Below are 70,712 nucleotides of genomic sequence, written 5' to 3' on the forward strand. Positions count from 1 at the left end.
CACCTATTGAAAAGGGCAAACTTGCTGTAGCGGAGTTAACAGGCTCCGGGATGGATTTAAGTATATTACAGTCTCTGGGGAATTTTGTATTCAGATGTTTACTGAAGTATTCCTCCTAGCACTTCATTACTTCCTCTGGGGCTGTTTTCAGTGAACCATGTTTGTCTTTGGCTGCAGTTTGAACTTTGGTTTTATCACCTGCTAGTTTTGTGACTTTCTTGAAGAGATCATGGCTTATGTTCTTTGCATGGGCTTCTTCCATTTCTTGAACGTCTTTTTCAAGAAGTTTTCTTTTCCACTGCTTCACTTGATATTTGACCCCTTTGTTCAGCTTCCGATAGCAGTTCTTGTTTGGAGCTGAGGGGTTGTTTAACATCAAGACTCTGAATTTTCTTCTCAAGTGGCACATTTTCCTGACTTCTTCAGGCAATCCCTTCACTTGGCGAGCCCTCATAATACCAACTGATTCTTCAGTAATTGTGTTTGTGGTGTCTCTGAACTTAGCCCACAGGTCTTCTACATCAGTATCCTCCAGTTGAAGCAGGGGTTCAAAAGTGCCACCAGTCTTGGCTCTGAACTCTTCTGCAATCAGGGGGTTGGTAAGTCTACTGACGTCGTAGCTTTTTGGAGTAGTTTTCAGGTGTTTGGTTCTGACTGGTGCTTGCTTACTTGCTTGCTTATGTCGACTCTTGTAGTCGGACTCCCATAATGGCTCTCCAAACTGCTCTGTCAAGCATACAATTCTTGATGTCTGGGCCTGTTAATCCTGTATCATCTGCCAACATCTTGATATAATCCTTCTTGGGTGCACCTCTTCCATGTTTTCATGTTTGGGCTGCCACATAAGAACAATTGAAGCTGCTTCCTCTTCGCTTCTTGCACAGTGCCCTGCAAACTTTAACCTTCTAATCCTGAGCCTCTCAGAGATTGGTAACAGATTCATATATAGTTCTTTGTTGGTGGTGTGAGTTTGCCATGAGATATCTAGTGCCTTCCGCAAGAGACGGGTATAGCAGCCATCCATAGCTTTTCTCATTTTGGTTGTTATTGTTCATGTTTCAGCGCCATATGTTAGTACCGATTCTACCGTGGTGGTAAACAACTTGGTCTTTAGATCTCTTGTAGATTACTTTCCCAGATCTTATCCATGCTGTTGCATGCTTTCCAAGCAAGTGCCTTTCTGATGTTGAAGTCCTACTCACTACTGGCAGTCCATGCACCTAGATATTTGAAGTGTTGCACTATCTCCAATTCGCTTCCGTCCAGTGTTTTTATTGAAGACGGAGTTTCTTTGTACAGCATTGCCTTGGTCTTCTTGGCATTCATTCCTAGCCCCACTTTCTGTGCAGCAGCTTCAACAAGATGTAACAGTTCTTGCGCGTCTTTGAGGTTGTCAGCTAGAAGAGCAATATCGTCTGCAAAATCCAGGTCTGTGATTGTGCGTGGGCCTATTCGCCTACTTTTCCTGGGCTCCAGAGTAAAGCCAAGTCGCTCTTCATTGCCTTCCATAGCATTCCTTAGAACATAATCAAGGACTACGATAAAGAGGAATGGTGCCAGAGTGTCTCCCTGCAGAACTCCTGCTTGGATCTCAAAATCCTTAGTGACACCATCAGGTGATGTGACATGAGCTATAGTATGATGGTACATGCATCCTATGGCAGCCACTATCCTCTCTGGGACTCCATATGCTCTCATTATGTCAAGCATTTTCCCACGGTGGATGGTATCAAATGCCTTCTTGAAATCGATGAATATTACTGCTGCATTGAGATTGTTGTTCTTGACTTCCTCAATTATCCTCCTTAGAGCAAGTATTTGTGACACCGTAGATCTCCCAGGTCGAAAACCATTTTGGTTGAATCTCAGGACCGGGTCAAGGTTTTAGGACTTCAGGTGGAATCCCATCCTCACCGGTGCTTTTCCCTTCTGAAATGTCTTTTTTGGCAGTGTCATATTCAACCTGATCAAAAGCATCAGTTCGCATGTTGAACTCTTCGTATACTTGATCTATGGCTTCATACTCATCGGTTACATCTGGTGGGTCTCCAAGTAGTTGCTGGAAGTGTTGGAACCAAGCATTCAGTCTTTCGCCTTGCGTGTCCCCTTTTATTTGTCCTTTTTTAGCAGATTTACGCCCACTAACTTCATTGATGAGGTCCCAGGCTGCCTTATGCTGGCAGTTGATGTTACAATTCTCCACCTCCTTGATCTTTCTTTTAAGGATTTGTTCATTTGCCTCTTCATAAACCTTTCTCAGATGATTCTTCTTAGACTGCAGTTCTGATCTTGACATGCTTGAAACTTCTTGGCTGTCCACAAGTTGCGCTTGCTGTAGTTCTGTCCTCGCTTCTTCAATCCTGGGATCATGCCAGATTGCTTCCTTTAATAGGCGCTTCCTAGCTTTTGGAATTAGCTCCTCCGCAATATCTTTGTCCATGTTACCTTTCTACAGGCTTTATGCTGGAAGTGGGTGTTACAAACTGTCAACTTGTGGAGCATGCAGAATTCGAACAGTTTCTCCCCTCTGCTGTTGATATTACCAATACCATACTTGCCCATTGCGGGGGTCCAAGCTTTACTGTCAGAGCCTATTTTGGCATTGAAATCCCCCATAAGGATAAGTTTCTCCTTCTTATTGACTTTCTGAAAGTGATGTTGTAGCCCATCATAATATTCATCACTCTCTTCATCACTGTGCGTAGTGGTGGGGGCGTAAACATTAATGATGTTGAGTATTCCATCCTTCATTTTGAACTTTGCTGTTAAGATTCTAGAAGAGACGGATTCATAGCTGACAAGGCATTCAAGAAGTGGCTGTGATATTAGAAGCCCAACACCTTCTCTTCCAATGCCATCTTTCCTACCTGCTAGAAGGATGGTGTATTCATCTTTGTTGATGAGTGTCTCGGATGTGTCAGATGTGTTTCGCAGAGTCCAAGGATGTCAAGACCAAATCTTCTAACTTCATCAAGGAGGATTTCCCAATGACCTTCTGTCCTAAGCGTCCTGACATTCCAGGTTCCTATATTAATACCACCGGAGCTCCTTTTCTTTGTAAGTTCCTCTACAGCAGTCTTTGTTAGAGTTGGCTGTTTTGTCACTATTGGCTTATTTGTCACAGTGCGGCCCCTTGTATTTGAGGCCTGCTCAGCTGTGGCATTTGTCACATATTGGTATTTTGTCGACTTCCGGCTACTTACGCTGATCCTGGTTGTCTTCCTGGTTTCTTCCTCTGGCCGTACCTGTGGAGATGGCAACCAATCATCCGGCGGATTCTTAGCACCCCTGCCACTCTGTTGCCGACGAGCAGCCACCGGGACTCAGGGGCCTTAACGGGGGTCGACTTTCATGATAGGAGATTACTCTTTAAGAGTATTGACCTGCTTTACATACTGGGCACACGGCCAATGACTTCCCAGTCGGGTGAGTTGTTGCATTACTTACATAGGGGCGGGCCGGCCACCAGCCACTTGCCTTAAATATACACGTAAGTGCCCCTATGGGTTTGTTCGGGTTTTCCTTCCCGTAAGCGATATTCTATAGCCTTCCAGACTGCTCCAGCAGCCTTTCAGGCCATAGGCTATTGCCCCCAGAGCCCCAGAGTCTGTTAACTATGCCGTAACAGGTGGTCCGCGATTGACATGCAATCTTCGAGAACGTGGGGGATGGTAACTACAGAGAGGCGATTAGGAACAGGAGGACTGATGGAATTGCCTCCTGCGTCTACAACCTTAAGTATAGTAAGAACAGCAAATCAAAGTAAAGCAAAGGGTAAGCAGCATGCGGGAGAAAGGCAAGGGCATGCAGGGAGAAAGAGGGGTTAGGTAAGGAGAGCAAAGCAAAGGTTGGAAGTGCGCATCATGCAGCCATTTACCACCCAGGTTCTATAGTCCGAATTAAAAAAAAAAGGTTCCCTAATCCAAAAATTAAAAGAGGTTCTTTAATCCGAATTTTAAAAACGGTTCTCTGGTTTTAAATTTAAATTTAAAAAGGGTTCTATAGTCCGAATATGAAATAGGCTCTATATTCCCTTTAGAAAATTCGGACTATAGAGCCTATTTTCATATTCGGACTAGAGAACCGTTTTTAAAATTCGGATTAAAGAACATCTTTTAATATTCGGATTAGGGAACCTTTTTTAAATTTCGAACTATAGAACCTTTGAAATAAAGAACCGCCGGAATAAAGATTTTTTTTCCGGACTAGAGAACCTCTTTTAAAATTCGGACTAGCGAATGCTGTGAACCTTCGGACTAAAGAACCTTCGGATTTAATATAGAAGCGTCGAATTATAGAGCAGTCAACTTCCATAATAGCCTTAAAGTTGAAATAGAATTTACACAACAAGTCAATTTTGCATTGTACTCTTTGTTCTTGCAGCACTTTCTTGTAAAGGAGTTTGTGGTACCTCTCCCGTGGACCCCGTGACATTTCATATGTGTGGATGTGATTACTACTGCGAACTAATGGGTGGGTGCTGTGGCGATAAGATCGAGGTCTGTGGTTCAGATGGTAAGTACACGTTCACACGAACAGGGAGATTTAACAACACGTTTAATAAAGCCATAGATCTAATGTATGATCACCGTTGAATTTAAATTTGGTTATTATTTCCCAAAAATGATAAAATAATATTAGTAATAACTGTCAGGAAGGTTTTCTGTCCATTTTAAACCGAAATAATGAGGTAAAATGAAAGGACTGTCTTGGTTGTTTTTACGTGAACTATATGCATATAGGTCGGATTTAAAGCCATATTATAACATTTGCTGAAAAGAACGCCCTCAAAAAAAATGTAATTCAGGTTTTTACACGATTGTAATGTACTTTTTGTGGCGCCCTCTACGGAGGCGCCACAATATATATGCATGACTTTGTGAAAAGCTTCTAATTTCACTCTTGCTAGATTGACTTCGCAATTGTTTTGCTAAAATTATGCCCAGCTCAGAAATAAAACCACAATTTGCTTGGATTTTATTTTATTATTGTTTTCTGATATGCACGGGATAAAATGGTGAGCGTATATTCTTTGTTTAAAATACAACATTAGGATTTATAAAAACACCAAATAAATCCTGACCTTTGTATGAGTTCAACCAGTTTACCGTGTGCCTTAGAACCCGATAGACGGTGACATTTGACCATACACTAGGATCCACAACATGCTCATCTATCATGGGAACAGTTCTTAAACCCTAATACATTTGTACATTCATCCTTTGTACACAAACTCATACTCTGCAACTTGAGGTCAAATTTTGCACTATGATTATGTAATTGAGGTTATTGGACTATGCCATTGGGATGAGACTCTTGTGGTCCATAGTGATAAGATCAATTAACGACGCCTATTAAACTGATGGCTTTTGTTTGCTAATTACCATAGAATCTATATAGCGGTTATTGCCAAAGTTACAATATGGTGGCACAATTGGGCGGCAAACTGCATGCAAACAACACGACATATTAATTATACATGTTCTACATTGTTGTATTTTAAAACACTGACGACCAAAATGTACGTTAATGCCATGATTGGATCATGGAGGTAGTACTAGCTACTACCTCCATGATTGGATTAAGTAAATAACTAAATCCTGTTATCTACCCAGCAATGTTTGCTTATCTTAATAAACTGTAGTGTAAAATGGTTCAAGACAGAAAAGGCAAACAGACAGAAATTTAGAGTTTTAAATTAGAGAGTTGACAGGAAGTTGTAAGAGTTAAATTGTTATGGATGTGGATATGATTGGTGTAAGCGCGAAAATGTTGAATGTCAGATCAAAGTCATCCGAGGTGAATTAAGTAATGTCAATCACAAATTGTTACAGGTCATTTGAGGTGGACTACCGTAAACGTTCGCCTAATGGCGCTTTTGGATTCTTAGAAATGTGAGAGCGCCATCCTTGTAAAATCTCAACAGCATTAAGGATACGTGTATGTTAAATTGAGCAACCTGGACATAATGCCTCAGAAAAAAAAATATCGTGACTTGACACAATACTTTGGGTCACTAGGTTAGTTGCTAGAGCAGCAAATGTTTTGGGGTTTCTTCAGGTATTCTTTCTCAAAGTGCCATTGGACTTAATTTGTAAATCGATTCATACGTTATACCTAACTCATTTTGGTAAATCTTTTTATAACATTGTAATTTCTTCATATTTTTTTTAATATTCTTCAGTTCAAAATTACACCCTTCTATTGTCTGCCCGTTAGCTCAGTCGGTAGAAGGTGCGCCTTGAATGGTGAATGGTACTTGTTCGAATCTTGATTTCTGCCCCCACTTTTATGTGAAGAAGGGTCAAGAAATGTTTTTGGATTTTGTCCCCATTTTACGAACGAATATTGTGAATTTTCTTATTTTTTTAGATAAATAGGGACTGCGAACAAACGGCAACAAAAAACCGCTGACAAAATTTGCTCCACCTGCTACCTATCAATGCGTGATATATTCCACTACATTTAACAGTTAAATGACCTTTGAAAAATAGAACGGCCTCAATGTTTCAAATTGTGTAACTACATTACTTTATTCATATGCATTATAAATGATCAGCTATTTTTTCTTTTCGCCAGCCCATTCGGGGCTGGTACCTGTTCAGGTTTGGGGTCAGTTTACTCAAGAGATTATATTTTAGTGGTATTGGAATGATTTTTTTTTTTTACTTTTTGTGGTTAAATTTTTTTTAAATATTTTAATTCGATTTGTTAGGAAAAGTAAGTATGTTTTGCCGTTTCAACGAACGAAAACGAGTGAGTATTACCAAAGTTATGTTTGAACTAATTAATTATGACTTTAAAAGTTTAAAGGCCTAAATGTAACAATAATAGTTAATATATATAGCATCATATGGTCAGCAGAAGAAAATCTGACATCACCTATGATGTCATATCAGTGTCCTTGACCGGGGTCCTTACTCCTTGACCACTGAACAGCGTGATATCATGTTGATAACAGATCTATAGAATCAAAATCTTCATCATATCCCGGATCATATCACAGATTCTCAACAATCTGTGATCATATGGACCATATTGATGTGAAAGTAGTTATCTATCATATCCTGTGTCGTTTTATGGATAAAAATGACTCAAAATGTTATTGATGAAATGGTTGCTATCATAAACATCAGTTTTGTCTTTTCAACGGGAAAAATCCGATGCAAAATAAAGTTTTTAGGGCCTAGCTATAATATGGGCATAATTTATGCATATAGTATTGAACAATGTACCCCATTTGACATGCACTTATAGATAAATAAATTGTCTTACTTTATTAATTTAATAACTTCTTTATTATAAATAAAATGACACATAACTATTTGATTCATAAAATTACATTCAACAAAATGATTGAAGAGAAAACACACAAGGCACTAGGCAGACTGTTATAGAATGGAGTATGTAAGATCCCATGTCCATAGCTTCGCAGGAGTTTCCGACTAGCAATCAACATGATCAGCACATTCAGAAAAACACAGTTTAAGAGTGAAGATTGTAGTGAGTAACCAGTCCTTTATAAATGTGCTGGCCACTATCTATTATAATATAGTAGGCTTAAACTATACATTGCGAATTAATTAAGTTATTTTAAAATAAAATGTACATGTAAGTTAACTCAAACCGGCAGTGTATATGGTCGAATCCAACCAAAAGTGTCCACGGGCCAAAAATAAAAGTCAGAAATAAAAATGTCTCCACAATTTTTTCCTTTTGCCCATTGATTGATGACATATTGGCCTTATAGGAACCAAAAGTGCCATTACTAATCTTGACAAATAAATCCAGGACGTGTGATAGTAAATGTGATATCAAAACCCAATGTTACCTACGAATACCACTAGGATGCTTTCACTATCGCAATACTAATCAACCTAAAACAAATGGAATATTAACGCTTTTTTCGTGTAATGTAGACCACAGGGTGTCAGGAAAATACTAGCTCAACCAGAAAATATTTGTTTTTATTTTTATAACGCGATCAATATGATCTTAGTCAATGTATGCTAATTTATTTTTGAAAATGAAGTTTAGGTCAGTTTCTGTATTTTATTTATCAAATGAGTATGAATCAATTTACACATTGTATAAGAACGAGTAGGATATATGTTTTCAAGAATATTAGGAATTATACGCATACACCTAACGTTTTATACAATGAAAAGGTGAAGAAATCCGGGTATTCGTAGGTAACATGAGCGATTTAACACTATCTATATTGAGTTTAGAGGTTTGAATTTTGCTATTATGGTCATGAATTAATAACATGGTAGTTTTTAGATCCCTTCCAGATCGGACATCCAAATGAATAAATGCTATTACCTTAGATCAAAAATTTTTGATGGTTTTAGCAAGATTTTGACCACTTCATTTTGATATACAAGTACTTAATCAGCAATTTTACATAATAAATAATTGTTGAATGAATCCGTATATGGGTAATAATAGTGTCCTAGGGTACCGCTTAAAGTTTTTGTCAATTAATTTCCATTGGTAGGGACACTTCATTACACATGTCATGTATTATGCTGTATTCGTAAGTAACATTTCAGTATTTGTAGGTAAGAATTAGACTTTTGGTGGATATCGCAATCAAAACTTCATTTTATAAAGCACTTTGAATGTATTATTTTCTTTATGTGCGTTTATTGATACTTTAGACCCTATCATGTACTAATAATGTCGGTTCACAGCGGTTGAAAGAGGATTGAAGTAAGAAACAAAGGCACTAAAGTGACTTTAATTTGCTTAATTGCACACAAATCGCTTAAAACCGTTATTGCAGACTTGTGAAGTCCATCTTGGAGTCAGTTACGTCTTGTGGCCATTCGTTTGAGGGCAACTACAATTAGCTTTATACCAGGGTCCATCACTGTGTTGTCTAGATCATGAGACAATGGGAACAGTCGTTTTTTCCATGGTATTCGTAGGTAACCTTAGCGAAAACGTCAAAAGTTACCTTCGAATAAATCAATTTGGACACAAATTACTCAGAAACCAGAAGGTCGGTAAACATTTAAAATGAAGCACACATGACAGTTGACAAATCCAAGTATTTATCCCTTCTAATCTTCTTTAATCTGATTTTTCTTTCAAATGAGCAGACCGTCGTCTATTTCAGTACATATTTTTCAACAATTAAGCCGTATTCAGTTTTGCATGGTGGGCATGTATGTGAATTCGCAACTTTCATTGACATATGATTTGATAGCAAACATACAGGCCTTTGTTATGTACCAATATGGGCATTGACATGAATGGCGGTGTTTCACAATACTGTCATGATGTCAAATTGTATTCGTAGGTAACATTCGGTTACCGAAATTTACCTACGAATACTTGCTTTTATTGTTGACATCTCAGAAATATTTAAACGCAGGCTATTGAAACTTGGTAGAAATAAAGAATGTATTACCCTGCACCCATTGCTTAACTATTGTTTACTATTCTCTCACTTTGTGGAAATGACAAAGCTTTTAACATGTATTCGGAGGTAATGCATATTTTTTACCAAACCTACCTTTGTGCCATTTAGAATTTCTGGCAGCTAAACACAATAATAAAGATGTCCGAATGCAATGCATTTCAGTATTGGACATATCAAAGCTTGTATCAATTGCGCATTTATTAATGATTTCCATTTTTTTTTTTTTTTTCTAGTGCTATGAAAAATTGTATTCGTAGGTAATGTAAAAAAACACCACTCAAAAAATTATCACAAAAAATTCATAATTATGTACAAATATGTGAAAAATTGAACAGGCAATCTTCGAATACACACCTTTCAGGAAATCAATTTAGATTCAATCCAATGACTTCTTGTCATAACTGACTTAGATGTTTTTAAAAATACTTTAAGAAATATTTTGAAAAAATTGGTAAAAATAGCATGTTTTAGGGTCTCTGTGTCTAAGTTTGTCACAGAGGGGGGTCTTATTATATATGGCGCGAAGCGTATGATCAAGGCGAATAAACACAATACAAAAACGAATGCCAATTGATTAATACTTTTAAGTTATGGCCCTGAACATGCCGTGTATCGAAAGCAGTGAAATCGGACATTCCTAAGCGAAGATATTGAGTTCGTAAGTTCTGGTATTACAAAATTGGAAATTGAGATATCGTGGGTAAAAAGCTGAAAAGACAAAAAAAACCAACGACAACAACAACAACAACAACAACAAAACAAACAGACCAGAACAATTTGGAGTACATGTAATGAATTAAAAGAGTTGACATGAGATTAGGAATTAATGTTTTCTGCTGTTTCAGTGTGCATGTTCTCATCGTTGATGGTTTGGTGGACTGTCATGTAGATGTGAGCGTGATCCTAAAAATGCCTTTCACATTGACCAAAACTAATTACAAGACCTCTTCTACATTGAGGCTGGCTTTCCCTTTTAAAGGGAATTTTTATCTTAAAAGGATCGAACCCAAGTAGATCAGACCATTGATCATAACTATCAGACCACGAAGTAGTTACGTAACTCCGTGATGGTATCGGAACCAAGCACTGTTTGTATGGCGATCATTACGATCACGCTATTTGGTATGCCTTTTTTGTGTACTGATTGTTTCGATCGTGGTTCATTACTTAAGCGCGTGATCCCGTTGACATAGGAACATTACGTAACTTCGATACCGGGCTTCGATACTGAATAGTTGTTGAGTGCACATAATATGGAAAGCCATTGGGGTATTGTGTGCCTTCCAAAGCGCCTTATAATATGTTCTCATTGTGTTGTGGAATCCTAGCCAGTATTCAATGATAGCTATAGAGGCCTTGCGTTTATCGATTGGCTCCAAACAAAGGATTTGAACCGGTTTCTTCCCCGTAATCATGGCGCATTGCAGTCCATTCAATCAAATGTTGTCATCAACCTATTTGATCGTAGTGCATTTTGTTATGTGTGTGAGACGAACTGTCGCGGTCGATGCAATCATGCTTTTGTTGAATGCATTTGAGCAGTCCGCCATATTTACGGGATGATACGTCATATGCACAGCCTCTATTCAGTCGGTCGTTGTATGATTTTGTTCGTTCACTCATTCAAATTTTATTTATATCATTTGAAGACTGAGCCTATTATGATACATCCTCCGTGGAACAGTTTCACATAAATATAGCTAGGGATTATTGGGGCAGAGGTTATCTTTTGAATCCTCTTAGAGGGCTATCATTTTTTTCGGAAGGGGGGTCCCAAATTTACAAAAAGTCTGCGTCAATAAAATTGCGCACCCCCTATTTCGGCAACAAAAATTTTATGATCCCAAACCCCAAAATTGTATTGAAATCAGTCTTTTTGAATAAAATAACACACTTTCTGTGGTCATCGTGTGACTCCCTACATTTTGGTCATAAAACATTTTATGACCCCCTCCTATTATTCTTTCCAAGACTTTATGACCCCAGTATATTTGGGACACCCCTTTCGAATAAAATGACCACTGATGCATAGGCAAGACACTCGCGCGAATTGAAAGACTTGTCGCACGCGACAGTTCGTCTCACGCACATAACAAATGCCTATACAATCAAATAGGTTCATTACAACATTTGATTGAATGGATTGAGTTACTCTAAAATGAAACGATAAAAACAAAGAATCGTGAAAAAAGACACATACAAGATAAAATAATAAAATTATATAAACAATGTTAAAGATAAAATCAAGAAAATAGAGAATAAAATTTCCTCAAATCAGAAAAAAAACCATTGACATACATCATAATCTGTCAGAAATTACTGCATGAGATTCGAACCATCAATCTTCTCCACAAGTTCTCTTTATCCTCGCACTATTAGACTATGAGACATGGGCATTTATCTTTCACTTCCGTAGTCCACTCTTGGGCAGAACATAAAAACATAACAAATCAAGAGTAAATATATGTCTGAATTAATATCCAAAAAGTTCCCACGTTTTACTTTACTCATTTAGGAGTTATTTGGGGTTAAAAATGAGTTTTCGTGATTTTTTCCATTTTGCCCAAAAATGTCAAATATTAAAATAGCTGTAACTTTAAAAATAAATTGAGTAGAAATTTCATTTCTATTGTAGATGTTACATGTCATATGGATTTCCAACACTGGTGAATAAAAATGTCACAGCACAACTCTAAAATATAAAAAAATGGCAAAAACCATATTTTTGTGCTATTTTGGCCATTTTTGACCTAAAAATGTAATTTTTGCATGGGAAAAAAAAATATATATATTTTCTGGATTTAAAAAATATGTCATTATATCAACCTAGTTATTCTGAACAAAAAAGTTAATGATGGTGAATGTCTGTGACCTATAGTTTTTGATCTATGGCCCTTTCAAATTCACATATGGACTAAAATAGCATGTTTTGTCAATTTTTCCAATATTAGGCTGAAAATGGTACTTTTTGTAATTTTAACAAAATTTTCAGTGTTTGGAAAGTGGGAACTTCACATATATTATGGATATATTATAGTACTTTCATTTTAAGCTAGTTGTAGATCCACTGGTAGCTCGGTTTCCATGGCAGAAGCAATTATATCGTCAATTTTACTACTTTCAATGCAGCAAAATCATTTTAGTCATCATTTTACTGCATTGAAAGTAGATAAAATTGCTGCTACCACGGTAGCGGGCATACTAGTGGATCTTGAAAAGTACAATTACATGTTCATATTATTAAGTGAAGTTCCAACTTTCAAAAAACTAACGAGTTGGTTAAAATGGACATAAAGGACCATTTTTGGGGTAATATTGGAAAAATTGAACAAAAACATGCTATTTTAGTCCATATGTGAATTTGAAAGGGCCATAGATCAAAAACTATAGGTCACAGACATTCACCATCATTAACTATTTTGTTCAGAATAACTAGGTTGACATAATGACATATTTTTGAAATCAATAAAATATATATTTATTTTTTTCCCCATGCAAAATTACATTTTAGCTCAAAATTGCCAAAATAGCACAAAATATGGATTTTGCCATTTTTTTATATTTCGAGTTGTGCTGTGACATTTTTATTCACCAGTGTTAGACATCCATGTGATATGTAACATCTACAATAGAAATGAAATTTCTACTCAATTTATTTTGAAAGTTACAGCTATTTTAATATTTGACATTTTTGGGCAAAATGGAAAAAATCACGAAAACTCATTTTTAACCCCAAATAACTCCTAAATGTGCAAAGTAAAACGTGGGAACTTTTTGGATACTAATTCAGACATATCTTTACTCTTGATTTGTTGTGTTTTCATGTTTTGCCCAAGAGGGGACTACAAAAGTGGAAAACCAAGGGCCGTAGAGATGCATGGCCCATAGTCTATATAGTCTAATGCTCTGATCACTGGGCCACAACGTATCAGGTGAATGATTACCGCATTATCATGAACAAGTTTGTTCGATCTTGTTCATAATTGTATGTGTCAATAGGTTTCACCCTTTAACTACACGTACCCTTAATGATCAGTGATAATAGTCGGCTTTTACAGGGATGGCGCTCTCTCATTTCCATGAACTCCATAGCGCCATTAGGCGAACGTTTACGGTATGTTTATATTTGGATTGTCAGAACACCTTCCCCAATCAAACACATTTCTCTTGCATTTGATCATCTTCTACTCTTCCCTAGAAAAATCATTATAATACCAAATCTACACACCATGGAATTCACCATATATCACGTCCAAGTTCACATTGGGCGCCACATTCCTTTTTTAAAGGAATTTTTATTGTGTTTAGTATTAAAGATTCTCTGTAAAAATAAAAATTTACGTGCTGTACTTTTGTCAAAATCCGTGATTTTGAATAAAATGCAGGAACCGTCGTTTATTATTACCATGGAAATATTAGTCGAATGCGTATGTGTTGTTCATAACACACCCCTACGTACACGGCGTACGGGACCCCCACACACACCCCCACCCACGCCAGATTATCGTTCTGTATTACAACCGCCGGAGTAACATGCATAGTAAATTCCGATTTTCTCAAATAAATACTAACCTATTTTTAAATAAATAATAATTATGGCTTTAATGTATTAAACTACGACAATAATTCAAAATTGCTCTCATATTCAACGAATTTGGCTGATTTCAATTTTAATATGTGAAACTATAAACATGCCAAACAAAATGGAACAATTTCAATATCAATTTCAAAGATCATGTGGCTTCGCCCTATATTTGTCTGACTATTGACCTACTTTTTCACATGCAGTGTTGCAGAAAATATTTGTGGTGGTTATATACCCAAAAACCCACAGTGGTGATAGTTTACGGCGAGTTTTGTAATTATTACTTGATTTTGATATTTAAGTAATACGATAAAGTCATCATAGGCAGTAATGTGTTTGTATTAAAAGAAATAACAAAAATAATTATTTAAGGAATAAAAATACTATTTGGAAATTGCAGCAAGATTTGCAGATGTCGTTATTTGAACAGTACCAGTTCTCCAGTTTTGCTAGTTTTCCTAATCTTTGGGCTAAATTAATAGCATCATAAAGGTCATAATTTTATACTGACAGCTTCGCTATGTACTTCATAGCTTGATACATGTGCTTCGGGTGATTGTGTTCAGTGTGTACATAGGCTATTTACTTTTCAAATCTTGTGACAAATTATGCTTGCTGATGCTTGTATAATGTATTATAGACAAATTATTAGAATGCATGTGCAGCCCTGTCCTGCATGTATGTAGCACCAGTAGAAATGGCCCAGGTTGAATAAAATAAATAAACCTTTGAATGAATAATTGAATATTTTATTCCCTGGATTATATTTGTTGGGACAAAATAATGATATAGTTTGACGCTTTGAAATACAGTTATGTTAATCATGATCAAATTTTTCCCCTCATAAGTTGTATCAAAACAATATACATGTATTGAGGAAATAGATATGACAGATTTTGAAACTTTGATATGGAAAGATACCCGGGAAAGATAGCCCAGGCCTGTTGTCTCATCAGAGAAGATGAGCAGAAGTCTTCTCATCTGATGATAAAAAAACTCTAGGTATGATAACGAAAATGTTTTAAATAACTATTATCTAAAAAAATTATAACAATGTTTTATATAAAATGTTAATATAAAACGTTATGATGTGAAGGGTTAATATAAAATCAGGGAAAATATGTTCCAACTGACCAGCAGGGAACCAAAGGATGGATCCAAACGGATATAACAGTGTCTCACACACACTACACTCATAGAAATTGTTTGTTGGCATTACTCAGTAAGTTGATGTAAGTCGTTGCGTCAACTTTCCGAGTAATGCCAACGCGTACAATTTTGAGTAACGCTGACTCGATATCATTATGTTGGTCGCACTCATTTGCACTTACTTTATTGAGTTGTTACAACTCAGAAAATGAAACTAGGTTAGCATAACTTTCTAGAGATGTGCTATATAGTATACAAAATTGTGCACTGATTACAAAAATCAATATTTGAATACTGCTAATTGTGCAGAAAATGGTCCAATTACGTGAATTAAGTAACAAAGTACCAAATTGGAATGACTCAAAACAATAAGTACCAGTAACTTAATATGAACGAGTTACATCAACTTACATGTTGAGTTACAATAACTCAACTAATTGGTACTTTGAACCTTGTTTATTTTTCTAAGTTCCCTGAACTTGAATTCAGAAGTTGGCATTACTTAAAAGTTGACGCAACGACTTACATCAACTTTTTAAGTAATGCCAACAAAGTTGATTAGTTGACGGAACTTTTGAGCTTTTTCAGCATTTTTAAGTTCAGATAACTAAAATGAATTTTGTTTTGGCAATTTTTACACTATTTTTGAGTTGTCCAAACTTACTCCTTTTGAATTGCGCCAACAAGGCGAACAAGTCATTTCTATGAGTGTAGCAATGGATAAGATTAAAATCAGGGAAAATATGACACAACATGATCCAATGGGGGAATAACATAAGCGAAACTCTTTTAACTTTGTTTATACGTTTTGTGTTCCTCCATTGGAAATCGATGTTGTGTAATATTTTCCCTGTTTTTAATTGTGAAGGGTTACTCATTCTTTCATTTCTCTTGACAATTTTTTCATTTGCTCGCCCTATTCCTTTTAAAGGAATTTTTATTTGGGCTTGATTAAACCAAGGACATGATGGACGTACGAATTAAAAAATTATTAATATTACCAGTGGCGTAGCTAGGGGTGGACAGGACTCGCCCACCCTGGAAAAATCTGGGGGGGATTTTGGAGCGAGAGGGAAAAAAGAGAAAGGAAAGGGGGAAGAAAAAAAGAAAGGAAGAAGGGAAAAAAAAAGGAAAAAAGAAAGAAGGAGAAAGGAAAGAAGAGAAAAGGAAGAGGGAATGGGGAAAGAAATGGTCCAGAGGGAAGGAAAAGCAATAGAGAGGAATCCTGAATAAATAAAAAAGGGAAATGAAAAAAAAAAAGGGAAGCCTAAGAGGGATGGGAGAAGGAAAGGGGAAAGAAAGAAGGAAAAGAGGAAAAAACAACAACTTGCATGTTTATTGTGGGGAAGCAATGCATGCTCAGGGGGAAGGAGTGTAAGAAAGGGGAAGAAATTGAAGAATATGATGGAGGACCGGGAATTTAAGGAAGGGAACGGAAAGTGATTTGAGGGGAAGTAATTTAAGTGAGTGTAATAGAAGGGGGAAGGAATGAGAGAAAGGGGAAGATACTGAAGAATACGATGAAGACGGAAAGAGAAAGAATGGAAACTTATGGAACAGAAGGGGAGAAGTAATTGGAAAGTAATTTAATGGAAGAGGGGAGGAATGAGAGAAAGGGGATGAAATTGAAGAAAGAAATAGAACGAAGGGGAGAAGGGGGAAATAATTCAAATGAATGTAATAGTGAAGATTAATCAGGTTAATTTATTTTAACTGTTCTTACATTGTAAATTCGTTTTTGTTTCCTTTCAGATAATTCTAAAATCAAAACGTAACATTTTTACATGGCAAAATTTTCACATAAAAACGTTACGAATGTATGCAAGGAGACTTCTCCTCATGGTATAAAAATGCCCAAACCCATGAGCTTCCGGGGGCTTCGCCCCCTGGACCCCCACTAGGGTCCATAAGGCGGGCCCTTTCAGATAATTCTCAAATCAAAACTTAACATTTTTTTACATGGCAACATTTTCACTTAAAAACGTTACAAATGTATGCAATGCGGCTTCCCCTCATGGTATAAAAATGCTCAAAATCCATGAGCTTCCGGGGGCGATAGGGGTCCCAAACATGGCAAAATGTTCACATAAAAACGTTACAAATGTATGCAAGGAGGCTTCTCCTCATGGTATAAAAATGTCCCAAGTCCATGAGCCCTGGATCCCTAAAGCGGCCCATGGGCCCCACGCCAGTGGGGTCGCTCCACTCGCTATGCTTGTTTCGCTCTATTTATTTATAAACTTGGGGGAAATTGTTTTAGCCTTGCCCACCCTGGCAAAGAGGGCTGGCTACGCCCTGAATATTACGTCCACAATTTAGGCATACTGTAGTATTTCGTGCATTGCATCGCACATCCGCAAATTATGCTCATCCCAGAGACCGCACTTCACAGAATTGGAAGATGGGCGCACAAGGCAAAAACCATAAAGTAACGATTTGTTGAAAGGATGTGTGAGGAACTCAAGTATAAGTTTATGTCTCATATTCCTGGTTTCCCAAAACCAGTTTATCCCAGGGATATGGCAATTAAGAGCTATTACGGTGCCCTTTTCACTGGCCTTATGGCCCAGTATTTTGAGTTTATTCGGTTTATTTGGATAAAATATGACAGCTTAGATTGGTCGCTTGAATCAGTGGCCTGGCGCGCGTAGTCATCCAAATGGGTGGGGTGGCAACGACCATAATAGGGGTAGGTATCTGATTGGGGGTACAAGCCCGTTTCGGCAATTATTCTAAGGGATTTGCTCAACTTTTTATCGATGGGGGGCATGTGACGTTTGAGAAAAGTTTAAGTGTAGTTTGGCGTGACAACGAATGAAAATAAAGCTACGTATATTAGAAAAGTTAAATCCTAAAGTTAAAGTTAAATCAAGGGTTAAATCCTTTTTTAGGGTGCTTTTCAAAAGTTAATTATCGCGGATGGTGTACAGGCCACAATGGAGTGGACCCCGAAGAGCGAAGTGATGTTTGAGGGCACTATCACCCCGGCTACACTTCAGTTTTCATGTGTAAATAAAATTCCTTTAAAAAGGAATGGAGCGCCCATTGTGAGCTGGACGGCGTGATATGGTCCCGGGATATGGTGAATTCCATGGTGATCAGATTTGGTATTATAATGATTTTTCTAGGGAAGAGTAGAAGATGATCAAATACAAGAGAAATGCTTCATGGAATGAAGCTTTCGCGTCAATTTGATATTATGTGGGGTGGGAGTTCTGTTTTGGGGGCCTATTGTAGTGATATTGCTTTGGAATATGAATATTGTTGCATTTCGTTATGCAGGGCCTAGTGTATATGGATAGTAGAGAAGATACAAATAAGTACGCTTCCCCCCTTAGTCATCTATACACTCATTCTTGTCAGACAACGAATTTCGACAAAACGTTTTAATAACATTGAAATGTCGGGTTATATAAAGGTCATGAAAACATTTTAAAACGTTATTGTAAATATTTTGGGCAAACATTTTTGCAAAATATTTTTCAACCCCAAAATAACATTCTGTTTAGAATGATTTGCACCAAGTTTTCAAAAATGTTTTTGGAATGTTATTAAAACGTTTTTATACCTTTTATATAACCCGACATTTAAATGTTTTCTGTAAAACATTTGTGTTTGCTGTGCAGTAAATTACGAACAAATGTTTGTTCATGTTATAAAAACGTTTTATACCATTAATGTACCCTTTATATAACCCGACATTTAAACGTTTTCTGACAACCTTTTATAACCTTTTGCGAATGATGTCGAAAACGTTTTGTCTTTGCTGGGTAATTAGTGATTTCATGATTGGTCAGTGGTTGTGTTGGTCAACTATAATTAATTGGTGTTGGTTTAAGGATTAGATGTGCAAAGGTCATGGTCCTGTTGCTACTGCAATCACTATGGACCACAATGGCCTCATTCCAGTGGCATATTATCAATCATTAATTAAACAGTCATAGTGCAAAATTTGACCTCAAGTTGCAGAGTATGAGTTTTTGTACTCACATTTTCAAAGGTCATTCAAATGTATTGGGGTTAACGAACTGTGCCCTGATAGATGAGCATGTTGTAGATTCTAGTGAATATCATGAATATGGCATGTTCACACTGTAAACAACTAGTTCATGCGCAAACATGTTCAAAACATACATAATTAGAATGGTCAAATGTCACCGTCTATCGGGTTCTAAGACAGACGGTGAACTGGTTGAAGGTATACAAAGGTCCCGGTTTATTTGGTGTTTTTATAAGTCCATTAATTTTGTATTTTAAACAAAGAATATAGGGGCCTACGCACACCATTTTATCCCGTGCATATCAGAAAACAATAATAAAATAAAATCCAAGCATATTGTGGTTTTATTTCTGAGCTGGGCATAATTTTAGCAAAACAATTGCGGATTAAATCCAAGAGTGAAATTAGAAGCTTTTCACAAAGTCATGCCTATATGGTGCCCCTCCGTAGAGGGCGCCCCAAAAACGAGGCAGCGTATGAAATATGAAATAAAAATTAAAGGAGTTCAGTCTATAGCATACAGCAAGATAATGTAAGAGAGTAAAATGTAAACCTGTATTTTAGCTAGAGTATCTCGAGCTAGTCTATAGAGAGCTCCCAATAATAACCTTCGTACTACCACGCTTATTGATTAAGTAATTTCATTTAGCACCAACGCACTGAATGGTCTATTGTTCTATTGTGTCCGATTTGAGCGCTGACATATTGGAAAATATTGCCAATCAATATTCATGAGTGTACATTCAACCATAGAGCAATTCCCGGAGAGGGCTCAACTCATTAGCATGAGGCGCATTGATATGTAAATAGCGTATTGTTATTCAAATTTGTGCCCTGATGTATTGCGGGCGGTAGTCATGTTATGCAGACGGGGCCTGCATCCATGCCAAATTGATAAGTGAATACGTATAATCACCTTTCTTTATTAACTATAAGCTGGTATATTTCGTATACCGTTTCGTTATAAAAGAAAGGCCAAATATTTAAAAAGGTATCAAGTGTATAGGGGCCTACACTTTGAGATTTACATGCCTTTTATCGTCTGAAGTGCGGAGCTCCAGCGACTGAAACTACAGCTAAAGCCAGTTGGTGGCAACGCGTGGCCACTCCCGGCTGCATCATAGAATCCTATCCCAATAATATGGAATTGTATCGAATACATTAGAAGCAAACACGGTTCGTCTGCATTTAAAAGACATGTTAATTCACAATGATATATAATTGAGTGTACACAGTGTCATCCAGCTATGTCAAAGCAACAATGGATCTTAAAATGTTCAAGGACATTGATTTATTCGATTTCCGGAATACGCAGACTGTGACCAATCAGAAGTTGGTTCATTTTGGTGTTGTGTAGGCCTATTAATAGCTGAAATGGCACTATGATGTGAAATTCTTTACATACATTTAAAATACTTATTCACTCCGGAAGCCAAGTACCAATATGTCTGATAATTGCAGATTGATAATTATTATCACGCAAGGAAACGAATAGAAACACACATTCAAAATGGCGCCAAAATGGAAGGTCAGATGTGATGTCAAATATTTTCTATACTTCAAATTCTACATGTATTTCATACCTTACACCTGTCACGCATTTTCTTCGCATTACTGACAGCAAGTCCTTATTTCGACACTACTATTGCAAACAGTCATTTCCAAATTAATTTAGTAGACTTTCTTTGAAAAACATATCACGATGCCTGATGGGAAATGCCTGTCCGCCATTTCATTAAATCGGATCGTTTTCGAGTGTTTTGTGCCCAGATGTATTGGGGGCGCGCTATACTCTCATTGAACATACAAAGTTCGTAAAACTAACGGCGTCAGTATTTGCCAACTTGATCATGGGGTCGAATATGAATTATTCATAATGGTTCATAACGGATCGATAACTGGCCTCATTTTCTAGATAGCAAACCAACGGGATTTGTCATTCGTTTGCGTGCTTGATAGAACAACCGTGAATTTAGTGTCACCCCCTTGATTCAACGTCCAATTTTTGAAATTGGGTGACTTGTGCTTGGCAGGTGTAAAATACATCTGACTGGGCGTTTTCAATACGTAACGCATAAAGGCATTGACATCATCGAATGGCTGCCTATAGTGCTGTTAGTGTTAGGCCTATGTGTGCATGTGTGTGTGTGTGGGGGGGGGGGCTGTGTTTAGTTTCTATAATAATTATTATAAGGACATTTATTTGTCATTCCTTTCATTTCCTTTCTCTTGACTCCTTCTTTCCTTGCTAAAGTACCACTCCCTCTTTTAATCTTATCTCCTTCCTTCCCATCCCCTCTTTTTGTCCCCTCTCATTCCTATCACTATGACCTTTCTATTTATTTACTTCTATTTATTTATTTCTCTTCATTTCTTCCTCTTTCTCTCTTCCTCCAGTCCCCCTCCCATTCTTCATATCCCCTCCTCCACCTCTTCCTCCCTCATCCCCTCCCAAGACCTCTCACAGAAGAGCTACCCCCTTCAGTACGCTACTGTTTATGACATTTTCCTTCTTAAAATAAAATAAAATGTCTATTTGTGAAACAACTTTTATATAGGCCTATACCGGTATACTTATTATATGTTATATGTATACGTAGCTATTACCATTATACAGTACTATAGACATGCAGACACGGCAGCCTTGATGTGTACTCATTCAGCAAGCGCATTCAATTTATTTAAATGAAGCTCCTAAAGTCAGTGGGGTGACAACGAACTGCACATCAGCGGCTAATGTGTGCCTTTTGTGCTTACGGCTACTCAATCACACCCTTGGGTTTATTGGTAACAATAGGTACTTTTCGTTCCAATAGGCGCTTTCACGCGACTTTCGTTTGATCACTTATTGACAGTAACCTGCTAGGTAAAGCGTTAATACACTGTCGGGTCAGCTTACCGATTTAATGGCGGAAGCCCTTTGTCCCAAACAAAAGGTACCTTTCGATGAATAGCTTGTCAGATTTCAAATCGGCACAAGTGAAAATGCGTTACATAATCTATTGCTTCTCCATCTTTAATAGCTCCATGTTTAGCACTGTTATCATTTATTTTGGTAGTGTCTGCCACGCTGTCTTGTGACGGGCACTGTAACGATCAATATGTGTATGACTCGCAACTCAACGAGTGTAGATGTGATCCTTCGTGTGGTACCAGCTGCTGTGATGATTACACAGAAAAGTGTGGCAGTGGTTGAATATGTAAGTACATTGATATGGCAAGCTGGATGTACAATAATTCGAACAAGTATTTGTGTTTATAAGACAGGTTCATGTACTTTGATTTAATATTCATATCTAGCCTACTCTGCACTTATTTGTCAATAAATAAGTGACATGAGGCTTTAATAATGATACCCGTGTCTTGACTCTGGAAAACAATTTTTTTTAAACCTCATTTTGCATTTAGTTTTTTAAGCCACCTCCCGGAGCCACCTGCAGGATCTCATTTTGCATTTAGGTTAGGTGGAAACAAATTTGAAACAAATTTGGCTATAGCTACGAAGAAAATTGTATGCAAGAAGCCTTATCACTCAAGTAAACAAATTACACAGCCATTTGATCTTGCCAGCTTTTGCCAGGGATATTTATCTCATAGCCCTGCTTTTATGAACACCAATTATTATTTTGTATTAAACAGAAAAAAATATTATACAGGTTTATACACACATTGCTGGGTTATTACAAGAGTCAATAAACATTCAATTAACTATAGATAATGGACTTAAGTTTTGTGCAATGTAGTTATATTGAACTTTTTCTGAGTTAATCGCCTGCTGCATAGTTTTCTATACAGATGATATAGGCCTAATCACAAAGTAAACATTCAGTATATGACCATGACCTGCTAGTTTTGATTAACCAATCAGTTATGTGTATTGTCAGCATATGTGATGGCTATAAGCCAATTGCAAACATGTTTATAAAAAAGGCTAAAAAATTCTTACACTGAACAGTCTCTTTGCTAAATAGTTCTTGTCATGTGGGGCAGGATTAGATAAAGGCATACAAACTAGGGTATGAGATATTAGGAATTATTTCCTAGCCTCTTAACCACACTGGTGGGCTACAATAGCTAATCAAGACACAGGATATAGACCCCCTCCCCCACTACTTGTTCCGCAGCTCCAAAAGAGTACCGGTACGCCGTCAGTTCCCAAAGACAAACCACCTCAAAATTCCGAGGGAAAATACACACCAAAAATTTATTACGTGCCCCCTCACCGGGGAGCAGCGAGCTATAGCTTTTAACACCTTTTTAAAATTTTAGCAAAATTTTTGGTTTGTCTTCATCGCAATTTTTGTGTCATAGCACCATGAGCATCCTGGCGCTTCATAAGTTTTCATTATTATTATTATTATTATTATTATTATTATTATTATTATTATTATTATTATTAGTAGTTATTATTATTGTTATTATTATTATATTTAAATTCATAGCTTGGTCTGCGATGACGTGGCCCCGGGGACGTGGCACGGTGGAACCACGGACAGCTTAAGGTGGAGCGACAACTCGCTTTGCCTTTTATTCTTAAAGTCTTAAAGTAAAACAATTATTATATTATTCAATATACCCACTGACTGTAAGTATTGCAACATTCTCAAAGTAGAGGTTTTCAGTTAAAATGAGAAGCGTTGACCGGGAAAAAACACAGAGGGAGGAAAGAGCACCAAAGATTACGAGACTGAAAATCGAAAAGACTCAAATCTAAAACTGCAGTTCATGTTGTTCATGTGATCAAAAGAACAACGTTGTTAACCACGTCATGAACAACATGAACAATAAAAGCATGTCCATCGTTCATGACGTTAATATATAGCTTTGATCCTTTTCGGCGCTTTGATTGGGGAGCTCACATTAAACGCTATGAATATGGTATTTGTTGTTGTAGCTTATTAAATTTGTTATAGTCGGGTGCCCTCATACTAATTTGCAGATTTTCAGTTTTTTAGTATCGTGATCTTTGTAAGACTCGTGCCTTCTTTCCATGTAGTTTCCTACCACTTCTGTGTGACTCTCTGCCGTCACCCAAACCTGGATACCTTACCCAAACCGAATAAACCACTTGACTTTAATACCGAAGCCTTTTGGATATTCTTTGTTGGACAGATATTTTTAGTCCTGCACCTCATACAAGACGATTTGGCTTCTGACACGTTATGATACCTGTCTATTGTTATCAAGTTGAATATCCTTTATCCCTTTGACTATATGAGACCTGCCACTATGAAATGAGCGTAAAGTCGCAAGTTAGTAGTTTCGAAACAACCCCAGGGCTACGGCGTTGGTGGTTTGTCTTCTGGCTTGAACATGTACGCGGCAAACAAAGAACCCCGCCGCAGCAGCCAGGGTATCTCGAAACTACCAACGTGCGACATTACGCTCATTTCATGGCAGCAGGATATAGGATAATCTTAGCTGTAGTGTTTCATAGGAAGAACCTTGACATCTAAAGCTCAATGTCAGAGTCGGATAGCATGAGCCATATTTTTGTCAGTTTTAGCCATTCTTAATATTTAATAATACATTGATCTTATAGGAAAAATAAGTCGAGGAAGTCAATAATTACATTTAAATTTCAATATAGGTCTTGCGGTTTTTGAGCTAAAGCCAATAAAATATCGAAACGAAATGTTTGTGCATTTCCCCCATCCCGAGACAAGCATACACTGGGCCGATATAACACACTTGGGATCTATTTTATAGAACCCATTATATACCATTCCTATTGTGTGTCAGCTTTATTTGTCTCAATATTAAGTCATACACCGCTAGGGCATGCTCCCCTCTGACGCGTCTTCAACAGGAAACCTCTATTTCGGCGATATTACGGTCAGTGTGTTTAGTAAACGGGATAGGATTATATATACGCGGTGTATCTCAAAAATATTATATAATCCAAGAAAAATAGTACAAACGCAAGAGCTCTCTTTAGTTACCTCCCTGTAATGTCAGTAGAACCCAAAATAATTACTTTTCATGCCATCTCATTTAAGCACGTAGGCAAGATATACAGTAAGGGCCTAGACATTCTAGTTGGTCCATTTTTCCCTATACTTAGCGTGATGTGAGCGCTATGGCTCAATGTATAGAAATGTACCAGAGGAACTTGGGCATGCCCGAGTAAATTGAATGTCACGTTAAGAAAAAACCTCTAATTCACACAGAAAAAAATACCTTGGCCAACATAATACTACACACCACCAATGAAAAAATATTTTCGATATTTTCTTATAGTCGACAAAAATAACCACAATTGTGACATTTTTTGAGATACACCCTGTAGTAATCCCTGGTGATGGGTAAAAAGATAATAATTTGTAAGTTTTGTCACTTATGATAAAGGGAGCAGTCAATACTACGATATATAATATGTGCCACTCTCAGGGCCCCTAATTGCTGTCACCCAAAGACCTCTAAGGGGACTGACATTGTCTTCGGAAGGGGGGGGGGGGTCATGAATATGTAGGTTACCGAAGTCAAATTTTATAACCCCTCTAGTACAGGCTGAAATTGGTTTCTGACCCCCTATCACGGGTTGAATTTTCATGACACCCACCCCCTTTCCTCACATATCAAATAATTCCCCTCTTTTGATTTTAGAAATAAGTGATGCTTTTATTTTCATACCATTTCATTCACACAAAGGCTCAAATGTTTAAGTCTGAGATTATGTTGTAGGTGTACTGTTTCTGCTCCTAACTTGTTTTACCGTAAATTTACACCCCGGGCGTGACACATAACATGATCACTTTGCAAGTATATTCCCTCGCCTAGAAAATCCGAAAGATGTTCCGTTAGGTATACACGTATTACGTACGTGCACAAAGTTATGTTAAGGGCGATAAAATTTAAGTTTCGCGCCTTGGTAAATTGAATCAATCTCAACCAAGCCCAAATTGTTCTCAGTATGAATGTCACAGGTGTAGGTGTATTCGCACCACAGTGATTATTATTACAGTATCTTTAGTATCTTACAGTATCTTTTTGTCATAATTTGGCATAAGATAAACCGTTTTGGAATAATGGTTATTTATTAAGGGGGGGAGGGGGTAATTACTTTTTGGTATGTGTTTATATCGTTAATATAAATAGGCCTATTTAATGCCACACATCGTTCGGATATTTTTAGGCGGGGAGTATATTTCTGACTGCTCCCCGGCACTTAATTGTTATTGGTGTAGGTTATATCGCTTAATTAAAGAGTAGAACTTTAATAATAATTATAAGACCATCGTTTGCGCATTGTACGCGTGACAGAGAAATGACGACCAATCAGTGGTGCAATATATTTGAAGAGCTTTGTTTCAAAACCACTTACATCCACCTGCCCAATTTTGAGAACACATCAACAAATCGTCAAAATAATCATTGATATAAGGTGTTTTTCAGCAAAAGCAGTTTTTTTGGGGATGATCATCCTACTCAATCATCCCGCCAAAAACTGCTTTTTTGCAAACCCCCATATATCAGTGATTTGTTTGATGATTTTTTGACGTGTTCTCAAAAATGGGGACGTGGATGTAACGGGTTTTGAAACAAAGCTCTTCATTTGTATGACATTACAGCCTGTCTCAAAAAAATTGTGCAAGTGAAAAGCGCCCTCTTTGGCAATTAGAAAATACCGTTGTGACATAATGCTTACATCAACATTACGGGCGCAGTCTTAGCTCTCAAATGCCGTTTGTTCTGTTCAATTTGCTTGTTCCAATTTCGAGATATGTTTATTTAACAACGAAAGGGTAAAATCACAATTGTGCCACTTTTACTAGGGAAGAGAGCTGTAGGCTACATGTAAATCAATGATAGCTGATGTTGATGCGTCTAATGCACTCCCCCTTTCGGGGCGCACGCATTAGACGCATCAACATCAGAACGCGTGCATTATTTTGTCTAATATCTCTCCCAACAAGTAATACGCGTTCATTAACCTATGACATGTATAAGTGGGCAATATTTGTTTGTCTTTTAACATGTCTTAAGTGACTAAGAGAACAGTATTTACCATGATAAAATCATTGACATGCACATGCAGAACAGCAGAATGTGAAATCCATTTTTACAGCAGAATGTGAAATATTTATTTATCTTTTAATCTCTTTTAAGTGGAAAAAGAGAATCATCATTCCGCATCATGATAAAACAGTAAAAACAGTCATACATTTTTTGAATTGTGTAATTGATGCATTCTTTTGATTTCACGAAAGATTCTTGATAAACTTGATGCTATCACTGTTACATCTAAAGCCCTCTTCCCTAGTAAAAGTGGCACAATTGTGATTTTACCCTTTCGTCTTTAACTAAACATATCTCGAGATTAAAATAAGCAAATTGAACAGAACAAACGGCATTTGAGAGCTACGACTACGCCCTTGACGTTCATGTAAGCATTATTTCACAACGGTATTTTCTAATTGCCAGAGAGGGCGCTTTTCACTTGCACAATTTTTTTTGAGACAGGCTGTAGATATGATTTAATAGCCTTTTTGAAGTATGGCGGGCACAAAAGGAGAGGGCGTACTTTGGTTTGGGTAATCTTTTGTATGCTTCTCAGCTTACAAGGTGGAGGCAGTGGCGTAGCTGCCGGGGGGGGCAGGGGGGCAATTGCCCCCCTGGCAAAATTTGCCTATTTGGGCCCCCGCCCCCCTAGTGCAAGGAAAAAAGAGGAAAAGGATGGGGGAGAGAGGAAAAAAGAGAGGAGAGAAGGGAGAGAGGGAGAGGAGGAAGAGAGATGGAGAATCCATACGATATGCAATACCATACGATTATTATCAATAAGCCTGGCAAAATTGTCTATTTGGGCCCCCCCCCCCCCCCCCAAGTGCAGGGAAATTTGGTGGATTTGGGCCCCCGCCCCATACAGGCTTGCCCCTCTCCCCTGGAAAAAATCCCAGCTACGCCGCTGGGTGGAGGTGGAGCAACAACTCGCTTTGCTTTTTATTCTTAAAGTCTTAATGTAAAACAATTATTATAATTATATTCAATATACCCACTGACTGTAAGTATTGCAACATCCTCAAAGTAGAGGTTTTCAGTTAAATTGAGAAGCGTTGACCGGAAGAAAATCACAGGGGAGAAGGAAAGAGCGCCAAAGATTACGAGACTGAAAATCGAAAAGACTCAAATCTAAAACTGCAATGACAGGGTCATGTGATCAAAGGAACAAGTTTGTTAACCACGTCAAAATAGAACCCATTATATACCATTCCTATTGTGTGTCAGCTTTATTTGTCTCAATATTGAGTCATACACCACTAGGCCATGCTCACCTCCGACCCGTCTTTAACAGGAAACCTCTATTTTGGCAATATTACGATACGGTCAGTGTGTTTAGTAAACAGGATAGGATTATATACGTGGTGTATCTTAAAAATGTTATATCAATCCAAAGAAAAAATAGTAAAAATACAAAAGCTCTCATTGTTTACCCCACTGTAATGTCAGTAGAAATGCATTTCATTTAAGCACGTAGGCCTAGTTTCAAAGATTATGCAGTAAGGGCCGAGAAATTCTAGTTGGTCCACTTTTCCCTATACTTAGCGTGGTGTGAGCGCTATGAATCAAAGTATAAAAATGTACCAGAGGAACCTAGGCATGCCCGAGTAAATTGAATGTCACGTTAAGAAAAAAAAGCTCTAAATCACACAGAAAAAACTACCTTGGCCAACATAATACTACACACCACCAATGAAAAAATATTTTCGATATTTCCTTTTTTTCTAATCGACAAAAATAATCACAATTGTGACATGTTTTGAGATACACCCTGTAGTAATCCCTGGTGATGGGTAAAAAGATAATAATTTGTAAGTTTTGTCACTTATTCAGTTTCAGTATGATAAAGGGAGCAGTCAATACTACGATATGTAGGCCTATTATGTGACACTCTCGGGGCCCCTGATTTAGTCCTGCTATCACCCAAAGACCCCCTTTCCGCACACAGCAAATAATTCCCCTCTTTTGACTTTAGAAAATAAGTGATGCTTTTTTAGCATTTCATCACACAAAGACCCAAATGTTCAAGACTGAGATTATGTTGTAGGTATACTGTTTCTGCTCCTAAATTGTTTTACCGTAAGTTTACACCCCGTGCGTGACACATAACATGATCACTATAGTCCTCACCTAGAAAATCCGAAAGATGCGCCGTTCAGTATTTACGTACGTGTACAACATGTACAAGAAATGTCAAGTGTGATAAAATTCAAGTATCGCACCTTGGTAAATGGAATCAATCTCAACCAAGCCCACATTGTTCTCAGTTTGAATGTCACAGGTGTAGGTGTATTCACACCCCAGTGATCATTAATACAGTATCTTTAAGTCGTGTTCACACGGTCAGACTTAAGTCACTTAATACCGGTAATAAGTCGCTTATTACCGGTAATAACACACTTATATCCGACTGTGTGAACACGACTTTAGTATCTTACAGTATCTTTTTGTCATAATTTGGCATAAGATAAACCGTTTTGGAATAATGGTTATTTATTAAGGAGGGGGTAATTACTTTTTGGTATACTTATGTGTTTATATTGTTAACATAGTAGGCCTATTTAATGCCACACATCGTTCGGATATCTTTAGGTGGAGAGTATATTACTGACTGCTCCCCGGCACTTAGTTGTTATTGGTGTAGGTTATATCGCTGAATAAAAAGTAGAACTTTAATTTTAGACCATCGTTTGCGCATTGTACGCGTGACGGAGGACTGACGACCAATCAGTGGCTGAATAGTGCAATACATTTGTATGGCATTAGATGTGATTAGCCTTTTTGCAGTATGGCGGGCACAAAAGGAGAGGGCGTGCTTTGGTTTGGGTAATCTTTTGTATGCTTCTCAGCTGATAAAAGTTTACCCAAATTAAAGTACGTCCTCTCCGTTTGTGCCCGCCATACTTCAAAAGGCTTAATAAGCCTTTTTGAAATATGGCGGGCACAAAAGCAGATTGGTGACACTTGCCGTCATACCAAGCAGCTGGTACACAGCTGTCATTTATCTCTGACGGCTGTATGCGCGCGCATCCTGTTTGGTTGAGGACCCGTGCCTTTAAACTCGTGCCGAATTAGATAAAAGCAGGAAGTTGAATGAATTATGGGAAGGGCGTGTGGAATTACGTCAGAATTCTAGAATATGTATCCCAAGTCTAGACAATAGGCGCCATATTTGAAGGAGAGTGAGAGTTCATAGGGAAGCGTAAATAGTATATTATGTTTAGGTCACTTATGCGGCCTATACACGTTCAATAGAGGTTATCCACTTTACTCATGCGTGACTTCTAACAAAAGGCGCTGGTTCCCGTAGTATTCCTCATTCAAACTAATTCAATGAACGACCTCGGAGTTACCTGCATGACTTTGGCGGGCTATTTTGAAATAGTCATGGTTGCACAATGCAGGTACTTCTTTTGAAAGTCCTAAACAAGGTATAGGAGTCGCTGGTAGGATATGCAGCTTATAGAACACGGATAACCTCTATTTGATCAGGGAAGTGAGACAGATGGAAGCCGGTCAAAGAGTACATCAAAGTGAGTATCAGACTTACCGCGATGCTGAACAAAAGAAGTACAGGTGGGATGGGAACAATTGACAATGATTGAGCCAACGTGTAGCGTGTCGAAAATCAAAGTTCCCGCTTAAAAATCAATAGCAGTACGAAGACATGCGCTAAGTCCCGACAATGGGCTATGTTATATTACCGCAAAGCGTGACTGGTATTATAAACCCAAACAGATTTCATAAAATCCCTAGGCAATGTTCAGAATGCTATCATTTTCATTTATACAATTTTATTAAAGCTAAATAATTATGTGAAAAGCTACCAATTAAATGTATATGTTAAGTTCAGTCTCAGATAGCAGTGACAAAACAGAAAATGAAATGAAATAAAATTTATTTTACGCAGAATATAAAGATAATACCCGACTCTAGAACATTCTCGTCAACAGCAATTTTGGGGTGGCCTGGCCCCACAAATAGATGCGAGATTAATTTTACAATGTAATTTATGTGTCAAATGCGCATATCAATTTATAGCGATAATTGGCGGTTTAAACGTAAATGACTGATTTTCAATATTTTAATTTGTAAAGAAATCTGTAAGCATATGGCCGAATACGATTATTTTTGTTTGATTTCTGTAATTATGGACTATAAATTTAATGTCACTGTTACTTTTTCTCGAATAAAGCGACATATTTGAAAATTAATCAAGAAAAACAAAATTTTTGTCGATAATAATAAACCTGTAAATAAACAAACTGGCAATAGGAGCGGTATATCTGATCCACTTCAAAGGCATGCTGACTACATTGTTAGCACAATAGCTTGGGTCGTACCTTCTATAGAATGTTACGTAAATAATTCAATAGATGTTGGATTGACCACTTTCCATCTGTCTCACTTCCCTGATTTGATTGAGCAATATCAAAGACCCTAGATACAATGTTTAACAGTGTACACTGGACACACGATCGATCATTAATAGTGCACAATAGATTGTGTATATCGAGGGTCTTTGATATTTCCCAATAAAATTGAACGTGTATGGGCCGCATTTAGGCACTCTCTCTCTATATATGTGACGTGTCATGTCAAAATCAGACACTTTTGGGCAGGTTATACATTTTGAGGTTTTTACATATCTTAAATAAAGAGATATTTTGCTCCATAACGCCATTTTCCCCAATGAAATCGGACATTCCTAAGCAAAGATAATGAGTTCGTAAGTTATGGTAATATAAAATTGGAAATTGAGATATCGGCCTTTATTATTGACAATGTTGCGAGTAGGAATTACCTTGAAAAATGTCTCAAAAAATACAAGATGCCAGTTATAATTCCGGTCTGAAACTATCAGACAATATTTTTATCATTAATAACATCACAAAATCGCAACAAACCCAAATTGTGAAAAAATCACCCCGGGCAGATTTTTGGCTATTTCTCCATTTACGATCCTACCCAAAAGTGTCTGCTTTTGACATGACACGTCACATATATTGAACCACAATTGATTGCTGGTCACGCGTTCAAGCTCTTATGAATAATAGACAAAGCTTCCACTCTGGTTCGGTCTTTATTGGTTTAAATTAAAGATTCTAGTAGAATTATGATATGGAACCATTACGTGTCAGGAGCCTGTTTATTTAAATTGTGTGCAGCTTGCAGCTCTTAGGAAACAGACAAAATTTATCGATGAAACTACAGTTTGGTTTTAAAATGTCAATCATACGTTCACGCCCGACATACAAAAGTATACATTTTCCAAAGGATAATAGCCAAGAAAGGAACATAGGTTTTGAATTATATTTTTGAATTCACACTTTAAAAAAATATGTACTCGTTAAAAAGTTATTACACCATATGTGTTATAATAAGATTCTTTAACTATATTTCTTTATAAAAATGTGTATTGTTGTATGTCGTGTATGAAAATTTTTATGTGCAACATCAGAGTATAGGCCTATACGTTATCTTCTAATACTCGGGTACCAAATTATTTGTAACATCAGAGATAAATGTCTTGTTTCCAATATCCGGGGGCCCAATAACTACGTGTAACATCCGTGTTAAATGTCGTTTTTCCCATACCCGGGGCCAATTACGTGCAACATCAGAGAATAATGTAGTTTTCCAATACCCGGGGCCCAATTACGTGTAACATTAGAAATCAATGTTGTTTTTCCAATACCCGGGGCCCAATTACGTGTAACAGAGATTAATGTTGTTTTCCAATACCCGGGGCCCAATTACGTGTAACATCAGAGATTAATGTTGTTTTTCCAATATCCGGGGCCCAATTACGCGTAACATCAGAGATTAATGTTGTTTTTCCAATACCCGGGGCCCAATTACGTGTAACATTAGAAATCAATGTTGTTTTTCCAATACCCGGGGCCCAATTACATGTAACATCAGAGATTAATGTTGTTATTCCAATACCCGGGGCCCAATTACGTGTAACATCAGAGATTAATGTTGTTTTTCCAATACCCGGGGCCCAATTACGCGTAACATCAGAGATTAATGTTGTTTTTCCAATACCCGGGGCCCAATTACGTGTAACATCAGAGATTAATGTTGTTTTTCCAATATCCGGGGCCCAATTACGCGTAACATCAGAGATTAATGTTGTTTTTCCAATACCGGGGCCCAATTACGTGTAACATCAGAGATTAATGTTGTTTTCCAATATCCGGGGCCCAATTACGCGTAACATCAGAGATTAATGTTGTTTTCCAATACCCGGGGCCCAATTACGTGTAACATTAGAAATCAATGTTGTTTTTCCAATACCCGGGGCCCAATTACATGTAACATCAGAGATTAATGTTGTTATTCCAATACCCGGGGCCCAATTACGTGTAACATCAGAGATTAATGTTGTTTTTCCAATACCCGGGTGCCCAATTACGCGTAACATCAGAGATTAATGTTGTTTTTCCAATATCCGGGGCCCAATTACGCGTAACATCAGAGATTAATGTTGTTTTTCCAATACCCGGGGCCCAATTACGTGTAACAGAGATTAATGTTGTTTTTCCAATATCCGGGGCCCAATTACGTGTAACATCAGAGATTAATGTTGTTTTTCCAATACCCGGGGCCCAATTACGTGTAACATCAGAGATTAATGTTGTTTTTCCAATACCCGGGGCCCAATTACGTGTAACATCAGAGAATAATGTTGTTTTTCCAATACCCGGGGCCCAATTACGTGTAACATCAGAGATTAATGTTGTTTTTCCAGGGCCCAATTACGCGTAACATCAGAGATTAATGTTGTTTTTCCAATACCCGGGGCCCAATTACGTGTAACATCAGAGATTAATGTTGTTTTTCCAATACCCGGGGCCCAATTACATGTAACATCAGAGATTAATGTTGTTATTCCAATACCCGGGGCCCAATTACGTGTAACATTAGAGATTAATGTTGTTTTTCCAATACCCGGGTGCCCAATTACGCGTAACATCAGAGATTAATGTTGTTTTCCAATACCCGGGGCCCAATTACGTGTAACATCAGAGATTAATGTTGTTTTTCCAATACCCGGGGCCCAATTACGTGTAACATCAGAGATTAATGTTGTTTTTCCAATACCCGGGGCCCAATTACGTGTAACATCAGAGAATAATGTTGTTTTCCAATACCCGGGGCCCAATTACGTGTAACATCAGAGATTAATGTTGTTTTTCCAGGGCCCAATTACGCGTAACATCAGAGATTAATGTTGTTTTTCCAATACCCGGGGCCCAATTACGTGTAACATCAGAGATTAATGTTGTTTTTCCAATACCCGGGGCCCAATTACATGTAACATCAGAGATTAATGTTGTTATTCCAATACCCAGGGCCCAATTACGTGTAACATTAGAGATTAATGTTGTTTTTCCAATACCCGGGTGCCCAATTACGCGTAACATCAGAGATTAATGTTGTTTTTCCAATACCCGGGGCCCAATTACGTGTAACATCAGAGATTAATGTTGTTTTTCCAATACCCGGGGCCCAATTACGTGTAACATCAGAGATTAATGTTGTTTTCCAATACCTGGGGCCCAATTACGTGTAACATCAGAGATTAATGTTGTTATTCCAATACCCGGGGCCCAATTACGTGTAACATTAGAGAACAATGTTGTTTTTCCAATACCTGGGGCCCAATTACGTGTAACATCAGAGATTAATGTTGTTATTCCAATATCCGGGGCCCAATTACGTGTAACATTAGAGAATAATGTTGTTTTTCCAATACCCGGGTGCCCAATTACATGTAACATCAGAGATTCATGTTGTTTTTCCAATACCTGGGTGCCCAATTACGTGTAACATTAAAGATTAATCATACTGCAGTTACTGTCCGTTTTCCTATACACAATACACAGTGCTCTCACCATTGACGCGTGACCTCTACAAATGATGTATGTTGGAAGAATGGACACTTGCCTAGTTAACATCACTGTGTGAAAAATAACCAGCCGATATTTAATTTATTCTCTAAACTTCTAGCAAATATGTTTCTCTAACATGACCTAAAATTACAGCTAGGTTAGATGTTCAGAAGGGGTCGCACTTTCGTAGAATATGAGTGAGGGCAAAGCATAGCTAGCTCACCGCTCCGTTCTGAAGGATGCCACAAAAAAAAACGGTACAAGCTACATTTAAACTATTCTAAATAGGTTCTAGAAAATATAGTTTTGTAACATGTCCTAAATTTTTAGCTAATTTAGATGTTTGGAGAGGGTCGCCCTTTTGTGTTTTAGGAAGGATATGTAAACGACAGATAACACCAAAAATATGAAGAAATTATTACCAAACCGTGTTAAGTCAACAATCATTATGTTGCTCATTTTGAAGAATGCTGGTTAACAAAAAGCAGGTCTTTGTCTCATTTCGTGAACAAAGGTACACACACCATTGTTTCCTTTCGTTTCCTTTATAAACGGTTACCCAACTGAAGCTATAATACCAGCTTTATTGCGATGTCGCACATTGAAAACAGACACTTGTGCACAACCAGAGAAGATCTGATTTAATCAGTTGAGCTGCTTCAATGAGTGTTATCTTGGTTTAAAAGCTTTTAATGGGGTTTAAGTCCTGCAAAGGTCGAGATGAATTCTACTGTAGACATGACTGCATCATGTGTTGTTTTTCCAATACTCGGGTGCAAAATTAATTGCAACATCAGAGATTCATGTTGTTTTTCCAATACCTGGGTGCCCAATTACGTGTAACATCAGAGATTCATGTTGTTTTTCCGATACCCGAGTGTCCCATAACTACATGCAACATCAGAGATTAATGTTTTTTTCCAATACCCGGGGCCCAATCACGTGTAACATCAGAGATTAATGTTGTTTTTCCAATACCCGGGGCCCAATTACGTGCAACATCAGAGATTAATGTTGTTTTTCCAATACCCGGGGCCCAATTACATGTAACATCAGAGATCAATGTTGTTTTTCCAATACCCGAGGCCCAATTACATGTAACATCAGAGATTAATGATGTTTTCCAATACCCTGGGCCCAATTACGTGTAACATCAGAAATAAATGTTGTTTTCCCAATACCTAGGGCCCAATCACGTGTAACATCAGAGCTTAATATTGTTTTCCCATGACACGGATACACAATTATGAACAACATCAGATATTAATGTAGTTTTTCCAATACCTGGGTGCCCAATTACGTGTAACATCAGAGATTAATATTATTTTGTAAATTAAATCAAATACTGGAACTAAAATTTGCAACTCACTTTGCTACGTTGCGTCCGAAAACATCGGACTTCGTCAGGCATCTGATTGAAGATGTTGTGATGACGTCAGATGTTGTGACGTCAGACGGCGAGGAATGTCTCGTAACGCCGTATCCCATGCACGTGACAACTGGAAGCGGAGTCCCCCTTTTCTGTTAATGGCGGGCTCCTCCACTCTCTCCCATATGGATTCTCTGACTCCTCGCCCAAACCACTTCTCCTCCTTATCTAAAATAACCGCTTCCTCAGGGTTGAAGAAATGTTCAGTTTTCTTGTTGCAGTGGTTGTAAACCGCGGAGTTTTGGGCTTCGCTGGAGCTAGGGCGCCTGTGTTGATTCAATCGCGCTCTTAGAGATTGTTTTGTCTCGCCTACATAGGAGTCACCACAGTCCGGGGCAGTACAGGTAATGCCATAAACTAGATTGCACTGTTTATCTCTGGGGTGTTTGTCCTTAACATGCACGAGCTTCCCCCGTAGGATGTTGGTAGGTTTGAAGCACGTAGTAATGCCGAAGGACTTGAAAGAGTTCTTAAGCCTTTCAGATAATCCAGCGATATATGGGATGGTTACCTGTGTGCGATTGTCATGGTTTACCTCTCCTATGGTGGATTTAGTGGAGTCTTTGGTTTTGTTCGCTTTGGTAAACGCCCAACCGGAGTATCCACAATTTCCAAGGGCTTTCTGTAAGTGATCTTTTTCCTCCGGAATGTCCTCAGAATTGCTTATGACAGTGTCCGCACGGTATTGGAGGGTTCTGATCACGCCTAATTTGTGGATCAGCGGATGGCGTGATTGTAAATAGTGATCGGTATGCGTGGGCTTTCTATAAACCGTTGAGTTGAGGGTACCGTCACTGTTCAATTGAACCAAGCAGTCCAGAAAAGCTAACTTATTGTCCACACATTCCTCCTGAGTGAATTTGATGTTCGGGTCAACTTGATTAATGAAATTAAAGAAGGACTCCGACTCGCTTTTGTCTATGATGATGAATGTGTCGTCAACAAAACGAAGCCACAATTTGGGCGGTTTACCGGGGTAACTACTCAGCACGTGTTGTTCAAATTTCTCCATGTAGAGATTAACCACAATTGGAGAAACAGCTGAGCCCATCGCGCACCCATATTGTTGGATATAATACTTATTGTCGTACGAGAAATAAGTTGTTTTGAGGCAGATGGTGACAAGTTCAACAATTTGTTCAACGGTTAAATCTGTGCGTTCACTCAAAGTGGTATCCTCCGATAAGAAATCCTTTACAACCTTGATGGCGTCGTCCGGTGGAATGGAGGTGAAAAGTGCGCTCACATCGTAAGAAGTAATGATCTCGTTATCGTCCACTGAGGTATCGCGGATTTTCTTTACAAAGTCCTGTGTATTGACAAGATGGTGTGGGGATTTTCCGACAAGCGGTCCTATAATCTTCGCTGCGTGTTTGGCTAAGTTGTACGTAACCGAGCCAATGCTACTAATTATTGGTCTCACTGGTATGGGATCTGGCTTGTGTATCTTAGGCAGGCCATAAAAAGCTGGAACGCTCGGTTCGGTAGGGGGGGGGGGCAGTCTAAATTTGAGACTGAGGTCAACCGCCCCAGCAGTGTGGATTTTGTTGATAAACTCCGACACTTGCTTTCCATAACCGTTGGTAGGGTTATAACCTATGGGTTTATAAGTTTTCTTGTCCTTGAGCAACAGTTGGCACTTGCTATTGTAGTCAGTTTTGTTCAGAACAACAATACACTTGCCCTTATCGGCAGGTACGATAACAATGTTATTGTCCTTGCTCAGCTCATCAAGAGCTTTCTTTTCCTCTTTGGTGATATTAGGAGGTGGGGGTTTGGTGTTACGAAGTGTGTTACTGACCTTGTGACGAAGATTTTCAGCTTTTGATGGGTCTAATTTGGCCTGCTTAATCGCGGTTTCCGTAGCTGTGATGAAATCTGCTGTGGGAATTTTGTTTGGAACAACCGCGTAATTAAGTCCTTTGGCTAGCACAGATACTTCACTATCCTTCAAATTTCTATCCGACAGGTTCCGGACCCATTTCCGTTGGAAGTCAGGGTTATTAGAACTTGATCTCCAATTCTTATCAAGGTCCGCTTGTGATCTTTGTTGCGATGCAGTTTTGTATTTCGCAAATTTTTCAAGATGGCGTCCCTTGGTTACAGCGTGTTGACTCAGCTGTGCAACCCTGTTGAATTCGGCAACCTTGTCGGATTCCGTACCCGGAAGTAAGTTGGACAAACGATCTTCTAAATCCGACTTTTTCTGGTTTAACACATCTATTGTAAAGTTTGTCTGCCTAATTCTCTCGTTTAACAGCTTCCGTTCCTCATTTCTCAGGATGTTATCCGCTCGATGTCCTTGCAAACTCGATTTCAATTTGACACTCCTCGGGGTGATTTTCTCATGCAAACACCGTAGGTTGAAACGCAAATGGTTCCTGAAGTTAGCGATCCTCGCCGTCTGACGTCACAACATCTGACGTCATCACAACATCTTCAATCAGATGCCTGACGAAGTCCGATGTTTTCGGACGCAACGTAGCAAAGTGAGTTGCAAATTTTAGTTCCAGTATTTGATTTAATTTACAAAATAATGTTTTGAACTACTGGATGAATAATCTACACCAAGATATCAGAGATTAATGTTGTTTTTCCATGACATGGATACCCAATTATAAGCAAAATATATTATTAACAATTACTAGTAGTAAGTTTTTTGTGGTTTCGCCGTCGGACAATGTTAGAACTGTCAAGCTTTCGTCAGGAGTAGCTCCGACTTCTTCAGGATAAAGTACCTAAATATGAGACAGCCTACCGATGGAGAAGTTTATCCTTTGGGTGAACGAGCATACTGTGGATGGTACGGTGTGGCTTCATGGCAGTAGGAAACCCGTGTGTTTAAACACACATGAGCCCTCTATATAGGGAACCACAACCATCCCTTTGGTCTGATGCGATGAGTTGGCAGTCTGATGAAACCACTAGTGTAGTGGTGAAACGTCACTAGAACGTGAGTAAATCACTTTCGTTTTTAGTTGGAATTGTTCAAAATTAACAAAATGCACAGTTACAATCAACATTCCTAATTAACTTGTTCAAAGATTTGAGACAAAATAATGTTGTTTTACAAACACCCGGATATCCAATTATCTGTCTAATATCAGAGATAAATGTTATCTTTCCAATACCTGGATGCCCAATTATGCATAACATAAGAGACTTAGTGTTCTTCCAACACTCGGGTGCCCATGGTAATACAATAAAGTTTATCCTATATATTGTGTTGTTTAAGTTGTATTATTCATAAAACATGTGTATAATTATGCCATCTATACATGTAGGTCAGGACCACATTATTTAATACTAAGGGGGCTATCATTTTATTCGAAAGGGGGGTCCCAAAAAGAAAAAGAGGCGGGTCATACAATTGTTGATGACCAAAATGTAGAAGTCACAAGAAGACCACAGATAGTGTGTTTATTTTATTTTAAAAAAATGATTTCAATACAATTTTAGCCTGTTAAGGTGTATCTGTGGTGGGGGTTATAAAATTTTTGTTGCCGAAATAAGGCGTCGCAGTTTTATTGACGCCGACTTTCTGTAAATTTGGGACCCCACCTTCTTCCGAAGAAAATGATAGCCCCCTAATTTCTTGTTCACTGAATTGGGTGGTCTGCTTGTAACACGTAGGCCCTACTACAAAAGTAGAAATTGAAGAAAATTGCGGGCATCGCTGTGGAGCAAATCACAATGGCTTTTACTAACGTTTTAACGCATGCCTGAGGCTACTCACTTATTTATCTATTAGATGGCTGGTTTCTCCTTAGTTATGCATGAGGTTTAAGAACTGTGTGACCTAACTAAACCCTCAATAATTTGGCTGAGAGGGCTTGAACATAGACTATAGCTTCAATAACATTCACCCCTAATAATACTAGGACTTCAGGGCCAGGCTTTGAGTTTTGAGGAGTGCGAGTGCTATCACACTCCTCCTCACTCCTCAAATGATCACAGGGAGTGCAATTTATCACACTCCTTAATCTTTAAGCTTACATCACATTTAAACATCACACTCCTCATTCACAAAATAACACTACTCACAAGTTTGAGGAGTGCTATTTATCACACTCCTCATTTTTCTTAACTCAAAGCCTGCTGAGACTTCCACCAATGTCAAAAATATTCATATCAGCATGTATGTTATGAGTTATATGTGACCGGACACTACGAATCAGCCGTAAAGTCGGCCCGGGCAATTTTGTTTTATTTCGTGTTTAGAAAATATATATCATAAGCTTTAAAATTAAAACGATATCCAGTAGCGGGGTTATGGTTTGTTGATCTCTGCTCCTTCAACAAAATTGTATCTTTTTTTTCGGTTCTACAGTGTGTCTCTTTTTCCACATTGCGGGTAATAAAGTCATAATTGGCGGTCATTTCAAATCATCCCCAAGTCAACGAGGTTCAGGAATGTCCTCTCATTGTTAATTTTGGTTATACATACCTAGACAAAATACAATGCAATTGTAACCCACCACTTGAACAGGATTTAGCCAAAGCATACAAAGACTAGAGCTATTTAATGATTCTACATGTAGAAGATTATTGTTCTCTTCAGCAATAGGATTATTAATTGGTTTAAACGCTATCAAATGAGAAACATGTCACGCCTAATTGCGACACCTATAAATACGACCTTCACGCACATTTTGCACTGTATCTCAGAATACAATTTGCCGAGTTTACGGCTCATTCGTCGTGTCTACTCACATATGTTATTGAGGTCATTGTTTAACATGAAAATATTCAGGGAGTATCACATTAATAGTGCTTCTCTTTGGTTGGATGACCTCTTGATGTGCACCTTGAGATGAATGGTCACTTTGTTAATTTCTGGTATACATTCATAAATTTGGTGTGTATTATGATTTGTGGTTAAGGCCGTATAAAATTAATGTTTTGGTTCTCGTCCAGAGGATTTTCATGAATTGATGAGGGAGGGAGGTGTTTTTTTTTTTTTTTTCCAACGTAAAATTAGCATTGTCAGTAGTTTTCGGTCTTCTCCAACAGTGCTCGAGGAAACGATGAGGCCCTTTTTTTTTTTTTTTTTTTCAAATGTGAGATTCTGAGGATAAACCCCTAGAGTACCACAAAAAGACTTGGAAGTGATGCTTGTTCTCTAATAAACTTATTTATATGTATGAAGATTTCATAAATCATTCCAAAGTCTAAAAAATTGAAACATCTAAAAAAAAAAAAAATCTGACAAATCCCAGAAATTGAGGAGGAGGGGACGAGAACCAAAATATTAATTTTACACGGCCTAAAGGTGACTTTTCCTTCCTTGGTTGGATATCCCGCCTTTTATCAGGCGCACCACATAAAATATGTGTAGATTTGAAGATTAACATTAAAACACCGATGCATACGAAGACGTTTGCCACACCACCACAACAATGTTCATGCAATATCAATAAAAAGTCATTGCAGAAGACCACCAGTAGTAGAAAGTACAGGAGCAGGTTAAAGTTATACAGCCACCAGTATGAAAAATATAATAAATTGAGTACATTGTACATTTAGAGCTTGTGCATGTGTGTAACATGAAATGTATGTGACTCATTTCTGGGGTTTACCAGATCACTAGTGCCAATATATAAAAGTGATAAGCATATATATATAGTACATGTACACATCAATAAACATAACAAATACCGTAGAAACCCGTCTACAAGGAATAGTAGCGACTGTGATGATAGTAAATTTCACGCTAGCGCCCTCCACAATATTATATCATTATGGAATTTGAGCAAATCATTTACCGACACAAGCAGGTATACAATGTATTATTTTATCTTTATTTCGCATCTCACGAGCATAGCTCACTTGGCAAGGCATAAGACTTTGGTTCTTTAGATCGGAAGATGGTGAGTTCGAGCCTCATCACAGTCACACAAACTTTTATAAACAAAATATTGTTCAAACTTTTCATTTATATTTTCTTGCATTTTCTAAAGACTCCTTTCGTGATCATTTTTTTTTTCATATTAAGTTTAATTTATTCTATTGTTTTTCTTTTATTGTTTCTTTTCTTTGTCTTTTTTTCTTGTTTAATTATATTTGTTCTTTATTTTGCTTTGATTCATATAATATTGGCAGGATAAGGAGAGGAGGGAACTAAAGACCCATTCAGTGATTTGCTCATCCGGACGATCGTAAAAATCATCAAAATTCACCTTTGTCATTGTCATAGATGTGGTAACATAGCCTGCTAGTGGTTCAGCAGAAAACCGTGTGACACATAATATACATTTGGCTACATTTTATTATACGATAAATACGAATTTATTAAACATGGTAACAAATATTCTCTAGCAGATCGGTTATACGATGGAACTGGTAGGCATAGGCCTATTATAAATTCGGGATATTAAATATCTTCCTGACGAGACAGATCTGCGCATGTGGTCAAAGACGATTCCTTACTAGCCACAGATCGTCCGCTGGAATAGTTGAACATGAACCATTCGCTATAATGGCTGTTGGTCGGACCTCTCATCTCTCCACATCGATTGTGACCTATAATCCCCGACATTGCCCTTATGAACTCACATCCTCGTGTTTTATTCAATACGCTGGCGAAGTTACGTAATAATCGGATTAACTACCATAGCAATAGGTGAAAACAATTTTTGAATATACCGCGTTACACTGATACGTTCAGGCGGTACCTCTTCATTGAACCATATCATGCTGCACCTGTAAGATTAGTATCTTTGAAAAGACCAGTATTGTATTCAATCTATGATTGCAGACATACACAGTACAGGTGATGAGTGTAACCTGCTTGTAGCGCAGCGCGATATGTTCAAAATTGTTTTCACCTATTGCTATGGTAATTAATCCGATTAATTACGTAACTTCACCAGCGTATAATGGCCGAATAAATTCTGACCATCACTTGGCTTGTTGGATTCGTCTATACTACAATTCGCTATCGAAGTGACGTAATAATCGCAATAACTACCATCAAGCAGATTGCACTAATCACCCGCGTATGTCACCAAACATAGATTGAATACCACTCTTTTCATAAATACTAATCTTACATGGCGAGTGATTAGCATTTCTTTGACAACTATGGTTCAATGCATAGGTGCCACGTGAACGATGAAGTGCAGGGCTATATATTCGAAATTGTATTCATCAATTGCTATGGTAGTTAATCCGATTAATTACGTCACATCGACAGCGAATAGCCTATGAGTATGGGTTCAAGTGGAACAAAAAGTAGTGTATGTCCATTGCTAGCTATGGTAATTCAGCATCGAAGTGGTTACGTAATTCTCTTGGTTACCGGATCACGCTATTTTGATATGCCTTCAAGTGCCATATACTTTGTGTGGTGATTGTTTCGATCGTGGTTCATAACTCAAGCGCGTGATCCCGTTGACATAGTAACATTACGTAACTTCGATACTGAATTAATCATGTTAGTGTTTACATCACTACTTCGGTAGAGAAGTGTGCCTTCTCTACCAACGCCTGTGATATAACAGGTGCAAGCGAAACAAAATTGAATGACCAGAATAGTTTCCTTTGTCAGATGAATTGATTGAAGTTTTTGAAGACACTCTATTCTTGATGGGACAATAGATTCAAATATGGAATAATTATTATTCCTCATCTATTTTTTTTATTGTGGCAACAGAACAATATTTATTTTGATTTCATCACAAGTCTTTCATTCTGGCGAGGGGTAGAAGATGCATATATTAAGTTCGTAAAAGGACCAAGAGTATTAACTAAATTGAACACCCCTGCAGTAAGTTGGAACAGGTTCTTGTATACAACATTAAAATGCTTAGATTAGATTTGCTTCATATATTTTCCAGCACGATGAAAGTGTTCTTGTGCGGGCTTCTTGCGGTCGGAATGCGTCATTATGGCAACAGCGGGCTAGTCGTAGGGGAAGGTACAACCCCCACGATGAGAACGCAGTTGCCATTGTCGACCGTTCTGGCAGCAAGAAAGCTAGTCTAAAAAGAGACGCGGCCACGGTGGTGGCCGGTCTTTTTGATGACACACTTATACACATAAGTAGAAACAAAATCGTGCTTAAGCCAAAAACGCACCCTACCTACCATTCCTCAAGAATTGGGATGGCACAAAGGTGCAACATAGGTTTTTATTGCAAAGACGAGGACAGACAAGTAGTTACAACACATCTGTCTAACCGTGGGTTTCGCTATTATTTTATTTTACTAGTTTCTATAAGACCACAAAATTACTAAAAAAAACTATTAAAAAAAATAAATAAATAAAAAATAAAAAAACCACCAAAAAAAACCACCTAAAATTAAAAGTAGAAAGGTAGATTTGAAGAAAGATAAAAAGAACATGTCAAAAAGTTAAAAATTAAACGAGAATGAAAAAACGGAACCGGTGCACGGACCATGCGCTCTTCAGTTCCAAAGTCTGACGCTCTATCAATTGAGCTATACGATCCTGATATACGAAACAGGCGTTATTATGTCAATACAATTGATTGGTGTTACAACATACTTAGATGGAATGCATAGCCACCCAGTGCCAGTATATATTTGCTCAAACTCCAAATACAAAAAGCAACCAATTTTATTGAGGGCGTTTCTTAGGTATATCCTTGTAGACGGGGTTTTACGGTATACTAATATCCATGAAAACCAATAATACAGAAACTGATTGTATCGCATCGCACCGAAAACAAGGGCTGTAGCGAGGCAAGCATAACAAAGGCAACATGAAACGGCTGCTGCAACTTAATTCAGCTGTGATCTAGTCCTTCAAGGAGGACCACGCTCCATTTAGTACGATAGTCCACGCCGTCAGGCGTGGGTCCATCTAGATTAGACATATCCTGACCTGGAAAGTCGAGGGAAATGTCAAACTGATTAACCACGCCTACTGACAGCTACTAATGATATTCAGCCAATCCGATTGACTAAATATCATCAATAGCTGTCAGTAGGTGTGGCTTGCCTTCCTGCTACCAGAACACTAGCTTCCAGCTTGGAATTGACACCAGTATTGCGTAACAAAATTGATTATTAACCCTCTTCAGTTGCATGTGTTAATCCTGTTATAATACTCGGTTTTCTTCTTACCCTCAGTTCACTGACCTGTAGGTTGCACACAATCAATTCCTTTTGTAATCACTACATTTAATATTGTCCTGGTTAACCTCGATTCGTTACTATTTTTGCATAGAGGTTGTGCTTGAAATTATTGATTGGCTACAAACAACGGATTTGAACCGGTGTCCTTCATCGTAATCATGGGGCAGTGCAGTCCATTCAATCAAATGTTGTCATAAACCTATTTGATCGTAGTGCATTTGTTATGTGTGTGAGACGAACTGTCTCGGTAGATTGTAATCATGCTTTTGTTGAATGGATTTGAGTAGTCCGCCATATTTACGGTATGATACGTCATATGCGCAACCTCTATTAATTGGGATAGTTGGCCTATTCGTTTAACATGTTTAAGAAAAATATAGAATTGGAGGACACACGCTTCATAGAAACTTTGGGTTTCACTCATTTATTTACTTTAATTCCTTTTCTTGAAAAAAAAAGAAGTTCAGCAAGTTCTTTCTTTCTTTCCTTCCTTCTCTCTTTCTTTCTTTCATAATTTAATACGGGCCTATAATTACATTTATTTCGTTTATCATCATGTATGTTTTATTATTAATGTGTATTCATTAATTATTCGTTTATATATTTATTTCTATTCATTAGTATTTGTTTTATTATTCATTTATTTAACATGATTATGATTATTTTCGTTGATTGATTTATATATTGCCATTGATCAGGCTTGTGTTTTTTATTCATTTTAGTCGAATTATTTGTTGATTTACTACCATTTATTTATATAAATAAAATATTTATTTATTATTTATTTACATTAAATTTATATTATTTTATTAAATCATCAATTAATTTTTCGATTGATCAATTGATCATCTCCAATCTTATTTTTGTCACGTTTTTGGCTTCAAGTTTCAGAGTATGAGTTTTGTATCCAAATTTTCAAAGGTGATTCAATAACTATACAAATGTATTGGGGTTAAAGAATTGTGCCCTTATTAAGGTAATACGAGGTATTGTTGGTCGAAGCAGCAACAAAAATGTAGGTCACAGCATCTTGCGAATGGTAGTGAGCTTTAGCAAAAATTCCATTGCTCAATTCATAGCGAGCGTGTAGAAGAATTCAAATATCACAGATGTATTTTTGTAGGTCCTGTGGTTCTTGAGTTATGTTGTAACAGAGAAGATGTAATAAAGAGGAGGGTCAACGGAATTATATCCTTGAGATAATCCCGTATGTAATCCTGTCGCATCTATTCATAGTCTTTTATTCTCAAGTAGTTAGACATCCACTTGAAATATCCTATGATGTTATGTGTGTGACCGCCCATGGTTGACCAATTTTCATTTCAGAATTGAAAATATTTCCAATGTTTCTATAAAGAATTTGTTAAAAAGTATGAAACGCGTGTGTTAAGGACCTGCTACTTGGATGGGATACCACATGTGGATAATACAAGAAAGAAATCGAGTGCTGTAAAATTTCCCCCCAAATCCACTGTTTTTTGTAAATATATAAATTTCTAATGAGAAATTTTTAGGATTTTTTTTAGATAGGTGATGATTGTTGATCATTTCTATTTAATTATTTTATGTATTTTCCTGTCATTTCCTGCCAACCTAATAAAGATATTCTGATAATTGATAACATTCTTTATCATAAATAATAGAGTCTGAAAGTGGCAACAAGTAGCAAAAATTATAATTTGCCATGGAACTTCAGTCATATTTTATCTGAAATCTGACAAGATGACAGGGTCTGCATGCATGCTGTGTATGGCATGATGACATGCACACACTGACCTATCCCTAAAAGCAGTTAGCTGCAACTTGTGTATCACACCCATCCCGGGTTCAAACCCTATTGTGGTCTTCTATTGTAAAGCTGCTAAATAAGGTGATTCATCATTTACTTTGAGTGTGCGGTCTCACACATATTCTGTTTGAGGATAGCTTGATCAACCTCCTCTTTATTACATCTTCTCTGGTTGTAAAGAGGGCTGAAACAACAACACTTTTGTAAAACGTACATAATTAACTCATTAACAACAATAAATTAAGCAGGTTTTCAAAGTATATGATTTGTAGAATGAACTTTTGCAAAACACCAAAGTGTTATTTTTCAATAATATATTGATTCAGATAATGAAAATCGATTTTTTTTGGCTGCTTCGACCAACAATACCTCGTATAGCCTTAATTATAGATGAGCATGTTGTGGATCCTAGTGTAAGACCATGAAGAGACAATTGAGAGACTGATTATAAATTGAGTGGTTGCTTGACTCGATTACTTGATTGATTGATATTTTAACACCAAGATACGGTATACCAGAGAAGATGTAATAAAGAGGAGGTTGATCAAGCTATCCTCAAACAGAATATGTGTGAGACCGCACACTCAAAGCATGGAAGAAAGAGATGAGAAGGAACCACAACGACTTCGATCGGCCAAGTTTTAATCCGCTTATCTATTGACGCATGAAAAGAAAAGCTATCAATGGTACTTACTTTCATGTATGATCCATTTACCGCGATCGATGCTTGGCAAAATCATTACTGGAAAAAATTTATAACAAACCCATCCACGAACAAACAAACGCTACCCAGAAGTAAGATTATGGAATTTCACTGATGCTCTGAACATGTATAGTAGCTTTGTTTTGGGATCTACAGTCAAACTGTTTTCTTGATCGTGTTGTGTAGAAAATGTCCTATAAAACATCGAAAAGGTAATCAAAATCGGCCGTTTTTTGCTGAGTTTCATCTTTAGCAAATAAGGTAAGATTTTGGTGAATTTTTCGATGAAAAATAGATGTAAAATGTTCTTAAATAATGCACAATGTTCCGGTTGAGTCCGGTACATAAAGCCTGTTTAATTTAATAGTTTATATGTGTATAATCGTAACTAGCTAACTCGTTTCAGTGCCAAAGACTGCCAACTCTGAGAAAAAAGTCATCAAAGTTCGGAAAAATTGGGCAAAATGGAAGAAAAAGATGTAGGCCATCAATGACCGATGATCACGTCACCAAAGAAAATCCTATAGGGTGCTTGCACGGAAGGTCATTAGTTCAAATCATCCTTCACACACGCTCCAGAAGACATGCAAATACATGGAATACAATACCAATCACCTATTTAACGCGGGGTATTGATCAAAGTAAATCCTCATGAATAACAATGTCAACTAAATGTCGGTAAAGGGAGTGTACAAAGTGAATGCGTTCGTTGTGGTTCCTTCTGATCTCTTTCTTCCATGCTCAAAGTAAATGATGAATCACCTTATTTAGCAGCTTTACAATAGAAGACCACAATAGGGTTTGAACCCGGGATGGGTGTGATACACAAGTTGCAGCTAACTGCTTTTAGGGATAGGTCAGTGTGTGCATGTCATCATGCCATACACAGCATGCATGCAGACCCTGTCATCTTGTCAGATTTCAGATAAAATATGACTGAAGTTCCATGGCAAATTATAATTTTTGCTACTTGTTGCCACTTTCAGACTCTATTATTTATGATAAAGAATGTTATCAATTATCAGAATATCTTTATTAGGTTGGCAGGAAATGACAGGAAAATACATAAAATAATTAAATAGAAATGATCAACAATCATCACCTATCTAAAAAAAATCCTAAAAATTTCTTCATTAGAAATTTATATATTTACAAAAAACAGTGGATTTGGGGGGAAATTTTACAGCACTCGATTTCTTTCTTGTATTATCCACATGTGGTATCCCATCCAAGTAGCAGGTCCTTAACACACGCGTTTCATACTTTTTAACAAATTCTTTATAGAAACATTGGAAATATTTTCAATTCTGAAATGAAAATTGGTCAACCATGGGCGGTCACACACATAACATCATAGGATATTTCAAGTGGATGTCTAACTACTTGAGAATAAAAGACTATGAATAGATGCGACAGGATTACATACGGGATTATCTCAAGGATATAATTCCGTTGACCCTCCTCTTTATTACATCTTCTCTGGGTATACATTAATTGCGAGACTACAATGTAATTTGTTAATAATTGATCGATTAATCGAACGAATGATTATTGATTGATGCTTGATGAGTAGTTCAATGATTGACTGACTATTAATTCATCGATATATCAATCTAATAAGTTATTGTGATTCTATTATATTATATTATTATATTGATTGATTGGATGACCATATCAATTAATTGATTAATCAATCAATTCAATAATGATTCTGATTGTTTTCTTGATTGTTTGTTGAACACTTATTGGACGGATCGTTGGTTGAATGAACCAACGATTGAGTGATTAATCAAAGAATCCCTTGAACTTGAAGAACAGTTTGCATCCATTTTTCGAAAATCGGAGTAGCCTAACTTTTAATTTTTCACCCCTAGCGTGCAAATTGACCTTGGACCTGTCGAACCTCAAAACTCAATATGTCCTACGTGCGCAAATAATGTTACACTTTTGTGATCCTTAGACCCAGACAAATAATTTGACACGTTTTTAGTGAATTTGGAGCATGTTTAATTTTTGTCCCCTATGACATGAGCATGTAGGGTGTTTGAGGGTCTTTTTTGAGGGTCACGGAGTTCCAATATATATATATAGCTTGGTAGACAAGAGTTTTGAATTCAGCATACCCGAATTAAACAAAACAATTTGGTTGCCAGCTTTTACGCGAACTTGCCGCTTGATGCTTAAATAAGCACATTTCCAAAATAGAGCCAGACTAATTTAACAACACTGATTTTACAAAATAAATCAATATGATATCACGATTTAGGCCCACACTGGTCGAAACCCAGCTACTTCAAAAGTGTGAAGTGTTTTGATCCATGCAATCTCAAATCAATCGATTGAGATGACTAGCGTACTCGTCCCAGTTACATAACAGATGCGGTTAATAATGGGCGGGGTTACCAACCATATTTGGAGTTATTACGTTGTCATTAACTGGGTTGGTTCAGGTCACTGCTTATGGTAATTCGAGTGCGCTGCTGGGGGTAGAGCACCAATCTATAAGGACCAACGCCTGACGGCGTTGATTATAGTGCTAAATAGTGCGTTGGTCCTGTATGGACTACTGTGATCCGATACAAGGTAGCATAAAAAAACCCAAAAAAAACAACATACAATCAAAAGCATTTTACGACAATACAATGCCGAAATGCTTTAGTAAGCAATAAATACAATGATCTATTGCAATGGTGAAAAAAGAACATATTACATGCAAAGCATTTCTGAAAATACTCACATAGGTGTGTGAACTCTGATGTCGTTTAAGGCAATGTCGTTTAAGGCAACCTGTAAAACATTTAATTTTGTAACAGTAATGACACTAATGTTGCTTCTCTTTAGTGGAGTTATGATGTGTTTTTAGACCACTATTATCTGAAAAACATTTCTTACAATAACTCACACTAAAACTCAAACTGTGTAGACTCTCATCCATCTGGGTATGTTGAAGATTTAATTTAAATCTGGTCAACCAGACATACCTATTTTGACGGACGAACCGACGTTGCGACTGAAACCTTCAGTCTTCACCTGGGTTGTGATGCAAATGACCTTGAGTACCGGACACTTCCTGTATTGATGACAATCGACGAGGAATGTCCTTTATGATCCTGTCCCAGCCGTGTGAAGTTCTGACCCACGATACCACACTTCATGAACGGACAAACTTATCTCCTGATCAATTATGTGAACCACTTAGTCTCTGTTTAGATAACACCTACTTTTCGTAGAGTGGAAATTTCTACCAACAATGTCATGGATGTTCCATGGGTTCGCCTGTCTCACCGATTATCGCTAACTTGTATATGGAAAGATTTGAACGCATTGCTTTGTCAACGTTTCCCGGTATAGCGCCATCTAGATGGTATCGTTACGTGGATGATACTTGAATTTTAATTAAATCCAACGAACTTGATAGGTTTTTCAACCACATCAATCAAATTGATCCCCATATCAAGTTCACGCAGGAAGGATGGTCAAATAACAAACTCGCGTTTCTTGACTGTTTAGTGTCCGTGGAAGAAGATCGCTCCCTTACTTTGTCTGTTTATCGAAAACAGACACACACGGACCAATACCTACAATTTTGTTCCAATCACCCGCTCATTCAGAAACTCGGCGTAGTCAACACCTTGTTCCATAGAGCTGAGTCGATCATCACCAAAGACTCCGACAAGGTCGCTGTACATCAACATCTTCGCAAAGCGCTGGGTAACTGGCTACCAGGACTGGGCCATAAACAAGGCCTTAAACAAGGACAACAGTAAACCCACTGCCAATAGCACGAATCAGATGGGGAGACCAACAAGTATTACCATCCCATATCACGGAGATTTATCGGAAAAACTCAAAAGAATTGATCGCGACCACGGAATTACCACCCACTTTAAACCCACGAACACGATCCGCAAGTCCTTAGTGCATCCCAATGACAAACAGCCCAAGGGGAGGATCAGTGGAGTGGTTTCCGGGTCCGCTGTTCTGAAGAGCAAGCCTGTCAAGACTCTTACACAGGTGAAACCGCCCAACCTCTTCACAATCGCATGTTACAACATCGCAGAGCCAGCTCAAGTGGGAACGACTCATCAGTGTTCTTACATCTGAAAGCCACCGGACACCATTTTCACACCAAGGATGTCCGAATCCTAGATCGCGAGTATCGTTGGTTTGAGCGTGGAGTGAAAGAGGCAATCTGGGTGAGGGCTGAGCAACCATCCCTCAACCGCGGTGGAGGCGTCCGGGACAAACTATCACACGGCTGGGACAGGATCATAAAGGGACATTCCTCGTCGATTGTCGTCATTTGCATCACAACCCAGCTGAAGACGGATGGTTTCAGTCGCAACGTCGGTTCTTCCGTCAAAATAGGTATGTCTGGTTGACCAGATTGAAGTTGACATTTGCTTCCAAAACATTTCTGACAAATTTCACACGAATTTTTCTCAGGGTAAATTTCAGTGAGGTGAGTTTTGAAACTACAATGTGGAAACAATTCTGAGCAATACTCACAATGATAGGATTTCTTTTTACTGTTAACTTGAATGTGTTGGTTTAAACAATTAGAATTTGCAAAACTTTTTTGACAAACCTCACACTTACAAAGTACCTTATCGATGGTGCCTATAATCGTACTTACAGCAATACTATTGCATTTATGAATTTTACACACAAGTGTGCTATAAGAGCATCGCTGCCATCAATATATTTCAAACACACTGTACACTGTACACTGATACATATACATGGCTTGTTGCACATGATTTGATGTGGTTTAGAAGGTCATCGTTATTATCAAAACCTTTCGAACAGGTTTACATTGGTGCAAAGCGGTTTTGGTATATCTTTGAAGAACACAATTTTTCGGCAAGTTTCTCCGACGATCCACATATTCTTTGTTTTTACAAACACGTACATATTTCCTCATATGTCTTCCGACATGGGTTTTCAATTTGTTCATAGAATGAAGATTTATTGTACAAAATTTACATCGGAATGGTTTCATCAATCTCATTAATTTCATTGGTCTTGATGTCAATATGTATAATACTCAAAATAACCTTTCTCGATGAATGCAATATGTCGAATCAAAACTGCATACCTCAAATCAACAAACGAGCACAATATACATTTGTCCTTAAGGGCTGGGGTATGAACGTTTGGACAGTATTTATTTTGGGACATTAGAGCACATCAGACATATCGAATTGCATTCTGAATACGAAGAATGTCATTCTGATATCAAATAATTTTGAATTTTGAAATTCGCAATTTAATACACATTTTATGGCAAATCATTAAAAATTGATATTTTTGATATTTAACAGTACTTGAAGTAAACTTTATAAATCTGATGATTTATACTTAAAGTGTATGTAGGTGGGTTGAAAAGCCGACGATCAATTGAAAATTTTGACCTTTCGTATTGAAGATATGGATTTTTTTCCCAAAACACCAAAAAAATTAGGTCTTTTGGGAAAAAAATCCATATCTTCAATATGAAAGGTCAAAATTTTCAATTGACCGTCGGCTTTTCCTCCCTACATACACTTTAAAATATATCATTAGATTTATATAATTTACTTCGAGGACTGTTATATATCAAAAATTCGAAAAATATCAAATTTTTATAATTTGTCATAAAATTTGTATTATATTGTGATTTTCAAAAATGAAAATTATTTGATATCAGAAAGACATGCTTCGTATTCAGAATACAATTCGATAGGTCTGAGGTGCTCTCATGTGCCACAAAAAATACTATCGAAACGCAATAAACGCTCATTTTAGATCCCTTAAGTGAAGATAATTCCTCTTCACAGGTTTCTAGCTGTATTCATTCATTCATATTCATTCATATTTTATTTCCATAAAAATCAAAGACATTACAAAAATATATATAAAACACGGTACATATGGAGGAAAAGGCTGGAAGACCAAAAAGGTCTGAAAGTTAGCCTTTCCTGAAATCAAATGAAATTAACAAAATAAATCAACATTACATAACATAACCAAAAGACAAGGGAAGGGGAGAGGGGGGTGCTCACGAAAAAGATTAATTATATTTAGAGATCAGTTTTGTTTTGAATTGATTACGGAAATGTTTAACAGATTTTGAAGCTTTCAGATTTTTATCTAAAGAATTCCAAAGAATGGGACCTCTTGTACGTATAGCATGATCAGAAAAGACTTTCTTATTTTTGGTTAGATTTAGGTCATTTACATATCGTGTCTTGTAGTTATGTATGTCAGAACGTTTGGTAAAATAATTATCAAATGAACAGGGCAGCTCATTTATAGAGTGCCTGTACATGAATGTACCTAATTCCAGTGTGTACATATCTTCAACTTTTAATATGTTATAATTAGCAAACAATGGCACTGTGTGGTCTCTATAGTGAACGTTTGCCACCGTTCTAATAGCCCATTTTGAATTTTTACAATTTTATTTAAGTAAGTTTTACATGTATTTCCCCATAAAAGTACTCCATAATTCAAATAAGGCAATATTAACGTACAATAAAGTGTAAATAAAATACGACTTGGAACAAAATGTTTCAATTTATTCATGACACCGACATTTCTTGAAATTGTTCTAGATACGCAATCTATGTGACATTTCCAAGTGAGACATTCGTCTATTAGTACACCAAGGAATTTAGTTTGATGCACTCTTTCTAAAGCCGTGTAATCTAGTGTGATTTGCAGGTCTTGATTCATCGATGTCATTTTGGGTGTGCCAAGTATCATGTAATTTGTTTTGGTAGCATTAATTGACAATTTATTAGCTTTAAACCAATTGCTTACTTCCTTTAACTCTTCATTAACAAGGTTTGTCTGGCGTTCTACGTTTTTATGGGAGTATAAAATGGTGGTATCGTCTGCAAAAGGACGAATTCAGTACTTTAGATGCATTAGTTATATCATTAACATAGAGTATAAATAGAAGTGGCCCCAGGATTGATCCTTGTGGAACACCACATATAATATCGTGTGATTCTGATTCATAAGAATTGTAATAAACATATTGTTTTCTGTTACTTAGATAATTTCTGAACCATTCTAACACAATACCACGAAAGCCATAGTGTTCTAATTTATGTAAGAGTATGTTATGATCGATTGTATCAAAGGCTTTTGATAAGTCCAGAAATATTCCAATAGTTGTTTCGTTTCTTTCAACTGCTGCAGTAACTTTGTCTACCATTTGCTCTATAGCCATAAAGGTGGAATGTTTTGACCGAAAGCCAAATTGTTTGGGGTTAAGGATTTGCTTATTGTCAATGTAATCCGTACATCTGTTAAAAACCAACCTTTCAAGATTTTTTGAAAAACACGGTAGGAGAGAAACTGGACGATAGTTTGAGAATGCCTCGGCATCATCTTTTTTGTATAATGGTATGACTTTTGCTATTTTTAATTTATCAGGAACAATCCCAGTAGATATAGACAAATTAAATATCATATTAAGAGGTTTGGCAATTTCATTACACACTTTTTTAATGATTAGATTGCCAATATTGTCATGGCCTCCACCTTTGTTTATGTCGAATTTATCAATTATTTTTACAATATCGGATTCAACAATAGGCTTCATATACATATTACTGGTCTTGTTTTCATTGAGATAAGCGAAATATTGCTTTCCTGTGTTTTGGATATTTGATGCAAGCTTAGGGCCTACGTTTACGAAAAAGTCATTGAACTGATTTGATATTTCTTTAGGATTGGTAATAGAACTGCCATCTTCAGCTTTAAATTTGCTCTGTGCAGATTGTTTCTTTCCTCGTCCAATAATATTATTAATTGTTTTCCATGTTTGCTTCATATTATTTTTAGCATGCTCAAACTTGGTAAAGAAGTATTTGCGTTTTGATTTTCGAATAAGCATTTGCAACTTATTTTTATATGTTTTGAATATTTGAAATTGTTTGTCGTTTGGAGATTGAATGTATTGTTTATATAACATATTCTTTTTGTTAATACTTTTTAACAATCCCTTCGTAATCCATGGCGATATTGGTTCTTTTCTTCTATTACCAGTACATTTCTTTAACGGAATACACGCGTCGTAAAGCGTATTAAAGGTGTCAATGAATTTATTATGCATCAATATTATCAAGAATTTCACCCCATTTAACGTCGGATAGTTTTGTTTTAAATTTATCAATATTCTTATTATTATGATTTCTTTTATATATAACGTCTTTCGTTTTACACTTTTGATTTTCTACTTCGAGGTTGGTTGATAAAGTAGTTGGAAAGTGGTCACTTATGTCAGTAATCATAATTGTTGATTTGATAATATTGTCATTATTTGTAAGGATATTATCAATAATTGTAGCAGTTGATTCTGTGATTCTTGTTGGTTTATAAATAGTAGGTATTAATGAATAGGAGTAAAGAAGTTCAAGGTAATCATGAGTAGGTCTGTCACTGTCTACTTTAAGTAAATCGATGTTAAAATCACCCATAATATAAATATGTTTTTTATCCAAAGTTAACTTCTTTAAAATAGGGTCAATGTCTGTAATGAAATTATCGATTGAAGTGTGTGCTCTATATAATACTCCCACTAACACATTCTGATTAGATTTACATTCAATTTCAATAAAACAAGATTCAAAATTTGAATTGGCATGACAAAGATCTTTTCTGAGTTTATACTTTACTTTATCAGAAACATACATGCAGACACCACCTTTTTCCCGACCAGTCCTGTTCATATATTCCAAATTATATCCAGGAATATTAAAATAATCATGAGGTTTATCTTTCAAATGAGTCTCGGAAATACCAATTACACTGAAATGTTGGTCCAATGTATTTAAATAATTTTTGAGTTTGTCGAAATTTTTTGACACGCTTCTGATATTGGCATTTAGTATATTAAATTTTCCACGACTTGCATCAGGATCTGAACAGAACTGTGCAGGGGTAACATATGAGCATTCGTGCATATCACAGTTTGCACTGTTTACAATATCATTATAATTTTTTTTTTTATTATTGCAATCTAGTGTTAGGGGATTAAAAATCATCTTATCATATTTTTCTAGGTCTACATCTTTTATATTTTTTTAACGTGGGGGACTGGTTTAAATCGTATACTTCAGCCTCAATGTCAGAATTTGAATTGTCACAATTATCAGAAGGCCTACTGCAGTTCTGACAAATCCATTCCTTGGGATTTAGAACTTTCAATTGTTTTGGTTTTAAAAGAGTACACTTTTTATGAACATAACCGTTACATAATTTACATGATATATCCTTGTGACATTGGTTTACAGTTTTTGAGCACTTTACACATACATCTTTAACAGGCATAAAAAACAAAACAAAGAACAACAAAAATAATGGCTAAAATTTAAATGCCAACTATGCAATGAAGAACACTAGCTGACAAATATTTGTAATAAGTGATTAAACAAATAGTTACTCAGATTGAAAGAAGAAAAAAGGCCAACGACCCGGCAGCAGAAACAGCTAAATTCCTTCAGAAATAGAAGTAATGAGCCGTGATGGTGATATAAACTGATAAAGAATACATAATTATGTCATCTATTGAATTTCAATGATTTTGATATACTTCTGTTTTGCAAGCATCCCAAGTGTTATTGATCAACAATACAGTCAGCCGCCTGGACAACCAATTCTTTAGAAATGCTTAGTCGCGCTAAAAAGTCGATCGATACATGTAAAAATCAGCACAATTCAGAGATACACCTTTTTGCTATGAAATTAATTTTCTCGGTCAAATATAAAGCAATATTTTTTTTTCTTCAGTAATGTCAGTTAAAAACTTGGTGCTTGGATATACATTTTTTAAAAATCCTGGTGTTAAAATTAAGCATCAAATTGTGTCTTTTAGTGTGATATTTTTGATTTTTATAGGCCTTGAATTCACCTGCGAGCTTTTTACGGAATTCATGTTTTAGCGTCTCAAACTAACATAGTTTGCTAAAGAAAGATATTTCCCACCTCTGTAAAGCACATCGTGTGGGTCTATATGTTATAGTTTTGTCAGAATTTCCGTTTTTGTTTTACCCCTTTTCCATTCATGCTCCGAAAATGTAAAAATAAGTAAAAGTAGGTAATGGTGAGTACTTTTATCTCGAGAGCAACCAGCAGAAATAGTCGATATTTCCTTTGTTGTTATCCAGGTCAATTTTTCATTGAAAGCAAATTGCCCGACCAGCGATTAAATCCCCAATTGGGTGTTCTGGTTAAACATGATCAGTAGGAGCGCTATAGGTCTGGGAATTTCTTTGCTATATTGAAGTTCTGGCAACACTATAGCCATGCCGGTATTCCTATTAAACCCAGGGATATCGATCCACAATGCTAGTACTAGCCTTAGATTTCACGTGTTGATTTTGAAATTTTTTCAGCCGACAGTGAAAGATGGTGAAATCAAAACGGAAATTCTGACAAAACTATGATACATCGCTCACGGTGATGTGCGTTAGAAAGTTGGGAAAAATCCTTCATTAGCGAACTATCTTACTTTGAAAAGCTAAAGGTTGATCCAAAAAAAGGCTCGCGGGCAGAGTTTAAGCCTATCAAAATCGAAAATCTTACACTAAATGACTAAATTTCACGCCTAAGTTTAACATTAGGATTTTTAAAAAAAATACAGTATCAAGCACTACAGTTTTTCCTGACATTTACTGAAACAATGAAAAGGATTGCTTTTCATTTGGCCGAGAAAATTAATTTTACAATGAAAAGGTGTAACGCAAAATTTAGCTCATTTCAACACCAAATTCGATCGTTTGTATTGCCTCATTAAATGACTGAGTGAGCCTTGCAGAACAAAAGAATCGGTTGTCCAGGTTGCTAACTGAATACTAAATTAGAATTCATGATTAATGGAAACGAGAAGGCATTTTGTATACTGGTGAATTTAAGCAATTACTGCCGCCATTTTGAAAGTCGTTGAGAAACATATTTTTAGATCACAATTTTAAACAATAATGTTTTAAATAATAGTAATAATAATAGAATTATATGTAACAAACTTATTCTTTACTAGATGTCTTATAACATAATAATTGTGTTTCATGAGTCAACTAAATCGACATCTTACATTATTTTAATGATATTTCTGCAAGACAAATATATAATTATGTACATTAAGCAAGCCTTTGGCCATTATGAAATGTTTTATAAAATATAGACAAATGTCTCAAGATTTCAACTCATCTTGCTGTTGGCCATCGTTTTGCCCTGATGATGGCGACTCATCTGGCTGTTGGTCTTCGTTGTGCCCCGATGATGCTGACTCATCTTGCTGCTGGTCATCGTTGTGCCCTGATGATGCATAGACACGACCTGAAGATTCTTCGTAGATTCTATGGAGTAAACTTGAGTGTGTGATAGCAACTTTTCTTCCCTTGGCTTCACCTTCATGTTTCACCAATACCATTACTCTACCGTTCCATGACCAAACTGACTTAACATGTCTGCATTGATGCATAAGATCCTGGGCTCTTTTCAGTAAGGCTTGGGTATATGGTGTGAGGAGGTCATTCGCTCCTATTTTGCTTCCTTTTAGATTTCTTCGGTTTGTCATGAAGATTTGTTTCTTATTGTATCTAGCAAACTTAACCACAATTGGTCTTGGTTTACCTACATATGACTTTCCGATGCGGTGGGATCTATCGAGATCATCTTCTTCAAGTTGTATTTTCATGGTGTCTGTAGCTAATTTGACAATGATCTCATCTGTGTTTTCTTTAGTTTGTTCAGGGACTCCAGTTAGCACCACACAGTTTCTTCGCGTATATTGCTGTAGGTCTTCAATTGTGTCTGCCTGTTTGAACACTTTACCTCTAATATCAGCGATGTCCATTGATTGATGCATATTTTTTCTGTCCTGATCATCCATTTTACACTTAAAATCATGGTTATCTCCTTTAAGTTTGTCCACCTCTTCTTTCAAGTCAGTCACTTCAGTTCGCAAGTTTTCGACGACTGTTTCAAGATGATTTAATTTGTCCGAAACTGCTTCACTTATTAGATTTTTGAAATAAGATTTGAATTCATCGTTGCTTATCAGCTCGCTAACAAATTCCGAAGACGTTGTAGATGTCATGTCGATACTGTGATATTATAGTGATGAAGATATCAAGTACATATTAAAAGTTTATTCCGAAACTCGCTGATACTATAGGCGGTGCAGTGTTGTTTTTGACCGCCGAAGCTGCCGGGTAGTTGACCCTTTATTCTTGTATTTTTGTATTTATCCAACTGATGCTTGGTAACTGTCCTACAGCAGATCAAAATACCTGAAATAGAAACAAAACTTTATTGCAATCATTGTATAGGATCCCCAACTTATTTTTTAACTAAATCTTTTATTGGTGGCCTTATTTGTTTTACACATGTGGACTAATTTATAGCATCACACATCATTGTGTTCAGTCACAGTGACCGGTAAAAATGAGGGCGTTTAACAGGCGGCATAGGACACGCAACACGTGACGTTCGAGGCTGGCGAAAATACAAAGCTGACAACCCCATTCAAATTATACGGTTAGCAGTTATAAATTGAAAAACAACATACTTACAGTGCAGTACTTACATTGTCGTACCCCAACGGTTTTAGAGTAAAATAATTTTGCTTTGACACCACATAACAAATTTAGAATTGTTTGTGAAGATTTCATGATTATGTGTTAATCCAATGGCGACGTCAAAAATGACGATATCGCATCCACCATCATCTGCATCCAAGTCCATAGCAGACAGGTTTAATTCACATGAATATCACATGAAAAAATCCAACTTTAAAACGGCTTCTTTTTTACATAAGGAATATATTAATGTGTGACGCTATAAATTGGTCCACATCACATGTGTGAAACAAATAAGGCTATAAAAGGTAAACATACATTTTTACATTTCATAAAATATTTTTTGATATATTTCAAAAAGTAGATCCTATATTATCAGACCCAACTATACTTTTTATCACATGTTATAACCCATGAAGTAGTACACACAGCGGGATACACAGTAGGGTCCCATTCAAATATCCCCAAAGGTACATACAACTAATCAAAGGTTGACTTATGTGACACACTCTATCAGACCAAAGTCAGCAATAATGAAATTGAAATAGAGGTTTTAAACATGAGCCAAAACTAATAATAAAAAAACAACAAGAAAATGGATGTCAGGATGGAGTTTTCATCGGTCAATTAAAATATGAAGGTTGACTTGATTCCACACAATTTACAAGTAAATTACTTTTGTTTCCAAAATGCAGTGTATTTACAAAAAAAAGTCTGGAAATAGTAGACAGTGCGGTACATGATATCGATGCAAGGAATCAACTAGCATAATACAGATTCCATCAAAAATAGCAGTTTTTGATTTACTTTACTGCCTCAAGGAGGGCATACCGACTCTACGATACCAAAATATACTCATTCTTCTCCTTTGCTTCATAGTCTGCACTGGCTTCCAGTTGCTAAACGTGTCCAGTTCTGCACTCTCGTCCATGTTTATAAGGTTCTTGCTTCATCTACACCTGAATACCTGTCCTCCATCCTTCACATCCGTCATTCTGGGTACTCTTTGAGCTCTACTGCTGCCACTTGCCTTTCCATTCCTAGATCCCACAATTTAGCTGGTGACAGAGCATTTTCCATCATTGCCCCTATTCTATGGAATGGCTTGCCTTCCCACATTCGTGACTCTCCCAATGTCCAAACTCGCAAACAGAACCTAAAAACTCACCTGTTCCCCTAATGTTTCCTCCCTCTTGCATTATTTCTTTTCCATAGCGCTTTGTTTCTTCATTTAAAAGCGCTCTCTAAATCTGTGTATTATTATTATTATTATTATTATTATTATTATTATTATTATTATTATTATTATTATTACTATTATTACGATATTACTAGTCTAGATCAGTTGTAGTAACTACAAATTTCGACGTTTGAGGACAAAGTTGTAGGGAGTGCCCAATATGGTGTCTTGATGTTACTTGTTTTAGTTGTTTTTTCATTATAAAGGTCGCAAAATATTAATATTGTCAATGATTACCAACCTGTTTGACCTATACACATATTCATACATTCATTCATGACAACAATTTACTATAGAGACACCGTTTAAACCATTTACAAATATTTAAGCCAATTTCTTGTTCAACAATATACCTTATCAATCATGGATACTACTGTGTCTTCTTCAGTTCAGTTCAGTTTTATTTCGCCACACATTAAGACAAGTAATACAGCGCATTATTACAAAGATAAGTTACAATAGTAATGTGACAAATACTAAGATATATATATATATATATATAAGTAATACCGTAAAACTCGATAGTTAGCATATGTGCTTACTATCGAGCGCTTTAGAACATGCAAACATGAAGAGCCCCATCCACAAAAGTGTAAAGGATTTTGAGCAAATCAACGATACACATAGTTACATATGAACAAGTAAACATGCAAATGTGTGTGTCAACCCCATTAGCTCAATAAGCGCCGAACTTTGGTACAATTTCATGTTTTCAAAAGCGCTCGATAGTAAGCACATTATGCAAACTATCGAGTTTTTACGGTATAATAATTTAGAGAATAGTAATGATCAAATTTTAATAATTATGTTACAATTAAATAGTGTCGAAAATGTAAAATATAGATTTATTCCAAAAGAGTGGTTGTGACAAGGTCAAGATACATCACTGATCGCCTATAGGGCTCTCTTTGTTAGTCTTCTCCTAAAGCAAGAACGAGTTTTATTTGCTTTCAGAAAAAATATATAAATCTTCGTCGTTTCACATTCATAATTTACGTGTTTGTGGAGATTAATGTGAATTATAATCATCAGAACAGAAATCTCTCGTTTAATCTCTCGTTTCATCCATGTGTAAAATAGAGCCCGTCCGCCCGTACGTGACCTTGGTCTTCGGACGTGCTAATTTTAACCTGAATCCTTCCAGGCCCAGAATTGCGGCGTCTTTTATTACCCATAATCCTTTACGTTGCCTCACCATCAGCACAACCCGATGACCGTGCGTAGATGTTGATGGACTGAGGAATTTAGTAAATTAAAGTAACTTTGGTAGTGGATCAGCTGACGGTTTTGCAATTTTGCCTAACTTGGTAATTTGTTGTTTTGTGTTTTCTCATACTGATCTGCTATCATACTTGCAAGGGTATAAATCAATGGATTAAGTGCAGAATTTATAGGTAGTATCAAACCCACTGTCCAAGAATACATCTCTGGTCCAATTGAAAATGCACCACACTGCACCAACAAACAGACAAACGCCAACGGCACCCAGCAGCAAAAGTCCGTCAACACAACACCTGACATTTTCAAAGCCATTCGCGTTTCTCTACTTTTCGCTGTACTCTGAACGTTTTTAGATGAAGCGCTTGCAATTTGGAATATCCGAATATAGAATACAGCTATTGCGACAAAACATGTAGTGTTTAGGCCTATAAACACAACAATTGAAACATAGCTAGCTAATCTGTAGCCAGAAATCCGCGCCGTTTCATAATAAATGTCAAGGGTATCCGTGCGACCTAAAATGTTCATGATTCGGGAAAGAGTATGAAGATCGGATGCGTAAATATAACGAGCATTACTGGATAAATTATAACTGTGTTCATATGTTACATTTACAGCATAATTATACGTTGGGGCATAAAGTAATTGCGAATTATCAACTGTTTGTACTCTCTTGACTATCGGTAGTCCAATACATACTTCTGAAATATCGTAGAATCCAGGAAAGTAAAAGTGATCTAGCACGTTTGGGATAACAGAGATTATTACCGAAACCAGCCAACAGATGAACACGCAGATTTTCATCCGTGTGCTACCTAATCCACGATTAATCCCTAACGGATATCGTACAGAAAGATATCGATCTAATCCAATAAGCGCAACTAAACCTACCGATGCCTCACTTGAAAGGGTTGATAAACCTGTGGCTGTTTTACACAGCATTCCTTTAATCCTATCAGATGAAAAATTCGGAAAATATTCCCGATAGTAGGCATCTGCTGATGTTAAAATAAGCATATCAACACCCATTAAGAAATCAGCGAAAGCGAGATTTAAAATCAAGACATTTTGCACCTTGTTACCCATTTTAAAGACAAATCGGCTACAGAGGACACACACATTGAGTACTATAGTTACCAAACAGACAGACCACATAATTACGCGAAGAAACATGTTAGGTACAAGCCGTTTACAAGTCAAGTACGAAGGACGTGCATTAATTGAAATACAATTAACATAAACACCCGTAAAACAACACGATGAATACTCATCTACAATAAATGTTACGTTAGCAAAAGTATAAAAGGATTTTTGATCCAACAACTGGAGTGGGTTGTTTCGTAAATCGTAAATGATATATTTCAACGTGTCACCAGGAATCACAGCTTGAATGTTATTATTGGACAGATTCAAGGTTTTTAAGTATCTCGAATGTTGAAATAGTTCTTCGTTAAATACTGTAAGGTTGTTATGTTGGAGTTCCAAGAAAACAATATTTTTCAATCCGACGAAACATGTGGCAGCAATGAAGTTGATTTGATTGTAAGAAAGGTTAAGGGTTTTTAAACTATGCATGTTATTGAATGCATTGGTCTCAATATGGTTATTCTGTTTAAATTCAGATAGAGAACTCGTAAATTGTACATTCCTGTAAAAGAAGTAACATTTGGGATTATACTAATGCGATTTTTCTCTAATCTAAGCATTTTCAAGTCCCTTAAGTATTCAGATTTGTCAAATATTGTCTGGGAAAGGAAATTATCCTGAAGTTCAAGATATACGGAATTTAAAAGAGTGGGCAGTTGGGTTAACAAATTATGTGCCAAGCTCAGATATTCTAACAAAACTAACGGTGTAAAGATATCCGAGGGTAAACTACTGATCTGATTGCAGCAAATGAACAATATACGTAATTTTGTTGTCACGTGAAACAAATCATCCACAAGATACGTCAGGTTATTATAGGAAATAGAAAGATCGTTTAACTCCGAACAATTATAAAGTAATCTTTCAGGTACGTATTGTACAAAATTTGTATCGAGCTGTAAATAATTTAGATTAACAAGAGTTTCAAATAATTCAGCAGATAACAATGTCAATTGATTCGTATCCATCACAAGAGTGTGTAAAGCAGTGCTTGTAGCAAAAACGTTTGCAGGTAATATTGTTAGAAAGTTTTCGGCAAGATCCAAAACCTGCAATTTAATCAAACCTTCAAATGTATCATTGTTTACAGACGACAACAGGTTCCTACTCAGATAAAGACTTGTAAGATTCTCCAGTGAACTGAATAACCCATCAGGTAAATGCACTAATTCATTATCGAACAATACCAACGTCTTTAATTGTACAAGAAAACCAAACACATTTCTAGGTAAGATTGAAATCTTATTTCTGAATACAGAAAGATACGTCAAATATACCAACTTGTGAAAGAAACTAACCGGCAAATGAGAAAGTTGATTGTCATAGGCAATTAAATACTTTAATTTATAGAGATTTTGCCTTTGCCATGTATTTGAACTGTTTGCAAAGTTATTCAATTTGTTCTTACAAATAACCAAGTGTGAGATTCGATAAATGTGATATTTCTAATAGTGAAGTAAGATCATTACTTTCTATATCAAGCAACAATAGGTTATCAAGGCTATCAAAAAGACCACCCGGCAAACTCGTGAAGCGGTTATAATCTAGCTTTAATTCTCTCAATTTTAGAAGATTGTCTAAAATGCCAACTGATAGATTCGCAATCGAATTATGATGCAAGAAAAGTTCTTCTAATTCCGTAAGATTGGTGAACAAATCTTGTGACAAATCGACTAAGTTGTTGAAGCCCAAATCAAGATACACTAGAGCCGTTAGGTTATCAAAAATACCATGTGGCAACTCTTTGATAATATTATAGTTCAAGTATAAACCAAATAGTTTGCTGAGGCTGCTGAATGCACCTAAATGTAATTCACTGATTCTGTTATGGCTAAGAACCAACTTTAGCAGGCTAGGGGTTAAATAAAAAGTGCCTCTTGCGATAAATTTCAACTGGTTTCCATGTACGTACACATATACTAAATTTCTAAATTCAAATCAGGTAAATGACTCAAATAATTATCGGCCAAGTCCAGTATCTCTAAAGCACTATATTGACCTTCAAAAAGTCAACAGGTAAATTTTGAATTTTATTTGAACTTAAAAAGAGTTGGACCAATGACGTAGTGTTTTGAAATGTGTTAAACATCCCTATTTCTAAAACCACCAAGTTGTTATTCGTTAGGTCAAGTTTCCTGAGTTTGACAGCGGAGTTAAAGAGGTCTCTGCCTATCGACGTTAGCATATTTCCAGCTATTAATAATGTCCACAAGTTTTGTGAGTCAAAATGTGGTAGTTGTATTAATTTGTTGTAAGACAAGTCAAGCCACTGTAAGTTTTCAAGTCCTTGAAAAATGTTATGCGACAAGTATCTGATTTGGTTAAAGGATACATCTAAGACTTACAAATCGGATAAATTACTAAATACACTTTGTTGGCAAGAAATAAGATAATTGTGATGCAAAAAGTAGAGAAGTAATCTTTGTATTGAATTTAAAATTTGTATCTGTAAGTTCAGTCAATCTATTGTACTCCAACGTTAGGATCCTTAAATTAACAAGATCATCAAAAATACCATCCGGCAAGAATTGTATTTCATTTGAAGTAAGATGGAGAGCGAACAAATCTGTTAAGTTACTGAATATGCCGAAATTTAATCCAGGTAGATCACAATTGGACAGTTGAATTAAAATCAGATTTGGATTGAATATATTCGAGGGTAAATAATCAAAAATAGAATTATGCCTGAAGTCTAGTTCCATAAGGTGAAGAAGGAAAGAAAACGTGCCAGTTGATAAGGATGTAATTTTGTTTCTGCTCAAATGCAAGACTTCTAAATTCGTCAATGAATTAAATAAATCGATATGCAGTGATGTTAGGTTATTGTTATTTAGAATTAATTCTATCAATTTGTTTAAGCCATTGAATGTTTTTTCCGGCAACATGTGTACAATGTGTTATGACTTAGATCTAAATAAATGAGGTCTCTTAATGATGATAGAACCCCGGATGACAACGTATTCAGGTTGTTATGTTCCAAAAATAGATACATTAGCTTCAATTGTTGCTCAAAAATTCCATTAGGTAATATCGATATCTTGTTATGACCTAAGTCTAAATATCTTAGCTTAGAAAGACCACTAAAAATATCTTTAGGCAAGAGGGCAATTCGGTTCTTATGTAATACCAATTTTCGTAAAGATATGAAGCACCAAAACGCATCAGATTCAAGGACGTTTACTTTTGCTTCGAAAAGAGAGTCCAGCTAAAGTAGGATCGCATATAAGTAAAGTCGTTTGACTTTGTTCGATATCAGCACATTCCATTTTCCATTCTTTGTGACCTAACGTACAGTTGCAAGTCTTTGGACAGAATACATTAAATGTTAGTAAATATATTCTCGTATATTTATAATCGATAAGCCTTTTAGATTTATATAAGAGATAATGCATAGACAGCATTTGATAATCTTCATAAGTGGTAACACTACACTCGTTAGACTCGTCGACATGATCCTGGCTTGTCTGAATAACTTTGACCTTAAACTCCATCTCAATCCTTGCAAGTAATATTTCTATAACATCACCGACCAAAGTTATTGCGCAATTTATAAACGGAAGTGTGCTGAGCTGATAGTTGAATGAGTTGAATCCACGATTAACTTTGTCGACCAAGAAATAAGAGTAATTATTATTAGCGTTGACGTTTGTGATATCAATTCTAAACGAACTACGTGTGCCGGATAGTGTTGAGATAGTCATGCTACATTTTGTATCTGTAGCAGCGTGCAACTTCACGGCAATATTCAACGGTAATCGATGTAATTTATTGCAGCTATTTTGAAGTATGCTGTAATCTGTTTCTCTATCGGTTGGGTACGATATTCCGTACCAAATGAGTCCTCTCTTCCTCCGTAAATACTTATAGAATTCACATTGGATGAACACGCATTTGTGTTTGATGTAAATATGAAAATAGTCAAACAGAAACACCCCCAAATGCGTTTAAATAACGAATCCATTGTTTTCACTCACCGGTTTGCCAGTGTGGTGACCGCGTGTGGTGAAAAAAAAGTATCGTTGCATTAAACGTTCAGGTATCGTTGCGTTGAACGTTCGGGCCGGGCGTTCGGGTATCGTTGCGTTGAACGTTCGGGTACCTACAAAACAGAAACAAGAAACAAACATGGTGCATCATTTCCTCGATATATTTAGAGAAATGGCTGCCACAGTTTAGCTCATTTCCATATACAGCTTGTAACAAAAACATTCCGAAAATAGTAATAGACAAACATGTCACGGGGCCGGGATCTTCCGAGAATTTGTTACTGTCTTCTTAGAAACACCAAAATCATCCAAGTGTAAAGAAGACAGTCAGCAAGTCATTACTGCATGAGTATGGTAATAGTTAACCCCGAAAATGATAGCAGATAAATATTTATATATTTATTTGCCTTCAGTTTCCGTTGAAGTTGTGTGTTTTATTTTGTTGTCAAGGTAATTTCTCAAGCTACTACATAAGCTTTGATAAAATGAAATCGGTGTTCTACAAGCGAAGATATGGTCAATTGTATAAAGTAGTCCTAACACAGCTTGGGCCACATTCGTGTCTTTGTGTAGCAAAAGTGACTGAATTGAGTTGAATTATGAACCATCTGGTCAGTGCACCTAAGATTGGTCATTTTAAACAATGGGGCATTTGAAGTGGTATTTTAATTTGTTAAATTTGAAATGAATATCATATTATTTATTTATGTCAATTAAGTGAAAAACAACAACATGAAAATCTTTGCTTTTGCCGAGATCTTTGACGATAGCATGATGAGAGTATATTTTGCGCGGTACAAACCTGGTATGTGCAAACATGGCAAAAAGTGGCCTAACTCGGATGATAAAGTAAATCGGGCATAGCTTGTGACCCTGAACTGAGGAAGGAAACCAATTTTTCTGTTAGCCTAGGTATTACTGATTCTACTGCATATCACCATGATCACATTTACGCCATGACCCCTTTTTTTTTTTTATGAAAATCAAAAATAAGAGTAATTATTATTAGCGTTAACGTTTGTGATATCAATTCTAAACGAACTACGTGTGCCGGATAGTGTTGAGATAGTCATGCTACATTTTGTATCTGTAGCAGCGTGCAACTTCACGGCAATATTCAACGGTAATCGATGTAATCTATTGCAGCTATTTTGAAGTATGCTGTAATCTGTCTCTCTATCGGTTGGGTACGATATTCCGTACCAAAATGAGTCCCCTCTTCCTCCGTAAATACTTCACAAAGAATTCACATTGGATGAACACGTACTTGTGTTTGATGTAAATATGAGAATAGTCAAACAGAAACACCCCTGAAATGCGTTTAAATAACGAATCCATTGTTTTCACTCACTCACCGGTTTGCCAGTGTGGTGACCGCGTGTGTGAAAAAGAAGTATCGTTGCATTGAACGTTCGGGTATCGTTGCGTTGAACGTTCGGGTATCGTTACGTTGAACGTTCATCGTTACGTTGAACGTTCGGTAGCTATCGTTGTGTTGAACGTTCGGGTACCTACAAAACAAAAACAAGAAACAAACATGCTGCATCATTTCTCGATATAAATCTATTTAGGGAAATGGCTGCCACAGTTTAGCTCATTTCCATATACAGGTTGCAACAAAAATATTATACAATAATTCAGAAAATAGTCATAGTCAAACATATCACGGGGGCCGGGATCTTCCGAGAATTTACGACGTCTTCTAGAAACACCAAAATCATCCAAGTGTGAAGAAGACAGTGAGCCCTCATTACTGTCTGAGGATGGCCGGTAACAGATAGTTACCAAAAAACATTAGCAGGTAAATATTTATTTATTTGCCTTTAGTTTCCGTTGAAGTTTTAGAATTTTCTTGGTTATGTCACTTATTGATTGTATTGTGTTTTACTTTGTCGTCAAGGTAATTTCTCAAGCTACTACATAAGCTTTGGTAAAATAAAATCGGTGTTCTACAAGCGAAGATATGGCTAACAGCTTGGGCCACATTCGTGTCTCTGTGTAGCAAAAGTGACTAAATGACTGAGTTGAATCATGAACCATCTGGTCAGTCAGTGCACTTAAGATGGGTAATTTTAAACAATGGGGCATTTGAAGTGGTATTTTAATTTGTTAAATTTGAAATGAATATCATATTATTTATTTATGTCAATTAAGTGAAAGAAAACATGAAAATCTTTGCTTTTGCCGAGATCTTTGACGATAGCATGATGAGAGTTCATTTTGCGCGGTACAAACCTGGTATGTGCAAACATGGCAAAAAGTGGCCCAACTCGGATGATAAAGTAAATCGGGCATAGCTTGTGACCCTGAACTTAGGAAGGAAACCATTTTTTCTGTTAGCCTAGGTATTACTGATTCTACTGCATATCACCATGATCACATTTACGCCATGACCCCTTTTATTTTTTTTATGAAAATCAAAAATGTAATTGCTAATCGATTTTATGAGATGCAAGCTT

General features: G+C 36.8%; 1 protein-coding gene across 1 annotated transcript; it reads right to left on the minus strand.

Moving 5' to 3' along the window:
* Positions 1–2,870: 2,870 nt before the first annotated feature.
* LOC140157981 (uncharacterized) lies at positions 2,871–51,780 on the minus strand. Its single transcript, XM_072181230.1, has 3 exons — positions 51,685–51,780; positions 36,608–38,836; positions 2,871–3,245 (listed from the first exon to the last, which is right to left on the minus strand). Exons 1-3 carry the CDS (start codon positions 51,778–51,780, stop codon positions 2,871–2,873), a joined length of 2,700 nt encoding a protein of 899 aa, XP_072037331.1.
* Positions 51,781–70,712: the final 18,932 nt, after the last annotated feature.

This window comes from Amphiura filiformis, chromosome 7 (assembly GCF_039555335.1).
Source record: "Amphiura filiformis chromosome 7, Afil_fr2py, whole genome shotgun sequence".
Taxonomy (NCBI): Eukaryota; Metazoa; Echinodermata; class Ophiuroidea; order Amphilepidida; family Amphiuridae; genus Amphiura; species Amphiura filiformis.

What these genes read in the sequence shown, in the direction of transcription:
- LOC140157981 (XM_072181230.1), bottom strand. Translation starts at nt 51,780, where the DNA reads ATGTTGATGTACAGCGACCTTGTCGGAGTCTTTGGTGATGATCGACTC. An exon ending in CCGAGTTTCTGAATGAGCGG is followed by an intron (nt 38,837 to 51,684) that starts GTGATTGGAACA and finishes TGTTTGCATGAG; the next exon opens with AAAATCACCCCGAGGAGTGT. An exon ending in GAGAATCCATATGGGAGAGA is followed by an intron (nt 3,246 to 36,607) that starts GTGGAGGAGCCC and finishes CCATCTCCACAG; the next exon opens with GTACGGCCAGAGGAAGAAAC.